Raw genomic sequence first — 72,089 nt, forward strand, 5'->3', positions numbered from 1 at the left:
TACTATGTATGATCTAAATTTTTCGAAGGCGAATACCACGGCAAGCAATTCTTTCTCCATTGTTGCATAATTAACTTGGGCTTCATTGAGAGTCTTGCTTGCGTAGTAGATAGCATTTACCTTCCCCTCTTTCCTTTGTCCAAGAACGGCTCCTACGGCGTAGTCGCTTGCATCACACATGATTTCAAAAGGTAGATTCCAATCCGGAGGTTGCATGATAGGAGCACTTATGAGAGATTGCTTGAGTGTTCGAAAGGCGTGAAGACAATCACTATCGAAGGTGTATTCCACATCTTTTTGGAGAAGTTGTGTCAATGGCTTGGTGATTTTTGAAAAATCCTTTATGAACCTCCTATAGAATTCGGCATGACCGAGGAAGCTTCTCAAAGATTTGATGTCCGTAGGTGGTGGCAATTTCTCCACGGTTTCTATCTTTGTTTTGTCCACCTCTATCCCTCTCTCGGAGATAACATGACCGAGAACAATTCCTTCTTTCACCATGAAATGACACTTCTCTCAATTGAGCACAAGATCAACCTCTCCACATTTTTTAAGAACTTTCTCCAAATTTGCCAACCAATTATCAAAGCTAGTACCATGCACCGAGAAATCATCCATGAATACCTCCATAATCTCTTCTATGAAATCTGAAAATATAGTCATCATGCACCTTTGAAAAGAAGCGGGCACATTGCACAATCCAAAAGGCGTCCTCCGATATGCAAAAGTTCCATACGGGCAAGTAAATGTGGTCTTATGTTGATCATCCAGATGAATAGGTATTTGGAAGAATCCCGAGTATCCATCAAGGTAACAAAAGTGTGAATGCTTTGCCAACCTTTCTAGCATCTCGTCAATGAATGGTAGTGGGAAATGATCCTTCCTCATTGCCTTATTCAATTTTCTATAATCGATGCACATCCTCCATCCCGTGATGGTTCTTTGCGGTATCAATTGCTCCTTCTCATTTTTCACAACCGTGAATCCTCCTTTCTTTGGAACGCAATGAATAGGGCTTACCCATTCACTATGTGGCACGGGGTATATTATTCCGGCATTCAACAATTTGATAACCTCCTTCTTCACCACATCACGCATAGCATGGCTCAACCTTCTTTGATGCTCTACGACCGGCTTGTATTGCTCCTCGAGTTGTATACGATGTGTGCAAAAAGCGGGGCTAATACCTTTCAAGTCGTTAATCGAGTAGCCGATAATCTTTTTGTGCTTCTTCAATAAATTCAGCAACTTCTCCGTCTCTTCCCTGCTCAATTCGTCGCTAATAATCACCGGAAAAGTCTTGCCATCTCCCAAAAATTCATATTTCAATCCCTTGGGGAGTGGCTTCATCTTAACATCGGGCGCACCATCCTCTTCTTGATCTAACTCTCCAATGTCTTCAAATTTTTCTTCCTCCAAATTCCCGTGTTGCGGCTTCAACTCTTCCATTGTTTCCACTAGTTCTCCGTCTTGATCATCTTGAGCGTCTCCATTCTCCAAAGCGTGTTGGAGAGGATCCCTGAAAGAATCAATGGAACGAATGCTCTCTACCTCTTCGTTATCAAGAGGTAGAGATAAAGCAAAAGACGGTTTCAAATGAAATTCGAATGTGCGCTTTTCTCCATCTATATCAAAAGTGATAATCCCTTTTCCAACATCTAGAATAGCATTTACTAATTTGAGAAAGGGTTTTCCAAGGATTATGCCTTCATGCTCATCATCATTAGCATTAATCACAAAAAAGTCGGTAGGAAGTTTTTTACCCGCTATAGCAACATTTAGATTTCTAAGCACTCCTAGCGGTTTGATTAATCTACCATCTCCCATGATCAATTTAATGATTGTGGCAACTAGGTTCGGTGTTTCGTTAAAAAGCTCAACATAAACCTTGGAACTCATCACACTAACAGGGGCGCCAACGTCACATAAAACATTGCAATATTTTATTCCGTCTATCTTGCAATCAACACGAGGTGTGGGTGAAGGATTACCTTCGCCTTGATCGCTTCCAATCACATATACTTGGGCAATGTGTGCGTAGGGTGATGATTCCGATTTTACTCCCATGATCTTTTTGACCTCCATCACTTCGCCCAAGTCAATCTCTTCCTCTTTTTCTTCAAAAAGTTTCCGAATAATATCATCGACCGATTCGTTGCCAAATGTATATCCCGTGTGATTATCCGGTGGGAAATCTTCCGCTATCACCTTCGCCATTCCTCGCTGATTTGGATGCGGTCTTGCTTTGTCGAACAATCTTCCGAAGTCAATTAGTATCCAATCTATTTGCTCGAATTCCCTTAGCGATTTGGCGGTGCCCAAGGTTCTTCCTTTCTTTTCCGGGTCGTCTTTCATTGCACTCCGGATCGATGCTTCTTCATCGTGGTTTGTCTCTATGACTTTCTCATGCTTCGGTTGTTCTTCCTTCACTTCCGATGTCTCTTTTCTGAAAATTCCAGCAAGCACCCGCACTTGAAATTCTTCCTCGGAGCTTGCCAAACATTGTTTTTCCCAATCTCTTCGCATGGCCGCACCCTTGCTGATTTTTTGTAGGAGTTGGGCGGCTTCCGTGAGTATTTTCTCCATGAGATCTCCTCCTGCACACATTTGAACAAACTGCATGCACTCGGGGGTTAGGGAAAAGTAGAAGGTATGCAAGAGTACTTCACCAGAAAATCCGAGTTTCGGTCCTTATTCAATCAATCCATTGAATCTATCCCATGCTTGATTTATCCCTTCTTTTTCTCCTTGCGCGAAGTTGATCACTTGCTTCCGAATATGTTGAACCTTGCTTAACGGAAAGAACCGCTCGGAAAATTTCTTCATCAAGTCATCCCAATTTCCTTTTACCTTGAAGGATGCAAGTATAAACCATCTTCTCGCTTCTTCCGCAAGTGAGTATGGGAAAAGATTCCATCTAAACCAAGCTAGCGGAACTCCGTCTTGTTGTACTGTGTTTCATAGCATTGTGAACCACTTGATATGTCTATATGGGTTGTCCATCTCATCTCCTCTAAAGGGGTTTGCCGCCGCCATCTTGATGATTTGAGGCTTGATCTCGTACTCGGTGGCTCGCAACACCGAATCTGATTTTTGCATGTCGAAGTCCTCCGATCGCGGGCTTGCATAATTCCTTAGTGATTTTTTTTCCTTCCTCCACGTGTTGAATGAGATGGGCCATCTAGACAATCAAAACAAAAACATGAAAACAAAAATTTTCTAGGGAAAAGGTTAGGTGTTAGTAACCAATAAAATTAATACAAAGTTAAACGTAGCAAAATCATTTGTTCCCTGGCAACGGCGCCAATTTACGTTCCGCAAGCGCACGGATCGTGTAGCTTTTCCCTTAGAGTATTCCCCTAAGGTTTATCAATCCACGGAACAAGTGTATTACTATGCTTAACTAAGCACTAATGATGTTAGTAAAATATCTATATTGAGTGATTGAGTGTGAAATAGATCTAATCTAACCAATCTAATCCAATCTAGACTAGTGAGCAATGATAGGTTTGTGCACAAGATATGAAGAGCATTTGTCCATAGGGTCTAGGATCACTAGAGATGTAATCGCCAAGCAACGAAGAATGGGTCTAATCTACCAAAGGTGTGTTCCAAGATCAAAACCTTTCCCTCCCGCATACTGTCACTACACGAGGATAATTGGTAACGAATCAACAAGAACACGATAGTTGATGTAATCTAAGTAAACCATGCAAGAGCAAAGCAAACCCAAAGCCAAATCGCGAACTATTAGGCATCAAAACATCATCAACAAGAATCGTGATAGATCAATCTCATAAAGGATTCGGCAATTACAACTCAAAATCTCCTTACAACCCCATGAACAAACGAGGACTTTACCCCATGAGCCTAAGCGACACATAGTTCTATCAGGGAAGAGAAACATCGTTGGAGTGGAGGACAAGACAGACTTGTCAGAAGAATATAATAACTTTGTTGTCATTCCAGCTTTCGAAGTAAATGCTGATCCATGCATCCTGCTAGCCAATGATGATGCTCTATACTTGTGCCGTGATCATAATCAAGGGACATTTGTCAAGAGAGTCTGTTACCGCTAATCCTTCATGTACTTGAATCATTTGATATTATTCTATAAAAAAGTAATGGCAATTCGAATACTTTTATTATATATGTACTGTACCATTATCCTTTATGTGTTATATATATATATCATTTTTTATATTTTTCACTTAATTATCATACTCACGTATAATTTTCATACAATAATATGGATTACTCAACTAATTTTATTTATTTCATGAAATTACATTCACATTAACACACTATACTCTCTCACTAACACACACAATCTCACTAACACACACACTATCTCGCAAACTCACACACTACTCATTAATGTCATGAAATTGCTTAATTTTATGTAAAACTCACTTTTAAAACGTTAATATCGTGATAGAACCCACTTTCTTTCAAAAAGCAAAAGTTTGAAAAAATTTATTCACCTAATATATTTTTGAATGGTCAAAATAAAAAATATGATATGAAAAAAGTTATATATTTCGCTGACCCAATTACTTGAATGAAAATTAAACATTTTTGTTGCATGTATCAAGTGTATATACAATAAGAAATTTTATTCCATAATTTTTGGAACCATAATTTTTTTACTCAATTAACAAATGAAACCCTATTTGAAAAGAGAAGTAAAAAGAAACAAAAGAAAAAGAGAAAGATTTGGCGGGAATGAGGGAAAACGGGCCCCTTTTGTCTCTGGTGGTAGATCCACCCGGGACTAAAGGTGGGCCGCGGGCTGGGAATATTCCCGGCCCGCCAAAAAATACCTTTTGTCCCGGGTGAAGCCACCACTTGTGAGTTTCTTGATCTGCGCCCCCCCCCCCATATATCTCCCTTCTTCCTCCCCACGTCCCCAACACTTGTGAGTTTCTTGATCTGCGCCACGCCGCCGTCGTCCCACCGCGCCTCCTGCTCGCTGCAGCCGCCGTCCCCGAGCGCCACCCACCTCCGCCGCCAGAGGTCGCGCTGCCCCACTGCGCCATCAGTCCCGAGCTTCGCCGTCCCGAGCTCCGCCGCCCCACCGCGCTGTCGGTCCCGAGCTCCACCGTCCCCGAGCGCTACCCCGAGCTCCGCCGCCCCACCACGCCGTCGTCCCCGATCTCCGCCGTTCCCGAGCCCCTGCCTCGAGCGCCCTCGTCGTCCTCCTCCCCGCTCGCGCACATTCGTCCACCACCGCGCCACTTGCGCCGTCATCGTCGTCCTCTGAGGTCCCGGCCGCTGGCTCGCCCGCGCATCCCCGGCACCGCCGTCGCCTATACGTGTGCCACCCGTGCCCCGTCGTCGCCTTACCGCGTCGTACGTGCAGGCTGCGCCACCGTGCGCCCGACCGTGCGCCGCCAGCGCCGCCCGCAGCCCTAACATTATTTTTAACTGAATTTTGTTTAATTTCAATGTTGTTTAACTGAAATTTGATTAACTGAATATGTATATATATGAAATTGGATTAACTGAATATGTATGTGTATGAAATTTGATTAACGGAATATGTATGTGTACGAAATTTGATTAACTGAATATGTATGTGTATGACCTGTGTACTGAGCACTAAATTGATTCGTCCATCGATCGATCGGTAATAAGTTAAATTATTGATAGATAATTTCATGTATATTTCTTGAATTACTTAGAGAATATTTCTCGACCTCGTCCATCGATCGGTATGTACTTAGTGAAATTATCGATACAATATTTCATGTATATTTCTTGAATTACTTAGAGAATATTTCTCAACCTGGTCTATCGATCGGTACGTAATGAAATTATTGATAGAATATTTCATATATAGAATATTTCATGTATATTTCTTGAATTACTTTGAGAATATTTCTCGACCTCGTCCATAGATCGGTATGTACTTAGTGAAATTATCGATACAGTATTTCATGTATATTTCTTGAATTACTTAGAAAATATTTCTCGACCTCGTCCATTGATCGGTACTTAGTTAAATTATTGATAGAATATTTCATGTATATTTATTGAATTACTTTGAGAATATTTCTCGACCTCGTCCATCGATCGGTAATTATTGAAATTATATGGATAATTACTTATTGAATTACTTAGAGAATTATTCAGTGAAGTACTTAGAGAATTATTCAGTGAAATACATGGTGACTTTTTTTGATAGAAATACTTTAAGGGAAACCCCTAAAGTTTAATTAGGTGCGGAACCCAGGATTTGAACCCTAGGCGGGAGCACCCCAACCAGTGACCTTTGCCACTGCACCGTGAGCCAATTCGCAAGTACATGGTGACTTAATTAGTGATTTTTCTTATATGTTTTAGTTAAGATGGACCCACGACAACAAGAAGTAGACGAACAATTCCTGATGGATATGATTGGCGAAGGTGATGGATAAGGAGGAAATGTTGATGAACAAGTTGATGATGGCACCAATACCGACATATATTTGAATATGTCCGGGGACAGATGTGAGGTTCCATCTGGAGATGATGACGCTGCTGCTGACCAAGATGATAATGTAAATATCACAACAACATTATTTGTATTCAGTACGATACATATATATGTAAATTTTGTAGCCGTCTGGATCATTGTCGCAGCAGAAAAAGACGAAGCAAGGCCTGACAAAGAAATTAGAAGGGCGTTACATTATAATGGAGGTAGCTCCAGATGGTGAACCGATTGCTCCTGTAGCTGCCACTAAGAAGTACATAAGACAATCAGGATGTATTGTCAGGGACCACATACTGATCAGCTTCAGGCTATGGAAAGCTAACAATCCAAGCGAGCAAATGGATGTGGTACCCGAAAGAGAAAAGGAATGGTGATGGAGGGAGCTAAAGAAGAATTTCACGGTTCCAGTTGAATCAAAAGAGATATGCAAGCGCTGGACCCTGAGCAAGATGGCCGAACAGCTACAGTCATTCAAGAAAACTTTGACGAAGAAATATATCAAGACCGGGACCACGCCTGTGTTTACCGGCGAGCTGGAAAAGCTAAGGGGTCACTGGGATGCATTTGTGCAATACAAGTCTTCAAAGCTTGGGCTTCAGAAGGTGCAGAAGGCCAAAGAAAATGCCTCGAAGAAAGTATACCATCACACTCTAGGGCAAGGAGGCTACAAGCTTGCAATACCCAAATAGGAGAAGATGGAGCAGGATCTGCTTGACAGAGGTATCCAACCTGCAACCATGAACTGGCCTGAAAGGTCAAGGACCTGGTTTTATGGTCACGGGGGAAGCTTGGACCCATTGACTGGGGCCTACATCTATGGGCCAAAAATCCAGCTAGCAGTCCAGAGACTACAGGATGCCATACAAGCAGTGGCCGGGGGAACATTCCAGCCAGATAGAGAGAGCGACAAGTTGACTTACACCCTTGGAAATCCAGAACATCCGGGCCGCACAAGAGGTAAATGCCTGGTTCCGTGGAAGTATGGGTTCAGGGATTATATTGAATCATATAGAAGTCGGCAAAGAAGAAAGAATGATGAGCGGGAGCACTTGCGAAGGTAGAGGAACAGCTCCTCTCACATGATCAAAGACTGGCGGAAGAGGTTCAACGCCAAGTGGCCATTGCAATGAGCCAGCAACAGCAAGCGTAACCGGTACCTCCAGAGCCTAATGTTGCAGCCGATCATCTGTCTCAGCGGTGTCTGTGCTTCCAACGCAAATGTATAAGCTACATGGGCACTACATGCGTGCGATGTCCGAATGCAACATCATGCAGGGTGCAAAGATTAAAGATGACGATTTCTTATGGGGGAGGCCAGTATATGGATAAACTGGGAAGAAGTATACCAACTATTCCATCAGGATGACCTCGCATCTCTATGGTCGGCTTGTGGCTTCTGTAAGTATTTTACTCTCCTTACGTATTGTTTTGCATGATCTCAACATGCATACTGATCCCTTGATTTATTTGGTATCACGTAGAATGGAGATACAAACTTGCAGGAGAAAGGGATACTCTCACCTCGGCTTCATCGACCCAATTACTTGTAATTGGAGGAATCTACGTGACAAGTCCGATGAGATATTCCAAAACTTGTACAAGTACTTAAGCATTCATCACAACAAGCACATGATATTGTTTACTTACAACTTTGCGTGAGTGATTCCTACTGTCTAACTCTTTCTATTCTGTATCATCGAATTGTTTAAACCCTAACTATTTTGTATAATCATGCAGTGAACACTGGGTCCTAATGCTCATACTTGTCGACATTAGCATGATGGTTGTTATGGACTCATTAAGGAGACCTCCAGAACAATACAGTGATCATCTTAACATGATGAAAAAGTAATTCTTCCACTACTCCCTCAATGACCGATACTTTGAATCACTCTGTTACTTGACTATAATTGTTCTAATTATGCACAGGGTTTGGAAACAATTCGCTAAAAATCATCCAGGTAAATTCGACAAGGAATTGAAGATCAAGACAGATTTTGCGGTACGCACTTGGATGATTCTTTGCACGTTTCATTAGTCTTATTATATATTCATGTAAATACCTGATAATTTATTGCCTTTTAAAGTGTATGAGGCAGAAACAAGGCACTAATTTATGTGCATACTATGTTTGCGAGAACATCCACGGTCTGGTAGGTCCTCAAAAGAACATGGCAGATTGGGAGGCCGAAGTAAGTATAAAAACTTGTTAATGTTTGAACTCGTATTGTAATGAGTCGAAACTAATGATCCCCTTTTCCATAGCTCGAGGAGATGCGCAATAAACTCATACCAGAGGAAAAGATTATGGGGATTCAAGAACAATTGTCCGGATTTAGTGTTGAGCAAGTCCTCGATCCAAAAGACGAATTCTACTATGATGGACACTCTCACATTAACAATCGCAGCAAATATGATAATATATGCATATATATGTAATTAAGAAGTGTGTATGTGTGTATTATATAACTATTTATGAGTTTGTCTGTATTATATATATAAGCCCTCCAATAATATATGTATATATATATGTTTATATAATATTGGTCCTAGACATTTTCATATGTAAAGAAATTCACACATATAGATATGTGTATACATATACATATATATAATTGAATTACTTTATAGATGAAAACTATCTAGAACAAATATTATATAAGTAACTATATATATATATTAGTGGAGATCTTACACACTGAATTCCAATACATAAGTTTAATTGAATGCAAAAGTATAATTAAAATAGAAAAAATATTGAGAAAAGGAAAACAGGGAAAAAAAAGGAGACCTTTTGTCCCGGTTGGTAATGCGCCAACCACGTGGCGCTGGCAGAAGGTCCCTTTTTATCCCGGTTGCCAGACCCTCCCCTTTTGTCCCGGCCTGGCGGTCCCGGTTGAGAAACCGGGACAACTGAGATTTTCCAACCGGGACAAATTAAGATTTCTATAGTAGTGTCATGAGAAAAATGCTACAACGGTATTCATGTTGCGGATTTATTTGTAATTTAAAAATATCAACAGGGCGCTGGAGAGCGGCCGCAGAGGAGAGGGTGCTGCTCGGGAAGGTTTCCTCAGCCCTCGGCAAGGGTGCCACGCGGGAGGGCGGTGAGGGCAGCTGAGGGGAGGAGCACAGCTAGGGTGGAAGGGTGGGTGCAAAAGATGAAAAGAGAGAGGGCTACCACGCTGGGAGGACGAGCGGCGAAGTCGCTGGAGTGAAGTTGAAATTTTTGGCATCCGGATGATGTCCCACGGACAATGCAAAAAATTTGCCTAGTCCCGACATGGATTGAGTTTATAAGAGAGGCTTTTTTTAGGGACAGATTGTGGCGTCAACCATCACTACTAGAAAACGGGCCAAAGGTCCTGACCAAAGGCACTGGTACCTTTAGTCAGCGGCGCTCAAAGGCAAGAGATTTGGTACCGGGTTAAAGCATCACCCGGTACCAAAATCCCCGTATAGGCACCGGTTAGTGTCACTAACCGGTACTAAAAGAATAAGGAGAAATAGGTACCGGTTGGAGGCACCAACCGGTGCCTAATGAGCGGACAATGACAACGGGTTATGCCATGACCCGATGCCGCCAAGTGTCCATCACAAAGGCACTGGTTGGTAACTTGAACCGGTGCCGATGCATAGTGTTTGGCACCGATTGATGAGCACCAACCGGTGCCTTTGTGCCCCCACTATAAATATCCCGCCCCCTTCCCTCCTTGAAGCTGCCGTGAACTCACTGGTCATGGCAGCTGAGTGAGGGGAGGGGGCGAATTTTTTCAATTTTTTTAAAAGGTTAGTAATATTGTTTTCAATACTTTAGCAAATTAATTATGTAGATGTAGTTAGCATTTGATTTAGTTTATACACATGATAAATATTTATAGATGTATTTTGGACCCGATTTAGTTTTATGGTATTATATTATTGTTATATCAATTATTAGGCATAAGATAACTATTTATTTATATATAGTTAGGATTTGGATTATTTTATTTTTATATTAGCCATGCATAATATATCTATTTGTAGTATATAATTTTGATGACACTCCAATTTAATTTGTTTCGTAATCAATCATTGATTCATTCAATTTATTATTATTACTTCCAATGTTTATTAAAATATGGTTTATGTTGACACTCATTTGATGTTAATAAATGAAATGTGAACCCAGATGATTCGGCAATGGATGTACATGACGGACCGGCATTCAATGGAGTTCATTGATGGTCTGCATGAATTCATAAAAGTTGCTGAGAACCACAAGTATGGTGGTTTCGTTCGCTGTCCATGCAAAAACTACAAGAATGAGAAGGATTACTCATCGTTAAGAACCATCCATAGTCACTTGTGAATTATCACATTTTTTATGCATTTAAATTATTTATCAGAATTATTGTGAATAACCTATTGGTACCGGTTGATATTTTCAACCGGTACCAATGTCTTTGCCAAAAAAAAATGGGTGAGCTGGAGTCGATCCCAGGCCGCGGCGCACAGATATTTTTGCCTTTCCATTGAGCTATGTTGTGATTTCAACTATACAAGCGGCAAATCGTCTAAAGTATATTATTCAGAAGAGGCTAAGGCACCGGTTTTTTGACTTTAACCGGTGCCTTAGGTCTTTTTCATTTCCCGCCCGTTGGAGGTTTAAGGTACCGGGTCCATATACAACCGGTGCCTATGTGTTTCCAAAGGTACTGGGTGATCTAACAAACGGTGCCTTAGGCCCTCTTAGGCACCGGTTTGTTTTTTCACCTGGTACCAAAGGGCTTGGGGTATATATTGGTGTGCCATGTTCTCTTCTTCATTTGTCTCTCGATCGTCCTTCGCCGCCCCTCCACGCCCGATCGTCCTCCGTCGCGCCGCAACAACGCCTCAACGCTGCCGCCTCGACGCCTGGACCTCTCTCCGCCGCACCGCCGCCGCTTCCGCCTCCACCTCGACGCCGGCGCCCCCTCCCCTTCGCGCCGCCACCTCGGTCCGGCTCTCCCCGGCCGCCTCGACAGGTCGACCCCCTCCAATCCTTTCTTTCCCCCATTGCCGAGCCCCAAACCCCTGCACCTAGAACACCGCCCGTTGCCGCCATGGCCGTCCCCTAGTAGCTCACCGTGGAACTCCCCTCTGCAGCCCTACTCCTCCACCTTTTGCTCGCGCAGCACATGTTCCGGCCCCTCCCCTCTCCATTCCACCCCAATCCGAGCTCCCACTCTTCTCCCTGCGCCCTGAAACGCCGCCAGCCATCGCCATTGCCACCGCCGAGCACCACCCCGCCGCGGAGCACCCATCCCCGGTCACCCCCAGACCACGACAACCCCCCTAGCAAGCTTCGCCTTCCCTCCCTCAAGCTCACACACCACTTTTCCCCATCCAGGTCGCACAGAGCTCGCCAGGAACACCGCTCGCCGCCGCCGCGAACGCCGCCGTCGAGACCCGCGCGGTGAACTCCTTCATCCGCGCCGAATTTGTGCAAGATGACCCCCAAAGAGCTTCACCAGGTCGAGGCAAACCTCCCCGACACACTCACCGCCCGAGCCCATCACCGGAGTAGTGCCACCGCCGCTCGACCTCGCCGCCGACTGCTTGCGCCCGTGGATCCGCTTCCTCAGACCACCTCCGCAAGCGTGAAGACCCTCTCTAGGTAGACCTAGGTCTCCTCTAGCGAATCCCCCCACGGGGCCCATGCCGCCGGCGAGCCTCCTCGCCGGATTCCGGCCGCCAGAGCCACCTCCCCTGCTCTGTCTCCAGCTAGGGGCCCAACTGTGAACTATATTTCTTTCCAGGGGCCTAACTGCAAAGTTTCATTTTCTTTTTCTTTTGTTTCCAAAAACAGAAAACTTGTAAAATCGATAATAAATCATAGATAAATCGGAAAAATGCAAACTCAACTGTTATGGGTTCCTTGTAACAAGATCTACAACTTTTATTGCATGCACTAGAATTAGTAGAGAATTAGAGAGAATTAGTGAGAATTATATATATTAACTAGAGTTTATAAAGTGTTTGTATTATTAGATATATTAACTTGAATTGAATTATAGGAATATTTTTAGAATTCAATTATGGATATAGTGTTTTATTTATTATATATTTGATAAAGACTTGTATTATCATGTATTTATTATTTAATTATGTCATTCAAAGACTTTAATTTATCATGTATTCATTATTTAATTATGTCATTCAAAGACTTTATTTCATCATGTATTTAATTATTTAATTATTAGATATATTAACTAGAATTTATTTATAGACAAAGTGTTTGTATGTATCATGTATTCTTCATTCTTAATTCAACGGTGCGTTTATATTACTTCTCGATCTCGCAAACTCGCGCTAACAAGCAAATGCACGCTCACTCACAAAGTCTCACTCACCGATGCTCTCTCCTTCTCACCTACGCTCGGTCTCTCGCTCACACACACACTCACTGACACTAGTACACGCTCACACTCACTCACACTCACACACACTCACACTCTCTAACACACACACACACACACTCCCTCTCTGTCTCACACACACACTCACTCACTTACACTCACTCTCTCAAACACACACACCCACCCTAAATACTCTAACACATTTTACGTTTTCAGTTAAGGATGGACCCCTTCGGTAATGAGGAGGCCGGCGGGCAATACATGTTGGACGCAATAAACGAAGATACGAGGGCCAACACCGCCCATCAAATCGGTGAAAAAGATGCTCGAATAGCTGATTCATTTCTAAATATGTCTGAAGAAGGCGATGAAGAAGATGATGACTTTGCGCCGCCGCCCAATCATCATTAGCACGTTACAGTATGTATCTTAATTATATATGCATGGTGACTTCGGTAGATTAGTTTTGCGATTAACATATCTTTTCTGTAATTTAGTCGACCTCCGCATCGACTTCGTTGAGCCAATCAAAAGGGAGACGCCGGCCAACCAAGAAAATGGAGGGAAGACAGATCATCACAGAAGTGGACACGGAGGGCTGTCCAAGTGCTCCAGAGGCTACTAGCACGAAATTTGTCAACCAATGTGGGGTTATTGTTCGGGCAAGAATTCCGATCACCACAAAACTATTGAAATCGAGCAAACTAGAAGAACAGCAACACGCCGTGCCTCCACATCAGAAGGAAATGTTATGGACAGAACTCAAGGATATGTTCACTCTTCCTGAAGGAGTTGACCAAGAACTTGTGAAGAAATATGCCTTGAAAAAGATGGCCCTTGCCTTTGCAACTTTCAAGAAGAAGTTGTACACCAATTACATCAAGAAGGATAAGGAGCCGAACTGGGACGATCTTCCTCAGGTTAAACCATACTGGGAGGAGTTCAAACAATACAAACTATCAGAGGAAGCCCAAGGAAAATCCCAACAGGCCAAGGCGAATGCAGCAAATAAGAAGTACAGCCACCACCTTGGGGCTGACGGGTACAAGAAGGCAGTAAAAAAATGGCAGAAGATGGAGCAGGACCTTATGGATAGAGGCATCCGGCCGGCGACTTGGGATTGGCCGGATAGATCCAAGTGGTGGTTATTTGCTAACGGCGTGACACTAAACCAGTTGGATGGAACTTTGGTCGTGCCAGAGCATATGCAAGAAGTGTCCCGCGATCTGGTCATAGCAATAGATGAGGCCCATCAAGGAACATTCTAGCCACAAAGTGAGAATGATGAACTGACCAGGGCATTAATGAATCCGGAACACCCTGGATGAGCCCGTGGCATCGACGTGGTCCCATGGAAAGTTGCTTGGGCCGGAGATTCCTCTTACAAGACTCACCGAAAGAGCAAAGCCGAACAAGAAGAGAAACTCCGTGCCTTACAAGAAGAGATGAACAGGAAGGTTGCGTCCTTGGAATCTCAGATGGACGCTAGGGTCAATGAGGCAGTGCAGCTACCTCTGAGCCAAAGGGGCACGGCTGGGTCGCACCCGGATCTTGTGATAAGCCCAGCCTCTCAGCGACGCAGCAGCTGTGCATCCACGGCGGCGCCCGACGTACAAGCTGATCAGCACCCCCAGATTGAGACAACGGCGGTAGATGACCAGAGGTATCCAGTGGATGATATCACCATGCCGACAGCGTGAGAGCTACATGTGCGATCAAAGAATATATCCATTCATGTAGCATACGGGTCACCCCTGCCACTGAATCCTTGTACTACAATTCATGGAAGGCCGATACCCCCTGGCTACACCTCCATTACAATTGAGCATATAGTTGGAAACAATGAGGATCTTGAGCTCGACTTCGTTGGAGGGGATGAAGAGAAGACATTGGGAGACGCACTGCACGGGCTCGTTCTATGGCGCAAGGCCGACATCAAACTTACTGCAAGCACAACGGCTCCCGTGCAGACCGATCGCCCGTCTCCGCGGCCTCCCTCACCGCCGTCCCCACAACCACCTCCCTCACCACCGTCTCCGCCGGGGCAAAGGGCCACGAGTACTCCAACTCCTCCTACACCAGAAAAAGGAAAGAAAAAGACACCATCCCTCCCAGCGGCTGGACCCTCAAAGAAGAAGTAGAAAATGGTCGAGGGAAAATTGACCTACGAGAAGACCGCTGAGGAGTTGAAAGAGGAGACTGCTCGATATATAAAAGAACAGTTGAAGCCTAAAGTCGCCCCCGCCAAGGGAAAAGGTACCTCTAGAATTAGGAAAAAAGTTTCTCGCAAACCTAGACAACCCACCAAAACTGAAAAGCTTACTCTCGGACTATGATCGTACTCTAACAAAGGCACACAAGGTGAGAAATCTGATGAAAAAATATGGCAAGACCATTCCTCAGCTTGGCACACAACAAAAAGAACTCGAGCCCCTCCGGGTGCCAGGGTTGCCAGTCCTACACCCGGTGGACGTACAACACCAGGCGGACCTACAGGCGGCAATATTTCTTTCTGAAACTGGATTAACGCTAGAGCAGGCAACGGGGCAAGAGGAGGCGGATATCCCTGTCGCTCCCGTTCTTACTCCATGCGAACATGGAAAACCTTTCGTCACTGAGGAACATGAGATGAGTCTAGGTATGCAGATGTTCAATTTGCATAGATGGTACCTGCGAATGTCGAATGACGAAGGGAAAATGTTTGGAGTCAAGTATCGTGACCATGATTTCTTCCGCGGGGAGGACGGCTTTTGGGTGTACTTCGAAGATTTATATCACATTTACCATCGACAAGCCCTCAACGCCTCTATCATCACCATTTGGGTTCTGTAAGTATCACTTCACTTATCTCTACATTAGTACTTTTTGTTAACAAGAACGTAATTATCTGTGTGCATTATATAATTTCTATTTTATCATTTAGACAGGATATTCAAAGAAGCCGAAAAGAAGGATGGCACCATTAGATTTGCTTTATGTCTTCGTTGCTAGTCAACCAGAAAATGCTCAACAAAAATTATAAGGACACATGCCAAAACATGTACGATTCGTTGACTAGCCAAAATTACAAATTATAAAAACATACCATACAACTATGGGTAAGCCTTAGTCGACTCAATTCTCTGTTATATTTCTAAATAAATACTAAGTCGTCTAATGCATGTATGTGTATATCCTATCTATATCTGCAGTTGTCATTGGGTTTTACTCATACTTGCCGTAGAGACCGGCAATCTTGTAGTCTTTCACTCAATGAGAAAACCAAAGTCCGCAATCTAACATATCATAGACCCCTTGAACAGATAAGTTCAGTTTGCACAATCAAATCCTTTTTCTGTTAATAACAATTGTTGAATATCAAACTTAACTTTGAGCACAGGGTCTGGAAAAAATTTGTGAAAACGAACAAAGGATGTGGTCAATGGAGCCCCGAACAAACAATTGTCTAGTTAAGTAATCTCAAATTATTCTAAATTGAGTAATTTATTTGTCTCTCCTTAAGTGTGCGAGACAAAAATAAGGAACTGATTGGTGCGGGTACTACGTATGCGACTTCTTGCACATCATGACTCCATGCGGGAAGTCTACTACGGAGGATATAAAAGTACATACAAACCGTTCACTAGTACATTTTTGTAATTATACTAACGCACATGTTGTTAATATATCAGTCCCTTTTTCCTAAATGATAGATGTCTCAAATGGGGGATGAATGTTATTCTACCGATCGGATCAACACCGTGTGCGAGCAGCTCGCCGGATTCATTTTGAACAAGATCTTGGATCCTAGAGGCAAGTTCTACCACGACGGTCACATCCATAGAGGACTTCCATCGACGTCCTGAGGGGCCCAGTAGTTGGACTACAATATGACTTGTACATTTGTAAATATTTCTAAACGTGATGCCTTGATGTTTGTAAATATATTAGTTTATCTAATTAGCTTAATTATATGCTCGTATTTGACTTCTTTTAGTTAGTTTCAAATATTATGTGAAATCGAACACGTACGACCAATGAACATATAGTACTGTAGAGCTCGGGTGCGCTTAGCAATTATAAAAGAATAAATAGTATAAAATAAAACAAACAAAACTAGATTTGGGGAAAATAGGTGGAAAGCTCATTGGTACCGGTTGGAAAGACCAACCAGTTACAAAGGGGCTGCCAGCATGCGTCAGCATGGCAGCCTCTGTGGTACCGGTTGGTATTTCCAACCGGTACCAATGAATGCCTAAGGCATCGGGTGAAATACCCGGGGTCTTAGGGTGAGGCCAATGGTCTCGGTTTGGGGGAACCGGTTGGAAAACCGGTACCTAAGGCTGTTTCCAACCGGTTCCCATGGGTTGTTTTCTAGTAGTGCATCCCTGGAAATCATAAGCATGTACGGGTGGTAACGCCACCAGACCTACTGATCATTTTCTTTTTCATTGCTGAAAATTCATTCAAATTCTAGAATATTGTAAAACACCTTAAAAATGGAACTTCTACACTAAATTTATAGTGAACTATAAATCTAGAAAAAAAATTGCCAAGCATATTTCAATACATATAAGGGTTAGAGTGTGAAAATCTAAAAGTATAGCTTGAGTTATATGAGATACTAATGTAGGGAGTCGATGAGTTTACGGAGGATATACCGTCTACTCCATGTAGAATGTTTTGAATCTTTTTATGATAACATATAGACCTTAAAGTAGCTGCAGTCTGCTGTGATATATATATATATATATATATATATATATATATATATATATATATATATATATAGGAATTACTAGTTTTATTCATGTCGCTCGTTTCAAGAACTTGTGCAAAATATATAGTGGTCTAAGTTGTTCAGTGGCACCAACTTTTAATACCTTTTTACTATGGAATTTGCTCCCTTTGTTTCCAAATTATTGGTATTTCGGCGATCAGCATGAGTTACAATTTTATGCAACTTTGGTTGTTACTTCCAAATTAGAAATGGTTCTAAATTGTTATGAACTAATTATATTATCAAAATACTATGATAAAAACTGCACAACTGCACATGACCAATAAAAACAGTTCCTTTTAAATCAAACTTGGACGGATCTGACAAAGTGTGAATATGGAGGGGGGTAACCAGAATTATTGGCTCCATTAATTGTGAAATATAAGCCTGTCAGTGTCAAAAATATTATGGAACCAAGAGTCAGCTTACAAATTTGAAACATTGGATGATTGTAATATTACAGCTTAAGAGATGCCGAGAATATGTCAAAACATTGAGATGTGGTGGAGCGATATTTTTGTTAAGAAAATAAAATGTGGTAAGAAAGCTAGAATATTGTAACAAGAATGTCCATGTAGGTAGTATTGACTATTAACATAACATACTGACAAGATCAACCGACGACGTATGGGGATGAAAGGTTCTGGGCATGGAACATTTAAAAATACAAGGTTGGGAAAAAGCCGGACTGACTAGGTTCATGAATGACGTTGGCACGGATTAGTAGGAGTGCAAATTTTGGTTATTCTTAGATGTACCTCCAACTCTTTTTAGTTTAAATATTTGTGCTAATTTTTTTAATAGAATATTTTGAAGAAGTAATACAAATATTTGAACTAAAGAGAATTGGATCGGACATTCACATAAAGACCCCAAATTACACCCCTATTGATTTCAGAGTTTTTATAACAATGTAAAAACATATCCGGGGCTTTTGTACTTGTACATGGTTAGCTAGGTTACCAAAGTCACGAACAAGTTTGAGGTCCTTCAATAGGTGGATTGCTGTCTCATCTATCCACTGATGTGGCCATGACCAAATCAGCAAGACTCGTTGAATATGTCATCAGTAAAGCTCTTAATTGAGAACCTAGCTACTTACATGTAAATCTCTCATGATCGGGATGAATCCTTTGACGGTAAGCCTGTCGATGTCCGTGTTGCCCTCCCTACTGTACACTACCCTGTTGACGACGCCGTTTGCGAGAGCAAACTCTCCGGATCCACCAACAATTGAGTATTCGTCATCCAAGTTTGGTGCTACACCCATTGCCTGAAGTGTGGATCCCTTAAACCTGCATGTATCGTGCATGTAACCATTAAATCATGATGAATCCAAGAAAACGAGCACAAAGAATTTAACCATCACGCTATCTGATCTTAGCTAGATGGGAGGTACCCGAGTTTATGGATGCAAAGAAGATGACACCTCTGGTTACATCGACAAGAACCATAAAACAGCTCAACTAATAAATTCTTTGCTAGTGTTACTTCGGTTGCAGAAGATTGCACGCATACACAGAAAAATTAAGAACAATATTCTCTTTAATATGGCCCAAAAGCAACAAAAAAAATCCCTTTCCTAAACTTCAAAAATAAGACAGGCGTACCTTCCATGCTCGAACATCAAGCAGAAAGTGTTGTAGAAGAGGCCAGCCCCGGTGGTGTCGATGTGCAGACCCCGTGCGCGGGCCACGAGCTTCGCCTCAGGCCCGGGCCCGTCGTAGATCGCCCAGTTGTGGACGACCGTGGCGCCAAGCCCGTAGCAGTTGCCTGCGGCGGCGCCACCGCTCTGGTTGACGACGACGACCTGGTTGGCGCCTGGCCCCCGGTAGGTGCGGCGCATGTACAGGTCGCGGAAGGTGAACCTACGGTACTCCGCCGGCGCGGCCACGGCGGCGGCCTCGAAGTTGGCCAGGTCGTTCAACATCGGGGGCACCGAATGAAGCAATGACCCAGCCCCTCGTACCTGGTGACAACCTCTCTCTCTAGACTTCTAGAGAGTGCACTGTCCGCGTGGAACGGGCCGGGATGGATTTCTATATGTGCGAGCGAGAGAGGGCTGCCGGCCGAGCATTTGGTTGGTGCAACGCGCGACTATCATCCAGTTTTTATGTGCTAGCGGCAGGGGCAACCACTTCGTTGTTGAGGAATCTATATACTATATAATTATAATATATAAGTTGAAACTTGAAAGAATCATCGAGATTAGATCCACCTTACTCCTTACGGGGTTCCAATTGTCGGTCCAATGATTTAACGAACGAGGGTGTAGAGCTACGAAATTGATAGAAGGAAAATATTTCTACCCAAAAGCTAAAACTTTCTTTTACCAAAGTCTTCTACATACCTACTCGGTGTACCTGCTTCATCAAGCACCCTCAAGCGCACGATTAAGGGAGAAAATTGATTCCCGCATATTTCTTTCCTTATGCACAATAGAAAATAGAGTAGTATAATGGAGGGGTATAAATTTAGTATAAATTCTTTTCATACTAAATAAATCAAGTTATCCCTGTCAATCAATCAAGAGGCTAATTGCAACATCAAGACGCGTACAATTAAGGGAGAAAAATGACCCTCCCATATTTTTTCCTTATGCACAAAATCGACTTACGTATATTTCTTTTCTTACTTATAAATCACTCATTCCGACAAATAATATTGAATCATACGGACAAATAGTAGAAAATACATGTCGGTGTTTAACCGGCAAGATTACCTAGAGATATCCTAATGTAGTTGATTGTAGGTAGGGAGTCGCCGAGATCAGGAACACGGTGGTGCAAGCAACACAAGGTTTAGATAGATTCGAACTGCGAGTTACGTAACAATCTATATCTTGTTTGTGGTTCGTATTGCCTAAGGGTTATAGATGATTTGGAGAGGGTCCCTGTCCACTCTTATATAGCCTAGGGAGTAGGGTTACATAAAACCCTAGATCAATACTAGCTTATGAGTCCTTCTCGAGTACTACTCAAGTACTTTCCTTCTATAGTAACTAGTACTACTCATACACGAGTACTTTATATGATGTCAGGGAATGAGACATGCCCCATCACTTATTCTGTACAGATCTGTGCCACATAAGTTATCCCGTGCCATAGGATCTGACAAGCCCCCGAGCTCTTTCTAGTCGAGTAGTGCAGGCTTCCGAGTACTTCTAAGGTTATCTTTCAGTTCCTTGAACTTTACCTGAACGTGTCTTCTGAACTTTCTGAAGTCATTTTCGAGACTGCATAGTGCTCTTTCTCGAGTAGATTTTGTATATTTAGAAATAATATTCATGGGGTGCGATGAAAATCATCGCACTCCATATGGAGTAGCCCCCCGACCCTTAGGTTGAAATGAAGAATCAGGCTGAGGGTCTATCTTGAGTTTAAACATTTTTCCCTTTGTCTTCCAAATTAATTTAAAAAACAAACTGTTGATGACACGTGTTCCGTAGCCTCCGAGCCTTGAATCCAAATCTAGAATTCGAAAAAAAGGATGCAAAATATCGTGGCATACTTTGAATTTGATGGTTAATTTGGACAATGTTGTCCCATAAATTCAGTATTTTCAATTCTGGTTTGTATGTAATTGGTTAGCCTCCTTTGTAATGAACCAATGGATCTCATGGAGGAATTGGACTACCGACAGCACCAATTTTAATTCAGCAGGTTCAAAATTTTCTGATTGTACTGAAGTGGAATACTCCATTTGCCCCAGCTGGAAGCTAAAGATGACTATTGTTTGTTCATGCAGAAACCATAGCATTGGAAAGTGGGAACAATTTGAGCCTAGATGATATCAGTATCGTGCAAGAAGGGAACAGTGAAGATAATACCATGGGTTTCGGTTTCAAAATGGCAAAATATGCATCATTACATCTAATGATTAGTGTATTGCCGAATCTTACATTGTAATCGTTATATGCATTGATTTTTTTATATTTGGGTTGCTTAACCACTGTAACTTGAATGGAAAAGCAAAATGGAGTGTTAGTGTACCGCAGCTTGTTCTAGTATTTACATGGTTTTTTATACATTCTATGACAGTTTATGAATATATTTAGTTATTGTTCTAAACAAATAAATACGAATAGGTGTTCCAGACACCGTTGTGTCAAGTTAAACAAATGTAACTGATCCAAAACAACATAATCAAACACCAGTGTCATCGCGAAGCTTATCACGTGAAGAAGACACATCATAACAGAGGGAACTAATCGACCAGCATCATCGTGAAGCTTATCACGCGAAGAAGACGCAATAGACTGAATAAGCGATTGAACGGGAGAAGCAGAGGAACCAAACGCCTGCACAGAGGGAGTCCAAATGAGAATATAGACGTAGAATGAAAGAGGAACTAGCCACCTGCATCCTGAGTCCCTCGACATCGCCATGGAAAACCCTCAATTCCTGCCTGAGCTTATATTCCCAACAACCCCAGTACCCATACCAAGTGCACATGATTTGGCTATTCTTGATATAAACCCAACACCAGTTTATATTGAATCATCAATCGAGCAGGAGGTGACTGCGAAGAATACATAAATTCATTGTAGTCCAAAATCATTTAGAAATCGTGTTACTCATGGTGAGCGAAACACCCTTCGAAAACGTAGAAACACGGAGTTTCAAGCAGCTGGTTCAAAGGAGTGTGTCGTCATTGCATGTTGTGTGTAGTAGGTACATATTTACCATCGCCAACATATAAGTACTTAATTCATGGCATGTTGTGTGTCGTAGCATTAACTATGTACTATTCTATTCTATGATACTAGATAATGACAAGAATATCATGGAAGGCTTGAAGCATACTCAAGAAACAGATGTTATTGATATTGGTAACCCAACAACTCTTCTGCCATATATTAACATACCATAAATCAAGAGCTAATATACATGTTCTCATGGTAAACAGGAAGTTTTGCTCCTAGACAACGTGCTTGTCCAATGTCACAATCACAACCAAGCACAGCTGGAAAAGAACTCAAATAACTAGGATCTAGAAACACCAGCATCCATGGTTGAGGATGGTAATACAGATGGAACTTAATTTATTCCAAATCATACGACATACGCGAGTCTGACTAGATTCCAAAACATGTTGTTAATAACTCTGTCCCTTTACCCCGCAGATGGTGAGGATGCCATTTTTCAGGAGGACGAAAAGGAGGATGAGGGTTTTCTCTTTGCCGGACAAGGTATGTTTGTAGTTTGTGCTGAATTCGGCTAGCCATGTTATATATTCATGTATAATGCATTTATAATTGCAGATGATGTAGCCGATGATGATGTTGATATGTCCCTAAGAGATTATGATACCACCATTCCGGATGTAGTTGATCCGTATGAAAAGGTGTACGAAAATGTTCCATCGAAGACTCATATGCTACAACCTGTGGAGAATTGCGAACATTGCAATGCAAATAAACTTGAGTCTGAGCCACCTGGATTTTGTTGCCGTAGTGGATAGATACATCTTTCAACGCTTGACACTCCACCCAAACTAATGAGGTTGTGGTCATGCTCGGACGCTGATGCTAGGCACTTCCGTGCAAATATCAGGTTCTTCAATGGCCATTTCTCATTCACATCCCTATATTGCCACCTGGACCATATATCAACCAACATGAGGAATGGACTCGAACCTAGACACCTAGAACTTTACTTTTACAATGATGATCCTTCTCTTCAACATCGATACGACAGGTGCCGTGAAGATTGCTTGAAACAACATAGAGAAGTTATATCCATGTTGGCTAGAATACTCCGTGGTAACCCGTACTCTGAACATCTAAGGAGTATGGGTCACGCGGAGGATATCAAGGATTACCACATTGCATTGAACCTTGACCAGCGATTGGATCAAAGGGCATAAAATGTTCCATGCACCTTAGAGGTGGCTGCGGCATGGATTGGGGGGAGTGAACTACTAGGTCAGTTCAAACACAGTGTTACGCTTCATGGGAAGGATAGATCTGTTCATGGAATCCGGTCATACCATGCTTGTTATGATGCACTATCATACCCTCTTTTCTTCCCAAGGGGTGAGCTCGGATGGCATAATTGAATCCCAAAGGTTGGTATCACTATGGAGTACGGAAAAAGTCAAGGCTGCTCGTGAAATCAAGAGAGCCGCGCTAATGGTGGAGACGATGATGAAGCATCATATGGATAATATAACGAACTTAATATTTTTGTATGTCATTATTTTATATGATTATTCATGTTAGTATTTTTAAAATTGTATAGGTTATGCAGGCAACAAATGTGACTCGGTGCAAGACTATTATTGCTACAAATTCAAGATGCGGCCAGGGATATTTAACCCAATACTCTTCAGTAAACGTCTATTTCAGAAGTTTGCCATGAACACCTACATCAAAATAGAGAGCTCGTGACTAAATTTTATCAGGAATAACCAACAAGAGTTGGGGGCCGATGTATATCAAGGTCTCCTTGATAGTTTGCATGCTGGTGAGGGCTGTGTTGATTCTGTTGGAAAGCGTATAGCATTGTCAACAACATTCATTGGCGGACCCTGGGATATGAGAGGTCGGTGCATGGATGCCATGGCACTGGTGCGCAAGTACAGGAATTAGATGTATTCCTCACTATGACCTATAACCAAAATTGGGATGAGATCAAAAGTGAGGTATTTACTGGTCAGACTGCACAAGATTGTCCAAACCTTGTGACACGGGCCTTCAGAGCAAAACTTGTGGAATTAAAGAGAAAATTGATGGATAAGGACATTAGGGAAGGTTCGATCGTAGATCTCTAGAAGAGGGGTTCACCACATACTCACTTCCTACTTATCATGAAAAGGAAGTATAAGATGATGTGTCTAGAGCAATATGACCATCTTATCTCAGCAGAGCTTCCAAACAAGAAGAAGTACCCTGAGTTATACAAGATGGTTGCAAAGCATATGATACATATTCCGTGTGGACCTCTAAATCCAAATTGTCCATGCACAAAGGGATGCACTTCTTGTAAGAATCATTACCCACGTGCTTATTCATACCCTATATATAGCCGATGTAGTGATGGTCTTAAGGAGAAGGTTAGAGGTCATGAGTTGGATAATTGATGGGTAGTACCGTACAACCCATATCTCCTATGCACCTTCAATTGCCATATTAACGTAGAGGCATGCAACATCATCAAATCTATGAAGTACTTATTCAAATACATATACAAGGGGCATGATCGTGCATCTGTTGCAGTTAGAGAAGGTGGCAAGGAAGATAGCAATGGAAATGTTGATGAGATAAAGCAGTATAGGGATGCTCACTAGGTGAAACCCCCCCCCCCCCCTAGAGGCAATCATAGAGATGATTGTATTCCATAATATCCATGATTTGTATTGTGTTCATTGAGTATCCAATAGTGGTTACTTGTATTGAATAACAATTATGTGAATTGTTTGTGAGACTCTTTACTTGTATGGTTATTCTAAAAGATGTCACTGGTCGGAGTTCATGTGAGGACACACATGAACATTAGACTAGTACATGTATTGGTTGATGACTAGGTTTCACAAGTCATGAACATTGAGATGTCAAACCAATAATGTGGGCACATGTGAGACATGTGGCAGGACTGACCTAACATGAGACATGGTTCTCGTTTTACACAACGTGTATGCTTGGTCCTTAGACTTGAGATTAACTCATGACCATAGACCTACACATAGTGTTTTCGCCGGTAGGGATATGCACCCGTACAACAACTGCAGCTTCATCTCCCAGACATGCATATGGTGACTTTTCATTAGCGACAAAAGATAGAACAAATATTCAAAGGTCTGGGTGTTGAGGAGTCAATGTTGACATCATATTTTGTTCAAAATAGAATTGACCCATTTGCACATCGACTCTTGTATAATGACATCCCAGAGTTCTATACTTGGCACCCTAATGGCAAATTGTTGAAACGAAGGGTTTACGACACGGTTGGATAGGTGGGTAGAATTGTTTCATCCCATCTAGCGGAGGGGGAACGCTACTACCTCAGCGTGCTTCTTAACCATGTTACTGGAGCTACATCTTACCGGGATCTTATGACCGTAAATGGTGTCCAATATCCTACCTTCCGTGAAGGTGCTTAGAGTAGGGGACTTATTGAAGAAGATAATATGTTGGATGAGTATCTTACAGAAGCATCTATGTTCCAAATGTTGTCATCTTTGCAGAGGCTTTTGCAACCATCTTGGTCTTTTGTGAGCCAAGCGATGTGTTCGGAGTCTGGCAAAAACATTTTGATGCTATGTCAAAGGATTATCGACAGAAAAATCCATCATCAGATCTGGCCACACAGATGGTTCTAATTGCTATTAGAAATATGGTGCAGTAAATGGGGAAGGACATAATGATGTTTCCTTTGCCAGATATCATTGAGGGATACAATAACGCAGACGGTATTCTGTTGGGGATCGCCACCTCTGAATGAGCAAGGCTGAAGGTTACACTCTGAAGGTTATGGAATTACTCTCCGACATTAACAACAACTCCGAGGAGAAGGATCTGTTGCCTCTATATGCTGGGTACAAGGCGACAACCCTCAAGGGACTCTATGAGCACCGAAGGTGGGCCAAAGGTGCTAGACCTTCGGAGGACATCGTGGAGCTCTACATCTTGTATCGGCTTCGTGAAGTTGCGGCCGAAGGATCCCCAAAGGAGCTGATCGAAGAAAAGATGGCAGGAGACTCCGAAGGTCCGTGAAGGTTGTTAAGTATCTAGCCAAAGGTAGTGATCACATGAAGGACGAGGCTTTGGAGGTGAAGGCTACCTTCGATTCACATGGAAAATGTGATGTTGTATGTGTATGCAACTTGTGTACTCCAACCTATGGAAATTACTATCTGCCCGGAATATCTTCTGAATATGAGGGGTAGGTAGGGGCATTTCTTGAGTCATGTAATTGAGGATGGGGATATAAATACCCCCCCCCTCCCGCTTTCACTGTGCGGGTTGACTCATTAGGGGAATATACTGCCGCTTTGTCCACTTTAACCTTCAAGCTTTCCGTTCACTTCCTTTTCTGTTTGGGTGATCGCAACTTAGATCCCAATATGTTCCTCAGGAGGCAAGCATTGATGTGGATATTGATGATGTGGCAATGGTTGAGTCACTTAACAAGGAGTAGATGGTTGCATATGATGAGATTATGTCAACCATTGATGTTGGTAAGGGCGGGCTTTCTTCACCGATGGTCCGGGTGGTATTGGGAAGACTTTTTACATAGACCGTTGATTACAATAATACGGAGTCAGAACAAACTCACCTTGGCGACTGCTACGTCTAATGTTGCAGCATCGATAATGCCCAGTGGGTAGAACAACCCATTCACGTTTCAAAATTCCTTTGACTATAGAGGAAGGTAGTTAGTGTAGTTTCACGCCAAACAAAGTGGTACCGCTAAGTTGTTATGTCAAGCATCTCTGATAATTTGGGACGAGGCATCAATGATAAAGAGGCAGGCAGTGAGCTCTGGATAAAAGGCTACGTGATATAATGGGTGTGCTAGATATGCCATTTCTTTTTGGTGGTAAGATAGTTGTGTTTGGGGGAGATTTTAGGCAGGTTCTCCCCGTTGTCTGAAAGGGTTCCAGGCCCAGATTGTCAATGAGTCGTTGCGTTGTTTGTACCTCTGGGATTCAATGTGTCATCTAAAGTTGGTGCACAATGTGAGGTTGAAAGTGATCCGTGGTTCGCGAATTATTTACTATGCATTGGTGGGGGAACAGAGGAAACTAATTAATTGCGAAGGTGAGATCAAGCTACCAGATGAGATTTGTGTACCATATACAGGGAAGTGGGGATACAGATCTCGCAACATTAATAGCTTGCATATTTCCAGATCTCAATCAAAACATGTTAAATAAAGACTATATCACTTCTAGAGCTATATTATCAGCATAAAATGATTGGGGGGACAATATCAATATGAAAATGATTGGACTGGACAATATCAACAACGCTCCATCTTCTTGCCGTATCGGATGTCGGCAAATGTCATGTGAAACAATTTTGCAAGGCAAGTGGCAGCTTGACGGTGACATGGTAGCCATTCTATAGGCTCGCTGGTTTAAATGTATAGATGGAGACAATTTTTGTCAGTAGAGATTATATTTACATATTTGGCAGAAAATTAGAAATTGGAATTTGGGGTATTATTGTTCTCAATTTATTCCTGTTAGTCTTGGGCCATTCTATGCTTTTAATTTGTTTATCCTATCCATAGCTTGATAATTGTTTAGATCCATAGATTAGAATTGACGTACCCGGTACCCTACGGATCCTCTTAAATTTAACGTCTGTAGTAGGGTTCCTCTTAAATGTAACGTCTGTACCCTACTATTATCAAATGTCCGCTCTTTCATCTACATCTAATTTCTTGAGCTGTTCATTTTTTTTCAGAAAAATGCACTGATCCAACAATGGGTTTCTTATATTGAATGTTAATGGGCGATCTGTTTGAATGTGTTTTGTCTTTTATATCACCCGTAGGAATGCACATGCGCGATCCAAATTATATGCTAATTTTCATTAGGGTTTGTCTTTTAGAATTTGCACCCCTAATTCTGCCGTTGGTAGCATAGTTATTAGGACTGCACCGGAGATCGGACTGGAGAGGCTATCGGTTCGCTGGTCCAACAATAAAGAACCGGTTGAACCGTTGGTTCGCTAGTTTCGGAATTCGGCCCGGAGATTTGAACTGCCTATAAATACTTTCAAACTGGTGCAATATCATAATAGAGAATAAATAATTAGCAACATAGAGTTGACCACATGTACGAATAAATTGTAAACAACATAATTATATAAATAAATTTCAATTAATCTAGCAACAAGTCCACAAAAGATACGGAGAAATCATCATTTTGCATGTGTTTGTAGTTATTAATTAACTCAATTAATATGATGGCAAATATATAATAATATAATAAAATAACAATATTTCAGAATGTATTACTAAGATGTATCTTAATTTAATAAATCTCATAAGTTTTGGTGCTCTAAAGTTGTTTTACGGGACATACCAAAAATAAATATGCATGAAAAATAATATATGTAACAGTTATGAATTAAAAAAGACTTAATTGAAATATTTACTATTATGAAACAAACCTTAAATATTAAAATGAAGTTCACCATTGCAAAGAACTCGTCGAAATAATCAAATGGACATATTATTTGTTTAATTTAAAGCTCATATGAAGCCCACATGAAAAACCATCTAGTTCAATGGAAACTAATGGGTCCCGGTTCTATAAAACCTGACCAAGTTTTACGTGTCTGATCGCTTGGACGGTCCATAACGCAAACAAAACTGTTGTATTGTTAGTATTAGACAGATTGGACCGCCAGTTCGATCCTATCCTAATAAAGTAATAAGGTCCTGTTAGTTTCCCACCCAAAAAATTTCATATGCCACATTGAATGTTTGGACATTAAATAAAAATATTAAATATCAATTAATAACAAAATTCATTCGGTAACCTCTGGTAAAATCGCGATACGAATCTAGTAAACCAAATTATGTTATAATTAAATAATATCGTGCTACAATAAATAAATTATAATAATAGATTAATTAAGTTTAATAGATTTATCTCACGTTCATTCATATAATTAATTTTATAATTAAATTATATTTAACACTTCTAATTAGTGTTAAAATGGTGTTCAAAATTTTTGTTCGAAAAATTTTGGGAACTGAACACGCTGCCTCTATGGTCGTCAGTGGCCCCAGCGGGTAGGGGCCATGTACAGCCTCCGAAACCGAGGCTTGACTTGGTACCGCGTGGTTTGGTCAAGTCGCAACGCGCAATCCCTCCTCCCTCGCCCCATCTCGTCATCTCACTAACCCTCCAAACCCTAGAGGCGCCGCCGCCGCCGCCGCCGCCGCACCACCGACACCCGGAGCAAGATGAGGCCGCGCGGCAGGGGCGACGACGTCGACGATGACGACGACGAGGACGAGTACGAGGACATCACGCCGCCGCGGAGTACGCCGGAGCCCGAGGCCGCGCCCTCGCCCTCGCCCGCCCCAGCCCCCGCGCCGCCGCAGCCTGCGCGGGCCCCGCTCAGCAGCCTCGTTGTCAAACCGCCTTCGCCGCAAGAGAACGGCGGTGGGTCGTCCCCACCCTCTCCCGCCGCCCGCGCGGCCCACTCGCCCTCGCCCGGGGGCGGCGGCAGCTACCGCGCCCGCGGGGCCTCGGCCCCGCGGCACCGGCGGGAGTTCTCACCACCGCCACGCCCCCGAGGCTGGGAGAGGCGCCGATCGCCGCCGCCGCCAGAGAGGCGGCGTCCTGGGAGCCCCCCGCCCCAGCGCCGCCGCTTCAGCCCATCGCCCCGGTTCCAGCCTCCGCGGCACCCGCGCTTCCACAACGAGCAATCAGGTCTGTTGGAAACCCTCGAATCTTCCTATTTTCTTTTAATGTTCTTTATATAAATCATGCGAACTGCGAACCTATCTAGTCGATCTATATGTTCTTGGGATCGTGCGTGGATGGTATGGATTTCCTTTGTACTGTGTTGCTGGATTCACACGCCAGTGTTTCCTTTATTTTGTTGCTTAGACGATTTTGATTAATAGGCTATGCAAGTATTTATTGCTACCTACTTATGCCATGGCCTTTTCAGTAGCAGCACCTTTCATTTGTATAAGGCTTCTTCATTATGTTAAGTTTTGATTGAATGAAAGTTGTGCAATGGTGGTGTGGAGAAGTTACGTAATTGCTCAAATATATGTTTTTTGTCCAGAGATGATTTTTGTACTGGTACCTTTGCTGTCATTTTGATTGCTTACAATACACCTTGCTCCTTTTGTTCATGTGTTGAACATATTGGAAATTTTGATTGCAAAGTTTAAATACAAAATACTTGCTGTTACTTCTCTTCATGTGTTAAACATATTCAAAATCTAGTGGCATCGAAAATTCTTTCTATTTATTAGTAAAGCACTAATATGAACTCATATTTGATAATCTAAATGCTTTTGTGTGCATTAGTAGTTGAAAGTTGGAAAGATTGGCTGCATGCATAATAGGACCATAAGCAAAAAAGAACATAGATGATAGCAGTTTCACTGAGCAATTTATACAGTTGAGGTTGTTATTGCAAGTGAGCATGTATCAAGTGCCATCTGAGAAAATATTTAATAAACTTCTTGCCTGTATGATACTTCTATGATTGTGATGCTTGCTAGAGTTAATAGGAAATTACCATGGTAGCTGGGTAATTTCTTCATATTAAGGATTTGAAGCTTGTTTCTACTACTGTTGCATGATATGTTGTTATCCTTATTTTATCTGTGATTCCTAGGTGCTGATGTGTTGTGCAATGTGCATGGCTCAAGCACTGAACCCTTGTTTTACTTCTTTTCTATTCTGTTTGATTTTATCAATTTTGAAATGTATTCTTTTAACAGTTGACTAAACAAGTTTGTTATCTTCAAGTTCTAGTATGCAAGATCTAGTGTTTGACGAACTGTGATGGAGTACATTTAAGACCTTACTAATACTGTGTTATCATTATGATCATTTTGCTGGTTATTCAAACTTTGTATTATGAATTACTACTAGTTCAGTTCATCCTTATTTTTTCGAGTTCCTTCGTTCACCAAGTGAGATGCCTTGTGGTACCATTGATTTCATCACTTTTCACATTATTCCTTCTGAGTTCGAGCAGTATCTTGTTAGCTATAACTGCCAAATGGTTATTTCATATAAGCCAATAATATATCACTATTAAAGAACCACAATCTAGGAAAATGTTGCACACAGCATGAGTGTCTGAAACCACCTCATATACTTGAGAAATTGTAAATATCTTCTAATATTTTGCTGGCTTGGATGTCCAGTGTAATGACCAAGCACTGCAAGCTCCAGTAAATATCAAATGAAGTATGGAGTTTGCTGTTCTACTGAAACAGTTTCCAGCTTGACTATACCAGATGCCTTTCCTTTTTCAAGATGGGACATTATTGTTGATGCTTAGTCCTGCCTGATGGTTTGTTTTAGTTGCTGGCATAGTAATGTGAAACTATTCTGCTCTGCTGACACAAATATTGTGAAGGCAGTCACATTTGCATGTGCAGTATGGTGGACTCTGAAAAAGTTTGAAGTGTTGAGATAACAAGGAATGAAGGGATCAGCTGGACTTGAGGTTGTAGTAACACAGCTTGGGCATGCTAGTGCTAGGTACTGCCTAAGAACTATGATGTTTGGAATTAGCTTTGATTGAACATGGATACCTAGAATCTTTGAGAGCATAATCAGCTGGTCCTTCCGTCATCAATATTTGAATTGTTAAGATGTTAACATCATGGCAGACATTCAGGAAGCCACAGTTCAAGTGCTTGTTTAGGGGTTTATCAAAGAACTAAAAGCCTGAGTTTGATGGCATTAATTTGGAACTTGGACATAGATTATTATAATATGAATTCAAAACTGACGAACACGCCCTTTGAGTTTTTGGTATTTTGTGTCCACACAATGAGCCAAGTCATTGGGTACATTTTAGACATAGGATTGCCACTTTGCTTGCCAGTCTTTCGAACAAGTTAGAGCCTTAAGAGGTTGGAATAATGATGTTGGGATAAGAAAGTAACTGGCTGCTGCAGAGACCTTTTTTGCAAGTGAATTGTCAGGTATGCTCCCATCTTCATGACTGAAGCCTCAAGGGATGTTCATATAGCACCAATACTGGAGCTGTCAGTTATAAGCTGAAGTTCCTTTATGGATGAGAAATAGAAACAACAAAGTGACTGGTAAGGAATATAACTTGGTAGCATTCACAGTGACATAGGATGCCTGGATGTTGACCTCGTTCTGTTGAAATTGGAACTCTTCTATAGGTCAATGGGCAGCTTTATGACGCTTGAGAGTTGCAGAATCTTTTGCAATCTTGTGGAATGAGAAGCATTTGGTCATTGGACCTACATGCTTGATTCTAGTATTTGAGATAGCATCAACAAACTGCTGCAGTGGTCTATGTGGCACATAGTTATTGCCCTGACAGATGTCTGAGAGCTACTCGCATGGAATAATGGTATCTTATTGGCTAATAAAGGAACTAAGATTTTCTTAGCAACATACAACTCCACTCTTTGGACATGTAGCTACTAACTACATTGTGAACCACCGGAAGGCTGCTAGTTTCATTTACAGTTGACCTGCAGTTGCAATGGTATTTCCTTCTCAGAAATGTGGGCCTTTGTTATGACTGCTTTCAACATTTGGCTTTTCTGAAAGTAGTTCTCATGAAGTGGTTGCCTATTTCAGTTCCATGTGGCTAGTGTAAGCATTCCTTACTGAATGTTAATTACTTTGTCCTTTAGTCCTTATTGGAATTTTTTATACTTCCTTTTCAGGATATGGAATGCATGGAGGCCCTTCACCACCACGCCCACGCAGACCAGAAGCTAGCAAATTTGATGATGCTGTTGGTCCACATTACACCCATGGTTATCAAGGGGGTGGTAGAGGAAGTGCGAGGTTCCGAGAAGGTTCTCCGCCATATGGAAGAGGAGGCAGATCTTACGGGAGAGGCTTTGGTGCTCATCCTGGAAAAGATTTCATTAATATTGATGGAGAATATGTTCACAGGAATGATCCAAATTTGTCACCAAGAGAAGGTGATTGGATATGCCAGAATCCAAAGTAAGTTGGCCTGTCACCATGATATGCATTCTTAGTTACTTTATCTTGATTTTCTAATTTTTCATCTTGCTTTTCATGTCAGTTGCGGAAATCTCAATTTTGCTCGGCGCACACACTGTAACAACTGCAACAAGTTCCGCTATTCAGCACGTGAAGCATATGAACCTAGGCGCAGCCCTCCAAGGGGTTACCCAAATCCTCCGCGAGGGCCTCCAAGGATGGTTGGTCCACCCGGTGATCGAGCCCCCCCAAGAGAGATGTCCAGGTACAGATCACCACCTCAAGGCTGGGGTGCGGGTGATCCTAGGGGATATGCAGCTCGATCCCCTCCAGAACGCCCAGTACGGTTCACAGATTCATCACCTAAGGAAAGAATGGGCTTCCGTGGTGAGCGTGATCCAAGGGGCCGTGCAAAGTTTGAGTGGTCTGCTACTGATGACTACGGTCGGAGGGAGCGCCTGCATGATGGTTATCTTGACAGAAGTCGGCGCCGCTCAGGGTCTCCTCGGGCTAACTGGGGGAATGATCTGCGTGATAGAAGCCGCACCCCTCCACGGAACAGGCTGATGAAGAGTTCCTTCACTGGCAGGGGTCGACCAGAAGACTATGCTGGTGATCCATATGCAAGCCGAGGGAGACCCAATAGTATGGAGGATGGCCGGGGGCGTGGGCATGGTTACAGACCAGGAGGTGGTCCATACCCCCCTGGTGAGGGAAGAGGTGACCGACGCCCTGCTCCGCGTGCGCGTGGTAGGAATGAAGACAACTACTAGATCATCATGACAAAGCAGTTGGGCGATGCATTTGCGCTTAGTTGGTCCGGAGAGGAAAACATAGTCAAGCTGGTGGTTGAGAATGTCTGCAGCCTGTAATATTAAAGATTCCGTATTGTGTCCTGAACTGTGGTAACTTTGTTGCTTGATGCTGTGAGGTTACAATTGACTTCTGTCACTAGACGCATGATGTTTCAGCGCTCAACAATTGAAGGCGAGTTCAGAAATGAACAAGCACACAATTCTGTTGGATGATCATGTGAGCTACTTCTACTTGGGCTGTTTAGTGATGGCAATTGATTATTTGTTTCTCCTTTGCTGGGTTGGCTCATCTCTTGGAAGCAAGGTTGATGAACACAATTGCATCTTGGCAGTCTGCTTGTTGCTAGCTTGGTCAGTTTACTCATGAGGGCAGGATTGTTCACTGAATGATCAGAGATGCAGAAGAATATGAAGTTAACGCTTGTGCCTGTGCATCCGACAAATCTTGCCGTATGCATATAAATTGTTTTGTTTAACGAGTAAACGGAAGATTCCTTCTGGTAGTAGCTAAAGCCATTACCCCTCTTTTGACAATGAAGCAAGCTTCAGCTCCGGACTGATAAATTAGCATTGCTGCTGCACATGATGCTTGTCCTTGGCCACGAGTGAACTAGCTTTTCCGATACGAAGTGTCCATCTAATTCAAATTTACGTCGTTAAGGATGTCCATCCACTTAGTCGTGAGATTTTGATCAATAATGATGATAGTTGAAAGTAATTTTTAGGGTGAATTGTGACACTAATCTTATATTGTCAATCTTTGCAAATAAATACATCAAAGTTGAAAGAATTGAAAACAATTTTTATCAACATTAGATCCACTGTACCTCTCACGAAGGATTCACTTGTCTAGAAGATTTGATAGGAGATCCATGATTTTGGCGTTTCTAAAGTTTTAGTGCTAAAAAAACATTTTTTTTTTCACCAAGTCCTAGTATACCAAGCATCTCCTTCCCTTAAGCGCACGCCAATCAAGTTTCCACATTCTTAGGATACCAAACATGTGCTTATATCCTTCCATATGCGTTGTGCGAATTATTTTTCTTTTTCATGTACATCGTGACAACAAAGGAAACGATGGCAATCAGTCATCATTTTGGATAGTCCTATTTTTTCCCTACGTTGGCTCCAACCACGCCCATCTCCATTTCTAAAATCTACTCTCTAAATCATCATTTAGTGTCATTTGAGTATAAATCATTTTCAATATCTTTGTACTCTCCAACATCTTTTTTATATCTTATACGTAGTATAGAGAGCCATTCTCTTTCTCCATCTTTAGCTAGCGAGAAATTTGGAAAAAAAGAGGTCCATATTTAGACATTCAAATGAATAAGCTGTTGGAGGTAAATTTTAACTAAAATCTCTATTTCTAAAATCCTTCTACTTTCTATTTTTTATTTATTTTTCATTACAATGGTACACTTTCCATTATTAGTTATAAATACTACCCGTCCGAATTATTTTCCTTGTTATTTAGATGCATGCATATGCACCAATGATTTTTCAAAATCAATAGGCTGAAATAAGGGACTGGATTAGTAATTTATACGGTAAAGCATTAATACCTGCCTGGATTAGTTTCTTTATGGTGTAGATTTATGTGATATGTGTTGGGGATCGCCACCTCCGATTGACGAAGGTTATGCGCAAACTCGTGAAGACTCTAATACCACGATGGTAACCTCCGATCGACTGCAAGGCTATTTGAAAGCTTGTTTTCTTCGATCCTTTGTCGCACAACTATTTGCCTCGAAGGTAGGAGGTTACAAGGCGTGTTCATGAGAGCAACGGGACACCTTTGCGACCTTCGGATCCGCATGAGGATCGCAGGGTCACTCGGAGGTGAAGACACTTGGAAGGCATGGAGGATGGAAGGCGTAATGCATGCCGCTCGGAGATGAAGAAGCATGAAGAATGAAGAACGTGCAGGATGGACCGAAAGTTGCCTTCAGTGTCACATGATGGGTCATGATAAGTGTTACTCGATAGGAGTAGACAGGGGCGGAGCTAGAAGTGCCGCCCGGGCTAAACCAGTGGATAAGTACTAGATTAAATTAAAATTATACTAAATATTTTTACTTTAGATCTGATTGCTATATAGATATGGGATGAACTGAGCTGGGCCGTGTTGCAACACGCCTAACACGTGCCCTGCTCCGCCCTTGTGAAGTAGACAAATTGTACACTCTCTAGGTAGGGGTGGAATCCTTGATACGGAGGTGGAGAGTATAAATACTCCTCCTTTCTCACTATATGAGGATGATTGTTTTGGAGATTATAGGGGTAGGCTAGTTTACGGTCGCCTGTTAGTTGGTGTCGGTATGGTCGATTTTAGATAACATTAATATTTTCTTTTTAGTAATTTTTATGTCATTTTGTGCTAAATATTTTTCAGAGAGAAAAAATTTGATCAGAAAAAATTTGACAAGAAAAGTTTTAAGATAAAAATTTGAAGAAAAATTTTCATCTAAAACAAAAACACTCAGGGTAAAAAAAACTTTTACAAAGAAGATTTGAGACAAAAATTTGAAGAATTTGTTTTTCATCCAAAACAAAAAAAACTCATGGTGAAATTTTTTTTTTGCATCTCCAAAAACTAAAAAAAAGCTCTGGTAAAATTTTTTTTGTTAAAAAAGTTGCATCAAAAAATTAAAAAAAAGAAAAAAACTTACCTCCGGCGAGCTACGCTACCCCTCCTCGCTGCCGGCCCGCCGCGCCGTGGCGCCCTCCCCGTCGTGCCGCCCGCCTCACCTCCGCTCCCTTCCGTCGCCGCTGGCCCGCCGCGCCGCCCCTCCCCGTCGCGCCGCACGCATCGCCTCCGCCGTTGCCGCTCCGCCGCGCCGCCCCTCCCCGTGTCATGCCGCCCGCCTCGCCTCCGCTCCCTTCCACCGCCGCCGCCGGCCCGCCGCGTTGCCCCTCCACGCCGCGCCGTGCGCCTCCCCTCCGCTCCCCTCCCCGCCGCCGTTGCGCCGTCCCTCCCCGCCGCCGTTGCGCCGTCCTCTTCTTCCGCCGCCGGCGCGCTGCGCCTCCCCTTCGCCACGGCGCGCCACCATGAAGGAGGAGGAAGGGTGGGGGAGATGAAAGAGAAAAAGGGAAGTAGAAGGGGAAAGAGACTGCTCACATGAGGGAGGAAGGAGACGCCTCCTTCACGTGGGCATGGGTCCCACCACGTGGAGTCGTCGCCCATGAGTTCGCTTCCATCCGGGCGATTGGAAAATCAGCATTGGGAGATTATAGTGCACTTGTTTTACATTCCGCTTCCTTTGTACTGTCGAACGCCTAAGGTTGCTAGCTCGAGTGGGGACAACAAGCCAGCGGCACCTTGCAGGTCGCGGGTTCAAACCCTCAAGGGGGCGAATTCCCTGTGCAGGTAAAAAAAAATCCCCCTCGCTAGCCAGGAAGCCGAAGTCGCTTCCTCTTAATGAAAAATGGCGGGGGCGTCATACCCCCTGGTCGAGTTTTTTTTTTACTGTCGAACCTCCTCCCATTCTGTCTAGGTTTTGCTTGTTCGAACCAAACAATATGCACCAAACATTTCCAAAAATTAGTGGGTTAAACCAAGGATTGAGTCAGTTAACAGTTAAAAGCTTAAAAGAAGTCTGATCGGTAGGATCCTTAAAATAGCATATACTTTTGAACTAGAGGGAGTAGAATGACATAAACACTATACCTCTTGGCATACAGTTTGATCACTCACCTAGATTCCCAAACTATTAATTTGTAGGATTAAGTCTCTAAACATGTCACACAAAATCTATATATGTAAGTAATTAGTATACGCTTGCTTACGAAAGAGATTAAGGAGCTGTCGAACATTTTACTTTTATTAGAAGGGGAAAGGGGAAAGAAAGATGCCGGCACATCCATTTCAAAGAAAAAGGGAAATCTTGCGATACAAATCCTGCACCAAAGATGGCCGGCTAGCGTGACCATGTCGTAGGGTGCGGCTAGGTATCGCTTCAGGCGAAGCAACTGATCTCTGAGCATCTCTAGCTTGCCATCCACCGCCCACCGCCAAGCCCCTCACTCAGCCCACAGGCGCGGGCGGGCTAGGAGCGGCGCAAGACCCTACCCCCACGCCGACTGACTTCCACCACCGCCATCGCCGCCTCCTCCATCCATTGCCGTCGTCGCCGTCGACCACCCCACCTCAACGCCGGTCTAACCACCGTCTACCGCCGCCCAGCCGGCTGCGGCCCCACACCCGGTCTCATGGTCGCCGCTAGCCCTTCCTCTATGACTGGCGGTGAGCCCCCCCCCCCCCCCCCCGGCCCCGCCGCAACCCCGAACCCCTAACTTGGAACCCTAACCTCACCAAAATCTTGTCGGAGTTGGAAAGGAGAGGTGATGGGTCGAATTGAGGCAGTGCATCTTTTTAGGTGACGATTCTCGCATAAGTGACATATAGTCACGGCGCACGTTGTGGGCCATTCTTGACCGTTAGATCGGTCACAGGGCATAGATAGTGCGAATTCTATTTTTTTTAGAAGGACCCTTTTATTTATTGGACATTAATTAATCTGCAGCCTAGGAAATTCCGCAATGTTTTTTACAAAACCTCTTGAGCTTGGCTTGAATTAACCTGCAGTCTAGGGACCTCTTAGTTCTTTTGCAAAATCCCTCTCAGATTTTGATGAAATTATTCAGTAGTCGGTCTTTGGTTATTTTAAAAAAAACCTCGGGTTTTCACAAAATGAATCTGGGGACCAACCCTTCTCTTTGTCAATTTACAAAATAGACATCTTTCCTCATGAAATTAATCCACATCCCGTTTTTTCCACTATTTAACAAAAGGAGACTGGTTTTCCCATAAATCGATTCATGCTCCACCTCATGAGCCATGACACGCTATTCTTTAAAAATGAACCTTCATATCTTACACAACTAGTCTGCTACAATCTGAGACCCTATTTCTGTAACAAAAATAACAAACGAGCCCTAGCAATATGTCATTTCTAACTAGTGACACTACTTTCATAAATAAAGTACCGCAGCAATATAAGATCCTATTTTGTTAAAAAATTAATATTGTATCACTATTATTCTATGGCTTCTCATGCTGCCTCCACAATAATACACCATATTTTAATATAACCTCTACTTTCGCAAAGAAAGTACTATCACATCTAATAATTGCCACATGATTGATAGTCAATTCTCTGCTTTCGTAATTACGTTGAGCTTCTTGCAAATTATGCTCCGCGCTTCCTAATAAATAATTTTACCCCTTCTTTCACCATAATAAATATAGCAAAACAATATCATATTTCCTTTCCGATACCTAAAATAATATATTACGTAAATAATAGCATCACGATCATAGAGTACCAAAAATATACACCAAGTGCAACAACGGACGGTAGACCATGACACCTATGCGAAAATAATGAAGCAACGGATTTATCTTACCTACGTTGCTTTAAAAATTATTATATGTATAAACTAGGAAAAAGTCTAAATTACTCCTCTGAATTATAGCCAAAGTTTGGATAACCCACTAAACTATTGTTTGGTTTCTTTTGCACCCAAAACTATGACCTTTGATTCAAATTACCCTCTAATATAATTTTTTGTTTTTATTTCTCCATGCATAGGTGGAGTTTTAAGTTGAAATTTTACAAGATGATAATACACATCATAGAAAAATACAACAAAACTTTTTATCATTTTCTTGATAGGTTAGAATATTTAATAATAAATTAATCATTGGAGTACAAAATTATATGAAAAAATTATAAATATTTTAATATGCATTGTGATATCCACTACTACCCTACAAAATTAGAGATTAAAATTCAATTTGTGTATGGAGAAACAAAAAAACAAATTGTATATAGGGATAAAATAGACTAAATTGTATAGTTTAGGGATAAATTAAACCAAATTATAGTTTAGTGAGTTATTGAGACTTTGGCTATAGTTCAGAGAAGTAATTTAATTTTTTTTCTATAAACTAAAGTCTGTACCAGCTACAATATTACACCAGATACGGTCCCTACGCGGCAATGCCTTTCCAATGTGGGCAGATTGTTGCAACTTGCAAGAAACTACCGCGTTGCAAATGTCATTTCGTCAGGTGTCTATTTGCAAAGAGAACTGTAACGTTGTCTCTCTTCTCCTTATCGGTGAGGATTGGCCTGCTCCCCGCTCTGGCTGGCCGTCCGTCTCTGCTCCCTCTTCCGCTCCCGCTTCCTCCTCGTACGCCGCCGCTGCTCTCTATGGCTGCTACAGCGAGCCTCGCGGCCACTGCTCCGTCCCCTCCAGTCCTCAAAGCATCGCCTCCTGCGCTTATCTCGCTCCGGCCCGTCTCCCGCCGTTGCAAGTCCCTGGCCGTCAAGACCAAGGTAAGTAACCTCCTTGCCTTTCCCGCCTCCCGGCAAGATGTTCATTGTCCACTTCTTCTGCTCTTGGAGTTCTGGGTTAGGGATGCTGCTATTTCTAGAAATTGTGATGCAAGAGAGAACTGGAACGAGAAATTCTTCTTCCTTTTCTTTTGGCCGTATGTGCTCCTGAGTTGTTTGCTCATTCCTTCATAGTTAGCATAAGACTGCATAACAGTACGGAGAGAATTGGGGAGCAGCTTGCTGTTTTCGTTCAGTTTTGTTTCCAAATATGCTGTGTTCGAGTACGAGACGCTGACTTATGTGCTTCTTAAATAGAATTCGGTTGGATTTGGGGTCACAAATCTATAAATGGTTATCAAACTAATCTGCAGGTATAATAGCACGACTATATGTTGTGATGTATAATAGCACGACTAGTTGCTACATTTATGTATTGGAAGCTTACACAGAATAGGAATATGGTGCTAAGATGCTAAAAAACTGAAATAGTAAATCCACAACCCTCTCTAGTAAAAGAAAACGTCTCTTCGTGAGGTGTGCACAATTTGTCCATCTTATAATTAATGGGATTTATATGCTAGCAATATTATATATAATTTTAATGAGATTTATTAATAAAGTAGATTAAAAGTAATGGTTTAAATTGCGGTTTGGAGGTTACTGGTGTCCGAAACATCATTTTTTTCTGACTAGACTAGAGAGGTACTGGCATCATGTCTTGTAAAGTTGCCCTGAGCATCCTGAAAGCCCATGATGATCAAACTTTCAAGCAAGTAGTAATTTGAATTATATGATTATATCTGATTGAGATAATCCCTTCTAGATGTATAAGTTTCTTAAGTTTAATTGTACAGGCTACATAATCAATCCAGGAAACTTACGTATCCTGTATGTTGAGCCAAATGGATAGGTAATGTTTAATGAGAAACAGTGCTTAAACGAATGAGATACAAAGGCTATCTATGTTTACGATATTTCTGCTCTATTACCTGAGACAAGAAATCTGGATTAGTTATCTCTTAAAGTTCAATTTGCTACTCTCCTAGAGTATGAGAAGTAGAGAACTGTTGCTGTGGCGTGATGTAAAACTCAAGGGGCTGGGGTGCACATGCACTCCAATGCGCGGTGTATGTTGTAAACCAGCGGCGGAGCCAGCGGGGGGGGGGGGGGGGGGGGGTGCTGGGGGACTCCAGCCCCCCTACTGGCCGGCAGCCCATGGAGTTTCTGTGCACTATCATCTTATCTTCCATGCAAATAACAGTGGTTAGCCCCCCTAAATGTCATATCAAGGTTGCTCAGCCCCCCCTAGCAGTTCAGCCTGGCTCCGCCACTGTTGTAAACAAACTAGTTATTCTTTTTCTTAATGCAATGACAGTTCAAGAAAAAAAGTAGAGACCTGTTTGGGGTAGGAAGTTCTTTTGTAGATAGTACTTTATCCTTTCTTTACCTGTTTTTTCCTCAAGTTTCAAAGTTTTCATCTAAGCAGGCCACTGAAAATGACCGGTCCGCTAAAAAACCTCAGAAGGTAAACAGCATTCTTTGCCAGGACTGCGAAGGAAATGGTGAGAAGTTCTTATCTTACTAAGGAAAGATTTATTTCTAGTTGTGACCAAATGTTGTCATGTAGGGATACAGTATGCAAGACCTAAAGGTCATCTACTTCCTTACTTGAATAATTTCGAGCTCATTACTCTGAAAAATTCAATATAAAGTAAGTAAAACTGGATAAAACTAGCTACAAGCTCTGCTAATGCTTTCCTCATTCGGTTTGGACTCTTTGAGTATTAGATTTCTTGATACAACATTCATGTTTTACCTTCCTAGGGCAGTAAGATTCTGCTGGTGGTGTTAATCAAATGGTGATTATTTATTTGTTACTGGTGTAACACTTATACACCTGATTAGTGTAATCTTATCTTCACCATCCTGAATATGTGAATATCCTTTAGCAAATATGCTCTAAACTCAATAGCACACTAATCATAGTCGCTATATTACACCTGAGCAATCTGTAACTGTATACTGGTTTCTTCCTAATTTATATATGTTGTACTTATTAATCTGTGAAGTTAGCATATTTCATACAGCTACCGTACCGTTCCCGTACATCAGAATTCAGCTGTGAAAATAAATAGTTCCTCTAGCATAATATTACCAAAGTGAGTAAATTCATCTTGCATAATATCTTAGCTGTTTGAAAGAAACTTCATTTTGCAAGCTTGAAAATAAATAATTCAGAATCCCAAATTATTGGTACATACAAGTCTTCAGAAGTGGTTCAGACAAAAGGCCATTTTCTTGACTCATAACTTTGTAAACACAGATTTTTAGGATCACTGTTTGTTCATTTTTAAAACATCATATTTTTTAGCAGATTAAGACTTCCTTTTAATGTGGACACTATGCATCCACTTCTAATAGCTCGTTTGAGCTCCATATTATTTTTTATGTGTAACTTTTTATTTGCAAATTGAAAGGAGCAATCGTGTGCACCCAATGTGAGGGAAATGGGGTGAATTCTGTTGACCATTTTAATGGGCGATTTAAAGCTGGAGCTTTGTGCTGGCTTTGCAGGTATAACAAAAATATTTGTCTCACAAGGAATAGTCCACTCCAAATGTCTTAACAAATCGGCCAATTATTTGTGATTCAACAGCTTGGTTGACCTAGCTGATTGTGCAAAAATTTTACCTTGCAGAGGAAAGCGTGAAATCCTATGTGGGAGCTGCAATGGTGCTGGTTTCTTGGGTGGATTTCTGAGCACCTTTGATGAAACTGCAGAATAGTGTCGTTGTTTATGTTCTTCTTTCTCTTTAAATTGTATTTGAAAAATATAAGTAATGTTTTGTTTGCGTTATTTTGAAACCTGTGGGTGCAATTTGTTCCTCATAGGTTTCATAAATTGTATTTGCTGTGATATCCCTTTACACTTTTCATGGAAAAGAATGTGTACATTAACATGTAGGCTTGGATCCACCATGTCAACTCCATAAAGTATGTTCCAGTTGTGCTATTCATCTGGATATGTCGATATGAAGATTCCCGACATCAAAAGATATGTCTGATCAATTCTTTATACTTCGATGAGTTTTATCACATTTTATGAAGATGGCACGATATAAATTTGCTTGAAGATGTGAAGGTACGTGGGTGGTCTCTAAATTTTGCCTGAAGATGCTTCAGATCCTCTGTCCAGAATGCCCTGCACTGATTGCTCTCCGTGGAAGGCCTATAATTCTTCATTTGAACTGATGCTTGCGCACATTACTCAGGCATTCAATCACCGTCAAAACAAAGAATTTTGCACTGCTGTATTCCAAAAGAGCGTCTGAACTTCTTGTGAACACACCATGTAAATCTGCATGTTAGAGTATATTAGGCAACTCCGGATATAGTTAGTTTGGAGTTGATTGTAATCCCGGGATAACTTTATCTCTACGAGAGGCTACTTGTCCTTCAAACCATGTACTCCTATCTATTCACCCTAGAGGCTCAATGCAATACATCCCAAGCATTATAAAGAAATTAGCTGCACGTCCCTTGAATCCTTGATTAGTTAATTTGCATCTTATGTACTGGCCTTGGGCCCTTGGCCTTTTGGGCTTTAGGCTAATGAAATTAGTATGTTTATTAGCGATTACTATTTGCTGAGCTTAATTTTGGTGGCCCCTCAAGATGGGCGGCCTGGTGATGTTGCGTCAGTTGCGCTACCCAATTGACGGCCCTGGTGTCTCATCATCCCGCTAAACTCATCGGCAAGATGCTGCTGATTTTGTGCATTCGTACGCGTTCATTGGCACTTTGGACCCGCGCCCTCCTCCACTGCTTCGACCACATCTACCTCAACCTTGGCTACTTCGACACTAAGGGGCTATCATCTACATGAGCTACTCCAGTCGAAGCATTCGCACTGGCGTTCCGACTACGGGGGATATCTCCATTGTTCTCCAGTCTTTCGTTCGTGTTGCTACCGCTACAACTGCGGGGAAATGTTATAGTATATTAGGCAACACCAGATATAATTAGTTTAGAATTGATTGTAACTCTGAGATAACCTTCCTTATATTTAGTAAAGGCTACTTTCCCTCCAAACCATGTACTTCTATATATTCGCCCAAGAGGCTCAATGCAATACATCACAAGCATTATACACAATCTTACACTACATATATAAATGGCTCAAAGCTATGCAAAAGGTTTATGACACCTTTGTTCGCCTAAACCACCATTTAGTCCATTTAAACAGTGTTTAAACGGTAAACAGAGGTCTCGTATTGTTTAGCCTCTAAACGGTGAATTAAACGGTTGGACCATTTAAACCGTTAAAATCCGTCTAAATCATTCAAACAGAGTCAAGTTAATCATGGTAAAATGAGCTAAATGATCCTTTAATTCATAATTTAGTCCACAGGAGGTTGACAACTACCACAATCAATACCGAACCAAATAACACCGTAAGTATATGAAATGTTGTGGGTTTTAAATTTCTTCCAAAAAGATTATTTGGCAGAATAGTTACTTTTTACATGTGCAAATATATAGACTTTCTAGCATATTTGATATTTATGTACATAAATATGCATATTTTAATGTTACTATGCCAAACCGTTTAGGCTGTTTAACTCCATTTAAATACCGTTTAAATAGCCTAAACACTAAACAAAGGGTGACTGACTGTTTACTGTTTAACATTTAGAATAACATTGATGCACCAGCCATGTAAGATACGTAATACTGAATCCATATAGAATCAAGCGAGCATACATTCAAACTGGGTGATGCATGCCATCTCCTCAACGAAGGGGGTTCTATGGTCAGAATGTTGTTCGTGGGATTTGAAAAAGTGAAATTTCCATCATAACCTTGTGGAATGATGTTTAACTCACATTGTGAAATGATCTAGTTTTCAAGATTTTCAACATAGTATGATTGTGTGTTACGGTTGTTCATTTTGAGGGACCTGATATGTATTTTAACGTACCAAAATCTCTACCGTTGGATTTTTTGGGTGGGGAATTAGTTTTGTTCTAATTAAATGAAGTTCTGGGTTTAGCAAGAAGATGATACATGCAGCTGGTGGATAACAAAAAGAAATGTGCTATTTAGTTTGCTATCAAATTTGCCACAGTTTAGCCTAGCCAAAATTTGGACACCAAATTGGCGGCTTTAGATTTGGCCAACTTTGGACACCATTTAGGTGGTCCAAAGGGAAGGTTACAGTCAAATTTTGGCACCTACAAATGGTGGTGGAAATTGTAAACAAGCCTTAATTTAGTTTGGCTAGCTTGGAAATATGGCATCCCCGTCTGTAGGAAATGTGTTTAAACTCATCTAATTTAGTTTGAGAACATATCAGGTGCAAACCATCCTCTCCGTGCAAACTATGCAAACTCCAACCTGGGCCACCGCATCAACATCCAAGGGGCATGGGGGGATTAGTTAATTTTACAATTAACCGTCCACCCTTGAATTAGATAATCATATTTTTGCAAATCCCCCTCCCACTCCCTCTGCACTCCCCTTGAATGTTGATCCGGTGGCCCATATGAGAGTTTGCACGAAGAGATTGGTTTGCACTTGATATGTTCCCATTTAGTTTAGCTACCGACGGTTCAAATCATTTATAGCCTAAGGTTCATTAATTAACTTTGTAAAATAATTATTTTTCCTAGACAAACATTGTGACAATAATTTAATTGTTGAAAGATTTCAAAATTATGATAAATCATCGTATAAATTCATGTTAAACTTACATACCAAAGTTAAATATTTTAGAATATGACAACAAATTTTGCACAAGGATAAAAAGGAAAAGAAAGCCGGCATGCAATTGGGTCGGGCTTATTATTCATCTAGATTCGCCACCGGCATCCATACACTTGCTGTTTATTTTTGTCCTTGCCAAAATTTTGTTCAACCTTAGACTTTGTAAGAACATACTCTTTGCATCATCTATCCAATCTTATCTTTTGTTGAATTTTTCATGTGCGTTTCGATTTGCTTTCTAAGGAGTATGGAAGCACTCTATGGAGTGGGAGCACATGATACATTCTCCAGGTGCAAAACATAAGCTGGTAGTGCTTCCTGTCACATCCTATAGAAAAACACTCACATGGTGATTATAATCTATCTTCATTCCTCCATTCTATAACTAACGCGCTGGCCATTTTGCCAATGTGCTAATATGATTCTATAACCAGGAGTCGATGCTTAGAGGTTTTACATTGGCATCAACCATATTAAGATAGCTCCAACATTGCCCCAATGAATTTTCTTAACCATAATAAGGTCACCTACCATCAATTGAAAATGTATAATGTTAAGGATATTGACATGGTCTACAAGATGCTTTGACTAGAAATGTTTACATAATATTGCAATCAAAATAAGAAATAGTTGAGCATATAATTTTTTCATGATGAATCTAGAATCATCCATCTTGCAGCGCCAATCTAAACCAATTTCATACATTGAGGTAAAACATAAGAATGTTTGTCTGTTAATAATTCTTCTGATTAACCACTTTCAGATTTACACTCAACAAGTTCATCCACAATTATAGTCCTTTGACTAGGACATTAAGTAGCAACATGCCCATGACCTTGACAAGCGAGGCGTCGTTGTTCTTTCTGAATTGTAGGTGAAGAAGCAGTAAAAACCGATTATAGCACCCATAGATGGAGAAGGTCTAGTTGCAGTCCCCTAAGACAGACCAACACCAATAGAGGTGCCGGGGTACGGTGTTGCCGGTGCCATGGAGCTGAAATGGATCGACTCTCGTAAGTCCTTCCACGTGCCTCTTTCTAAATTTTTTCTCTCCATACACATAGCGTGATCCATTAGATCTTGCAAATTATTGTATGGAAACATCTTTACAAAACCATAAATTCCTCATTGAGACCACTCAAAAATCTTGCCGTTTTTAATTCAGCATCCTCTCTAATTCCTGAAACCAAGAGTAATTCCATCTCCTTATAATAATCATCAACTGATTTAGATCCTTGTTTTAAAGTTTGCAATCTATTGCGAAGGTCACACTGATAGCTTGATGTCACAAAGCGTCTTCTCATCACTCTCTTCATTTATCCCATATGTTGATATGATTACGTCCCAACACAAGTTGATTTTCTTGCATCTGATTCCACCAAGTGAGAGCATAACGAGAGAATTCAACTGAAGCAATATTTACTTGCCTTTGGTTAGAAAGATTATAAAATCTAAAAATCTAATCACATTGCTTCTCCCACTCAAGATATGCATCTTCGTCTTCTCTTCCTGAAAATTTTGGAGCACTTAATTGACACAAGCAACATTATTTGGATCATCTCTATTGTGATGATGATGATGTTCCCCATCATGGCCAGAACCATGACAGTGATTTTGATGCTGCCCTATGTTCTGCATAAGGATTCTCATCTTAATCAAATCCCTGATCATAATTATCATGTACTTCCTCTTCATCATCAAAATGCCCATGACGATCACGTCCATGTCCTCCACCATGCTGATCATGACAATCAACACGCCGTCCACCACCACGATCACCGGGACCATTGCCGAAGCGGTCATGAAATCCATTACGAAAACCAGAATTTTCATCATCATATTCTTCCCGGTGATTATCTTCATATTGATGTCGTGGACCTTGACCACCCGCTACCAGAATACGCTCATTGAACATCCTCTCCATCGTCTCCAATAGTGAATTCCCTAGTTGGCGTAACTCAGCTCGCGCAACTAAGGGTACTTCTTCTCCATTAAAACCACCATGAACACTCAAATCATCAGATCCTACCATGTTAGAATAGTGCAAGAAAAAGTGGAGTAGGTAAAATTTGTGGAATCTTGCAACCTCATCTCTTGGTTACCCAAGTTCTTACCCGTTTTGAAGGACTGTGAGTGTAAATAGTGGTATTAATCCAGCTGTGATTATGCGACCGAAAGGATTACAAGACGAGAGGTCCAGTTTCAGAATTTTGTAGAGCTATAGGTGGCTATTCAAGGGAGGCTATGGTATTGTACCCAAGTGATGTAAATTGTTCAAAAGATATGTAAATGTTACTGTCCAGTACACCACAAACTTGAGATAATTAATCTGAAACTTGTAGTGATTGTTAGCGTGATAGATTGGGCTGGCCCGTTGGGCTTAGGGCGTCGGCCTAGTGGCCTGGACTGCCGTGGGTTTATTGTAGATTGATATGTATTAGGAAAGGATCTCTGTTGATTGGGTGTATTCTATAAACCCTAGATGATCTTTGCCTATATAATGTACCCTATACTCCCTTCAATCAATCATCCAATTTCCTGAGCCTTTCCTGCTTTTATGGTATCACGAGTCCGGGTCTCCTCTCGGATTCCCTCTCTTCCGCTGCCCTAGCGCACCAGCCTCACGCCGTGCTGCGCCCGTACGCCAGCCCCTCTGTTGTGCTGCGCATGGCTGGTTCTTCGCCCCCTTCCCCAACCGCCACTGCCGATGCGGCCGTCGCCGCCAAGGTCCAGGTCGACAAGATCGCTGCCAGGGTCACCAAGGAGCCTGCCAGCACCATCGCCGCGAAGCCCAGCGCTTGCTCAGGTGCGGCAAGTGACGTATGACGCGGCTCTGGCCTGCGCCCGCGCCGCCAAGGAGGAGGCTGCGGCCACCGCCCGCACTCACAATGCAGCCCTTGCTCGCGCGGCCAAAGTGCGGGCGGTTGTCGTGGCAGTTGTCGCCCCTCCCAAGCTGCTCCTGGAGGATCCCCCTGCCGGCCTCTCTGATCTTCAGGCTGCCATGCTGATGCATGAGGCTGCTGCCCTCCTCAATCTGCATGTACAGGCCGTCACTGTCAACAATATTCGGAGCCTCATCTCCATCATTCTTGACATCGACTCTAGTAATTTTGGCCGCTGGCGCGATCAGTTCCTCCTTACCCTCGGCAAGTTCTTGACATCGACTCTGGTAATTTTGGCCGCTGACGCGATCAGTCCACGATGACGCTCCCGGTCCGATGACCCCAGACTGGGCCGGCATGGATTGCGTGGTCAAGCCTTGGATCCTCGGCACGCTCTCCGAAGACCTCACCGAAGTCATCTCCTCCCAGGGTTCCCCCGCTAGAGGAGCCTGGCTTGCCGTGGAATCCAAATTCCTCGGCAATCGGGAGACCCGAGATGAGGTTCCGCAACTTTGTCCAGGGTGATCTCTCCATCACCGACTACTGTCGGCGCCTAAAGAAGATGGCCAACGACCTCGGTGCACTCGGTGAGGTCATCTCTGACCGCACCCTCGTCCTCAACGTGATCTGCGGCCTCAATGACCGCTACGCTCATGTCGGGGCCCTCCTTCCTTGCTGCTGACCCTTCCCCACCTTCCTGTAGGCTCGCATGATCTCGCCTTGGAAGATTTCACACTAGGTGAGCGCTCGGCCGGTCAGGCTGCAGCCCTAACCACCTCCTCCAAGTCGCCACCTCCCAGCAGCCCCAGCCGGCTTCAGGCTCTGGGGGGGGGGGGGGGGCGACCAGCAAGCCTGCCAATCGCCGCAACAAGTGCCGTGGTGGCGGCAGCGGCTCTGGCGGCGACGGAGGCACTGCCGGCGGGTCTAGTGCCTCGACTCCCGCCCCCTCGTCGTAGTAGCAGGGTGGTGGCACCTCCGACGCCAAAGCCCCTCAAGTAGGGGCCTCTTGGCCCACCTTCTACAACCTCTGGACGTGGACCATTCAGATGTGGCCTGGTCCCCGCCCACCCCTAGTGCCCATACCTCAACCGCGACCTCAGCAGTAGTAGGCGTTCGTCGCCCAGCAGCACTTACCATACGTCTCTCGGCAGCAACATCAGGCTGCTACTCCACCTGCGGGCTCCGATGAGGCCAACCAGTGGACCGCTCTAGGGCTATACCACCCCATGGCCGGCCTTCCCTCCTGGGACCAACAATCGCTGGCCTCCGCATTCAGCACTGCGTCGCTAAACCAGCCTCCCTCCAACGAGTGGTACTTCGACTCAGGTGCTACCTCTCACATGACATCTCTACCTCACATACTTTCGCATGCCTGCTCCCCGTGGTATCCTACTCCTTCATCCATTATTGTCGGTAATGGTTCCGTTATTCCTGTCACTGCCACTGGCTCCACAGAGTTAGCCCCCCTCTTTACATCTTAATAATGTTCTTGTGTCGCCATGGATTATTAAGAATATTATCTCTGTATGTCAGATTACTACCGATAATAATTGCTCTATTGAGTTTGACCCCACTGGTTGCTCTGTGAAGGCCCTTCCGTCACGGACAGAGATCGTCAGGTGCAATAGCTCCGGATTGTTGTACCCCCTGCGCCTCCCGCCAGCACACTCCTTTGTCGCTCAAGCTTCCTCCCCTCTGTGGCATCAGCGTCTTGGGCATCCCGGTCATGAAGCTTTGGCGAAGCTCGCTTCTAGTGTCTCTTTTCAGTTAGAGGATTGTTCACAATTATGGCATGCTTGTCAGTTGGGGCGACATGTTCGTCTTCCCTTTCATGCGTCATCTTCTCGTGCTACTCCTCAGTTTGACCTTATTCATTGTGATTTGTGGATGTCTCCTGTCATTAGCGTCTCAGGTTTTAAATATTATTTGGTCATTCTTGATGATTGCACTCACTACTTATGGACTTTTCCTCTTTGCTTTAAGTCTGACACTTTCAGCGCGCTCTCCAACTTCATCGCCTACGCCACCACTCAATTTGGCGCCAGCATCAAGGCCGTTCAGTGCGATAATGCGAAAGAGTTCGATAATTCAAGTACCCGCACTTTCTTTCTCACTAAGGGCATCCATCTTCTCATGTCTTGCCCTTATACTTCGCCTCAAAATGGTAAAGCCGAACGTATTATTCGCTCCATAAATAATGTCGTTCACTCCCTGCTGTTTCAAGCCTTCATGCCTCCTACTTACTAGGTCGAGGCTCTCTTCACAGCGTCTTCGCTCCTTAACATCTTGCCAACCTAGACTCTCGACTTCTCCATGCCGCACCTTGCTCTCCTGGGAAAACCTCCGGCTTACGAATATCTTCGAGTTTTTGGCTGCAAGTGTTACCCAAACCTCTCCGCTACTGCTTCCCATAAACTCGCTCCCCGCTCTACCCTATGTGTCTTCCTTGGCTATTCCGCTCACCACAAAGGATATCACTGCCTTGATTTCTCTACAAATCAAGTCATCATCTCCCGGCATGTCATCTTTGATGAATCTGTCTTTCCTTTCGCTGAGCGTAACAACTCTCGATAGGCTGCAGACTTTAAGTTTCTGGATGCAACTGATGTTGTGCCCATTCCTATTGGATAGCCACACAAAGTTTTTCCTGCAGGTTCCTCCCTCGGCGCCTCTCCCGCCTGTCCCGATGTGACATCTGCGGGCTCCTCCGCGGCATCTCCTACAACCACGTAGCCTCCGACGTCTTCTCCCGGATCCCCGGTGCACGCGCTCTACATCCCGCCTGTGCGGCGCGCGCTGGGAACCCCACCCACCGCGCCACGCGTGACCACGTTGGAGTCCCAGGCGACCTCGACAGGACACCACACGACTTCGCCCTTCGGGCCCCCGGTGCGCGCGCTCTACATTCCACCTGCGCGGCGTGCGCCGAGTACCCTGTCTCCCGCGCCACGCGCAGCCCCGCTGCAGTCGCCGGCACTCCTTCCTCCAGCACCAGTGGGCCCAGAGCACTCCGTGGCCCGCCGCCTGGGTTCCCACCTCTGGCCGCAGCTCCAGAGTTCACCCATCCGGAGTGCGAGATCACCAAGGTGTACTCGCGCTGCCCACGCGCTTCGACTCCAGCTCATGCACTCAATGGCCCACCGCCCCTGGCCAAGGGCATCGTGGCTGTTCCTCCAGTGAGCAATAAAGACTCCATGGTGACGCATGCGAAGATGGGCTACCGGATGTGTGGCGGAACCACCCAAAACTACTGGGCCCGGGTACACTGATCTTTGTTGCTAAGCAACTCTGACCCAAATTGGCACTCATCGGTAGTTCCTCGAGTGAAGCCTCGATAAAATCCACGCTATTCCAAGATCAGCAGACAACACTCACACGAAGGTGAGCCCAGAGATTACAACACAGAACATTTCATACATATCAGAGTGATTGCAGCAGAAAGGAAAATTTATTACAAACCATGTTTAGAGTGGCAAAGTACTACAGAGTTCCATCTACTCCAATTATTCAAGTCTCAACGTTCAGCGGAAGCAGTAAAAGATAACTAGCGAGATACTGTGACGCATCGATAAAGCCCGTACGATAGCGTCACTCAGCGGGAGGGTGGTCAGCACCAGCTGAAGGGCCATCCCACTCTACAGACCAACACGGAGGCAAGGTACACGGCCAAGTAAGACTTGCAAACAGATCCTCAAAGTTAGTACCTGAAAAACAGTGCCACAAGCAAGGCTGAGTATACTAATACTCAGCAAGACTGACCCGTCACCAGATATAACATAGTCCGATAACTAGACATGCAAGGCTTTTTGGTTGGTGGGGTTTGTTTTGCAAAAAAAAATGCCACTAAGAGTCGATCCTTATTTTCAGATTTTATCTAGCCATCTTCTAGTGGGGTCAACCATTCTAAGTTTGCATCTAACTCTACACAAATATGGTAGAGCAATCATTTAATCAACCAGCAGTATTATCATCATCATGTTCCACTTGTTACTCTGTGTGACCGAAAGCATTAAGCAATCTCATGACGTGAGAGGCGGACGATTCTGAATCGGATTTCAACCTGGCCAGGGGAACCTAGACCACACGCATGGGGATTGACTTCGCTCCCGCCCACGCTACAGTTCCCCTTTCTTTCCAGTCTGTGGATCCGGGGCACCCTCCCCGACTACAGAGTCCGACCACTCTACACCCGTACGTCGCGACAAAATATAAACACTACTTCTACCAGGAGGGTGCGAGATCATTCCACTCGCCGGTCCAATCAGGTACTTAAGCTTTCCGATTACCATATTTCTCGGTATGTGGCTAGTACTTTCAAACGCTTAACGAAATGAGCCACACACCGCGACCTTAGCCATTTCTGACTATACCAGCGGGGTATCACAACTACACAACCCCGCCCGTTGTCCTTATATTTCAGCAGGAATTAAAGTCAGTATAACTCCTATTTGCTCGCGAGAGGCAGGAAACCACTCGACTTCTACCGTACCTATTTAGCATGGCCACTAGTCGATAAAAAGATCCGGTATCAAACATAGGTTCCTAGGGATCATGCGTCTAAGGTTTTCGATCAACGCCTAGAAAACTTAAATGCAGAAAACAAAAGATTACAATACATTAATAAATAGATAGCTGAATGATAATTCGGAAAATAGTGGGATTATGCTCCGGGGCTTGTCTTCTTGGGCACTGTCAGGCAGAAAAGCCTCTGGGGCTTGGCCCAGGTCTTGAGACAAGTTAGCACAATTCAAATTGACCTCCTGATCCACACGAGAGTCCGCGGGCACCAATTCGTAGTCACCGTCCGCGAGATTAACCGTTTCTATATGCAATGCAAGATTATGAGTTACTCATGGGTAACGATTTCTTTCCTTCACGATAAAGTTGTAGTTCAACAAAAGTTACTTTAATGATGATTTCAACGTTTCGTTTCATGGGCAGTCATTTATAGAGTAGTAAACATAACTACGTTTCTTCATGAATGAGTGGGGGTTTGGTTTGCATTTCCAACATTAAAACATAGCATGCTTTCACTATTGCATAACAACAAAACTACTCATGAGCTAGTGCTGGAAAAACTAAAACAACACAGATTTCACTTAAGTATTTATGGTATAATTTCCAGCCTCTAACCATAAAGCATTTACCACCACTATTCATGCAAGTGGATTACTCTAGTTGCTTCTTCTTTTTGCACAGAACGTTTAACATGGGTTCTGGTGCTACAAATGTTATGGAAGCATCTACCAAGCATCTACTCAGCACTGAAATTTTTCCAGAATTTATTCCCTTATACAGTAGAGGTGACAAAAAGAACAAAAACAGCAAGCCATTAGCCAAGATTAATTCTACAGAGAGTTATACTAGGAATATGGTTCTCAAATTTTTACCAGAGCCTATTCATAAGCTAATCATACTCCAGAAAAATTATCAAGCTTTATATCCACCATATAAATTAGTTATGCAATTAATTTAACATGAGTTAGCATAAATTTCTCACAGTTCAAAAGACCATTAAAGCATGTGAAATTGTTATTACAGATAGATCATACTCTACACCAGAACATGTCAAAAGATCAAGATCAGATATGGTGTATTTTACTCAGAACAAAAATGGTAAAACTAACCATAAGATGCTAAGCATGATTATTCACCAAAGCAAAACTCAGTAAATGCAGCTCAAATTTTTTATGCAGGATCATAGAGTCAAAAACAGACTTCAGAAATAAATATAGATTTTTCTGAGAATAAGGAATATATATGATGAATTAAGTTGATTAAGCAAGCATAAAACATGGTATATAGCAAAAGAACTCTAATAAATCTGAAATTTATGTATTAACAATTTTTAACTTACACATGTACGTAGTAAAAATTCCAGAGTAATTTCATATGTATATTTTCTAGTATTAAATCGAGAAAGCTAGCAACAGATTAGAGAATCTTGATTGTTCCAACATGATAACTATTTTGGTTGGGTATCATATTTTTACTGTTATCTTAATATTCCATTAGTGATAACATATCCAAAAAACAAGGTCATTTGTTGAGTAGAACTTCCTGAACATGCATAGGTCGATTTTCTTATTCTTTTTCCTAGATTAAATTTGGTTAAGTTTCTGCAAATGTGATTGTTACAAAATTTGTAGATATTATTACAAGGATTCTAGATCAGCTGAGTTTACATTTTTATGATTTTTCTGTGATTTGTTCTGCATTTTAGAAGTTCACTGGTATACACTGGAATACTTGCAAACACACCCTTGAACGAAAAAAAGAAATTACAACCGGGCCCTTCGCCGGCCTTCTCCGCCGTGGCATCTTGCCGGTGGTGTTCTGCTAGGCAGGGCTTACCGGGGCTGCCACGGGGAGGCGCGTGGGAGAGTAGGGATCGAAGAACACCTACCCTGGTCGGCGTTCGAGGGTTTGGTGCACGGACTCGGGCTCGTCGGCGTCAATAGCGGGGCGGTTGTTCGGTTCGTCGGCGTTGGAGGTGAAGGAGGGCTCGGGGTAGGGGAACAGGGCGCGCATGAGCACCGCGTGAGCTTGAGGGTGCGCCTGGGGTAGCTGTCGTGCACGGACTCCCTCTGGGCTGGCCGGTTCGCGGTGAGCCCGAGCTCGCCGGCGGCAGCGCAGAAGAGGAACGGTGTCGGGAGGAGGTTTGGGTTCGATTCCACGCGCGTGTAGCTTAACTAGGAGGTGGCGAAGCTGCTGCGGTGGTTGGATGAGACAATGCAGGGCGGTGGTGGCCGGTCCGCGCGAGCTAGATCTCGCCGGCCATGGCGGAGCAGCGGGAGGAGGAAGAAGGAGAAGAAGGCGCGCGACGGTGGAGCTCTGGGGGTTCTTATAGGCCAAGGAGCTCCTGGGCGAGGGAAGTAGCGACTGGGAACGGTCGATTTGGCCCTGGGCGACTCGACGGCGAGCGAGCGGAGCGGCTAGTCGGCGCGGCGCATGGGGAATAAAATCACCCACGCGACTTTTCCCCTTTTTCCCCGGGCATGGAACAGGCCCACCGCCCTAGGGTGCCCTGCACCCGTGCGTGATCAAAGACCCGACAGTGGGGAGTATGTTCCACGGCCGGTTCCATCAGGTACTTAAGCTTACCGATTACCATATTCTCGGCATGTGGTTAGTACGTTCAAACGCTTAACCACCACTACCACACACCACGGCCTTATCCATTTTCACTAAACAGACGGGGTATGACAAGTACAACACCCCCGCCCGTAAACCTTATATTGCAGTGCATAGACATTCAACTCCTATGAGCTCGCGAGTGACAGGAAATCACTCGACTTCTACCGAACCATTAGCATAGCTAACTAGCGGCCTACACAAACTAGTGTTCAAGCATAGGTACCTAGGATCATGCAACTAAGGTTCCAAACAATTCCTACAAACTTAAATGCACAAGTAGATAGGAATATAAGCAGTTGCATAAATTTTAAATAGATAGGACATGCTCCGGAGCTTGCCTTCCTGAGCGGAGCTAGCCTTGGGCTCTTCTGAACTTTGGTTCAGGTCTTTAGCAATTTCAGTTAGATTAACTTGAGCTTCACGCTGCTCACTCTCGGACTCCGACACCAGCTCGTATGTACCGTCGGCGAGAGTAGTCAAATCTATATGAAATGCACATGCATGAGTTGTGGTGATGGTAACAAACTTAATTTAATTCACTATAGAGTTGTAAAATATTTTCTTTACATCTCCTTGGGCAATCATTTATAGAGTATTATCTAGATTAACTATTTCTCATTAAGTAAGTGAGGGTTTTGTTATTTTTAGAAAGATTATTTTCAAGTGCAAGCATGGAATATTCAAAACAGCTGATGAGTATAGTTTCTAAAGATAAAATTTTTATGGAGAGCCAATTACTTAAGTACCAACCTGCCATAAAATTTTCAGCTATTTACATTGAGCATATTAATTATTAAAAATACATTAAACAGCTACTGCTAGGATTAAGATTCATTTATATAGAACAAACCCTACAAGTAAAGATGCTACAATTTTTATTGAGTGCTCCTAAACTTATGGTAAGTCTGGTGTAAATTTTTCAGATTTAAATGAGCAAGTAACAGAGCATGATAAATAGGACAAAATAAAGCTACATTAATCTGGTTTAAAACCTACAGACAGTTATAGCAAGTTACATAGCCTCAACTTTTACCAGCATGGTTATATATTCAAAGTTAACCCATAGAAGAATTATTAGAATTTTACATGTGCAGGAACTATTTTATTTGAATTAGCACATTTACTCATGCTATAAATTTGTGGGGCTAGTTACACTTAACTAAAAAGTTCCAAAAATTTTCTACCGTAACTATATCATGGCATAGATATACCGTAGAATTTTGAGCTGAAGAAACATAGCATAACAACTTGAATAAATAAATCTACTTAACCTAGGCATAAAGCAAGACCTAAATAAACCTATAGCTAGGCATGATAACTGACCATGAAACTTTTACACAAAGCTACACTTCTAGCGTCTAACTCACTCGGGCCGTGGAGCTTCGTGAGGGTTTGGGGAATGTGATGGTGGGGTTAACTCGAGGAGTGCAGGGCCGGGGGTGGGTGTTGCAAGGTGAGCGGGGCTCGGCTGGTTTCACGGCGGTGGTGAGGGCGTTCTGCGACTCCGGCGAGGTCGGGGTGGAAATGGGTGGGCTTGGGAGCTGCGTGGGGGTGAATGGAAGCTCGCTGGGTGCTCGGTGTGGGTGGAGGAGCGGTGAGCTGGGCTCTCCACGAGAGCCGTGGCTCGGCGGGCGGAAATGGAGGCGCGGCGGCGCGGCGCAGTGGCCCGGCGGCGCTGGCTGTTCGAGATGATGGGGTGGGGTGCAAGCGTGAGAAATGGGAGGCGCGTGCGTGTGCACATATGCTGCGCTAGCTAAAGGGTAGAGTGAGGGCGTGAGGAGGGGACTGGGCACTTGCGCGCGGTTAAGGCGTCACCGGCGAGGTGTGACCGTGCAGCGAGCGACGCGTGGCCGGGCTGCAGAGCGTCGCGGGCGAGTGCGCGAGTGCGTGCGCGGGTGCAGCAGGGCGACTGCGGAGCCAATGGCGGGGAAGGTTTGCGTGGTGGCGTGACCGGGTGGCGAAGTAGCAATGGCGCCGCAAGCGCGCAGGGGCGATGATGGTGAGCTGGTGCCATGGCGGCGGCGTGCGCGCTCGAGTGGGGTAGTGATGGCAAAGCTCAGCAAGGTAGCAGCGTGGCAGCGGCAGACTCAGCAAGCGCGCGCGGCAGCGGTGCAGCAAACGGGCGGCAGCGGCACAGCGAGCGCGAGCGTGCGCACTCGAGCGCTCTGCGCGCGCGGCGTCAACGCAGAGAGGAGGAAGGGGGAGAGAGAAAGGGTACTTTGGTCAATGATTTTGACTCGATTCAAAATCAAAATTTTCAATTGAAACTCGAAAAACTTTGAATACGAAAGTTGTTTGTCTTGCAAAACTCTACAACTTTCATTTTGGGCAAAAGTTCATTTGAGCTAAGGTGTGAGAGTTGACTTTTCGGTCTATTTAAACGGATTTCTGGCTTTTAAGTAATTGAAATTTTATGGGTTTAACTTGTCATTTCATATTAATTGCATGTTTAAAATAGTGCTAAACACCGGAGGTGTTACAGCTGCGCACCTACTCCATCGCCATCTGAACTGCGAGCGGCGACAACAACATCATGGCTGCCTACTTCCCGGTCATGATGGGTCGCCACGTCCTCAACTGGCTCGAGGCGCTCCCTGCTGGCTCCATCAACGGTTGGCAGGATTTCTACAGTGCCTTCATCCAGTACTACCAGGCATCCTGCCTGGGTCCCAAAACCAGATGGGATCTGGCAAGCGTCATCCAACAACCTGACGAGTCCCTCCACGACTACATCAAGAGGTACTTCGCTAACCGTAATACCATTACAGAGGTTGATGACAGGGATGTTATCCACCACTTCCACGAAGGCCTCCATAGCATCGAACTATGGAGGAAGATGTTCAAAAGCAACCCCAAGACCGTGGACGAGATGATGACGGTCGTCAACAAGCACGCCGACATAGAAGAAGCCGAGCGGGCCCACCACCGGCACAAGACCAAGAACGACTACTTGTTGGCGTTTCTTACGCTCAAAAGAATATGAATTCTGCAAGCGCACAGAATCACCGCTGTAGCACTTCACCTTGGAGTATTCTAGGGTATCGTATATTTCCTCAGGGAAGCACTATGGATAAAGAGTATCGAAGAATCAAATGACAAATTTTACTAGAGATATCAACCGACTAACATAGTGGGGGTAAGCCTGATATGATAGGATGAGATAATGGCCAACAATGACCTTCTGACATAGGAGACTCTAATCCTTAGAGAGGTAAGCAGCTGGGAGGACAACGAGCGAGAAAGACTCCTAAAACACTTCTAAACTATCGAGCTAGCCTCTCTAGACTAAACCTTGCTTCTAACTAGTTATCGGGAACCTAGAGCTTACTTCGGCGGTTGGAAGAGAAAGGACTTCAAAAAGGGATGAGAGGGGAGTCCAACGGCAACCTGCAACTACTGCTATGAAAACACCCGAACGTGGTGGACTACAAAGGACGGATAGGGCTGTCACCACCTACCGACTACCACAACAGTTCCGTGGGGTGGAACACACTTTCTAGCTAACACTAAGCCCAGACACCACGTCCGTACTCGGTGTTAGGATTTCTCTTGTCGCGAATAAGAGAAATCCCCCTCAACCTAGAGAACTAACTTGAGTTAATCTAGTCCGGGCGAGAAAACCCGTAAGGTAAGATCCCGATAAACAAGATAGGTACAAAGCCTAAGCTAGAGAATTACTTCCGCACACAAGTAAGATAACTTGGAAAGGTAAATAAATGCGGAAAGTAAAGCTGACTCGAAAAGATAAAGAAGATTACTTAAATTTATAAATATCAAAGGAAAAGATACAAGAGCTTATACCCGACTTCCGATGACGACTCCGGAATCCTGAGACAAGCTCGACTCGACTCTAACTCCCAGACTACCTAACCTAATCTAGAAACCAAGAATGAGAGAATAGAGCTCCTTTGGTGTGTGTGTGTAGAGTGAGGGTGTTGTTCTCTATTTATAGTGCTCCAAGGTCGGAACGAGGTGGGTGCGTGTGTTGTAAGCAACTAGGTCGGTTGATGTAACTTCCACGCGAAGTTGAGCATGAGCCGCTGCAAAGTGGGGCCGGCCGGCCTCCCCTAGGCCGGCCGGCCTGGGGATCCCACCATCTGGCCACCGACTTTTGTGGACGGCTTGGATTGTCTCTCTGAAAGTCGGTGGAAGAGGATTGGGTCCAAAGCACGTGATTGTTAGGCCGGCCGGCCGGACTGGGTTTGGCTCCTCTTGGCCCTCCGTTCCACCGACGCATCAATCAACGTTTGCACATTCTTGCTCAAGGCGGTTTAGGTCTTGAAACTGCGTTTGGACACTGAAAGTGGACCCAACCTTCAATTGCTCAAGCCTTTCGGTCTTTGTTTGTGAATTTAGACGAAACCAAATTGGATTGGCTTGGATTTGTGCTCATGATCACTCTAGAAAAGTTTCGTGGTATGGTATGTTGAGGTGACAGGCCGGCCGGCCTAGGGTAGGCCGGTCGGCCTGGTATTTTGTCTATTTTCCCTGATTTTTGGTACACTAGTTCCTGCGACCACAACTCATCCAAAACTTGTTGCACTTGTTAGAAATAAGCAAAATATGTATGGAACATGGTGTAAAACTCATTTTATTCCCGAGAAGTTGACGGTCAAAATAGGAAATAATGGCCGTCAACACCCCCCGAAGCTTAAATTTTTGCTCGTCCTCAAGCAAAGCTAAAGCTGAAGCTCAGTGGATCAGGAGTTGCATCAATGCTCATACCTTGCAGAAACCTTATGAACAACTTATTACTCTAACTCGTATGTACTTTGAATAAGTTGTCTCATACCTTGGTTTCTGGAGATGGGGCTTACTCGCATTTCATCCCTCGTCTTGAGCGGTTGAGAGATTGAACAACCTTCATCGGAATATTTGCTGCCTCCTGTTCAGGTTCCTATCTTGGAGTTTTTGCAAGTTTTTCAAAAGTGGTTTAAGATTCCCCGATGGTACTCTCAAGTCGCTCAAGGTGTATGATCCTCACTATGGTCGGATAATTTGACCATCTTCTTCCTACTCTAAGGCTGATATGTGGAGTTTTAGGTAGGGAGAGTGTAGCATACCTTGGTTATCTGTGTTGCCGAGCCGAAGAGTGGTTCGCATAAGGTTGGTACTCGATCAAATCTCGATCTTATGGAAGGTGAAGTGTTCAGGGGAGAGGGAGGAAATGGACTCACACTTAGAGAATTTTGGTCTTTTGAGCCCCTTATTTCAACTCTTTTGAGTGGAGGTATGGGTCTTGTCTCACTTTTTTTCATTGCTTCTGCTCCATTTTTTTGAAGGAAGATGACCCACACACCATAATGATAGAGTTTTTGGAAGGGAGCATTGCTTGGATAGACCATTCGAGATGGATAGGTTCACTGTGGATATATTGGGTTTTGTTGTGAGAGGAATTGTCTGGCGAAGGTGGATATCAATACTGTTAGTATTTTGTAACGTCACGAATAAAATCCACAAGTGCACGGATACCACTCTAGCTTTCACCCAAGAGTATTCCAGGGTATCGTATCCACTAGGGAACGTGAGTACACTACCTATGGGTTTAGGCTGTCCAAGGACACACACTGGTGTAGGAGGATAGAAAAGAGAGGACTTTCTAAGATCTAGAATCTATGTTTAGAAGAAGAGATCACGTCGCCATTATATTTCGAGCTAAAGATATCGACCGGCTTATACAAGCCAATAGTTCCAATATGTGCTCTATCCAATATCCGAACGTGGAGGATTACTAAAAGGCTCGAACAGGACTGTCACTATCTGCCGGCTACCTCTACAAACTGTGGGACTATCGGACAACTGAGTGGTATAGTCCAGCCTAGACACCACATCTACACCTTTCCCTACTAACTCTAGAGTCGTACAGGGTTATCCTTTTCTATCCAGAGCCCAATCTAGAGTCAAACGCTACTCGCTAGCATACACATCAACTAATATAAGGCAGAGATGATAACTTGCGATCTAAACTCTAATTCTAAATAAGCAAATAAAGTCTCAAAAACTTACAACCGAATAAGCATCCGTCGAGGTACAAATGGAGAAGAGTGCCGACAAGCCCGTCACATCCCCCGACTATCTCCCTCACTCTCGTAGAGGTACAATTTGGAGAAGAGCGCTGTTGCCAGCGCCCCTCCTGAGTACCTCTACTCCTAAACTCCTACTAAACACAAGCTAGAGAGGCTCTACACTTGGAGGTGAGTGATGTGTGAGTTGTGTTGTATGTTCCTATTCTCACCCCCTCCCCTTGTATTTATAGGAGGGAGCCACCAGCCTCTTGCCCGAGAAATGAGCCAAACCGCCATTGGGGACCGACCACATATCGCAACGTGTCATCTGAGAGGCGGTGGGGCCCGTGGGCCGTCACCACTAGGCCGGCTGACCTAGCTGGTCGGCCGACCATGGGCTGGCTCCGTTTGCCCCGGTCTTTGGTCAGAAGACTGTTAGGTGGGCCCCCATGTCATGTATATGGGTGAGGGCCTATCTTGAGTCAGTTTTGGTGCTATGCTGGGTCCATGGATCTTCTGGCTCACGTCTGATTGGTCGAGGTAGAATTGCTTCGGATCGATGACGTGTCACGCATGTGGGCTGAGTCTCCCTCTCATGTGCAGCTGCCAAGTGGGCCCTTTTGACCTTTGGGCTTGCTTGTGCTTGGCCCAGGAATTTATGCCTTGGATAATATGTTCGTTACCTGCAGTTTTGGCCCAAATTTACCTGCACACATTCTCAGACCAGCATCTATGGAATTCGTCAAATAATCATCCTATGCTAACATTCATTCCTTCTGATGCTCGACTTTTGCACGATAGTTGACGGTCAAAATGGGTCGTTAGTGACCGTCAACAAGATCCCCCACACTTAGTTCTTTGCTCGTCCTCGAGTAAAGGCAAGAACTAAGGCGGACCCTGACTTCATATGATATGACACCTGCATACAAATTATTCTAGGCCTTACCTTTGCTGTGAATTTTGATGTGTCTACCATGAATTGCTTGGGAAGTTGAAGAGTGGAACGGTATTGACTTCAGTCTCCTCCACTTCCCTGCTATATGACTGGGGTTTTGGAAATATTTTTGCAAAGACCAACCGTAGCTTTACTTCTCCATAAGATCTCTCATGTCACTCATTGTGTATATATCCTCACCAAGGCATTGCCTCTTTTCACCCTACTTCTAAAGATAGCTTATGTGGAGCTCAAGGATAGGGAAATGGAAGCATGCACTTGTGTCACATTTATTGCAAAATCAAACAACGGATCCATGAAGATGACAAATCACACAAGCTGATCAAGATCGTGCACATATGTGGAAGGTGGATGATGGAATGAAATACACCTTTTATGAATCTCTCTCTCCTTTATTTGGATAACATGAGGACATGGCTATATATATATATTTCTTTTATTATTATTATATATATATATATTCATGGACATTGATGTGTCCATTCTTTTTCTCTTTTTTTGGGTCATGCTTCTTGGGCATGCCTTCTTTTTCTCTTTTTTTTTGAATAGCCCATGCCTCATTTGAAGGATATTAGAGAGAGAGAGATCATTAAATATGGAGTTTTATTTTGTGGATGGATGGAATGGCATAGCTGAGTTCCATTGTAGATGTTCAGCTGGTGGAGTGCACATGATCTTGATCAAGCAAGTATGAAAAGACATCTCACTAGGGTCACAAAGTTTGAAAAAGCTCAAGGCAACAGCAAGACACATATATGTAAGGTTTGTTTCATGAAGGTCAACATATGGCTTTGGTAGGACGAACACATGGAGTTGTAAAGCTATGGAGGTTTTCTTTTTGATAAAAATTTCCCAGATACATAAGCAGATAAAGCAAGGATTCTTCCATCAAACCATATCGCACTGGTCAACAACTAAACAATTATGGGTTCCCTAAGATATGATTCACAAGCTCAGGCTTAGCAAAGAATAAAAAGTATGCAAGCAAATCATAGAGAAGCACAGAACCAGAGGATACCTTTTGAGTTTAATTTTTAATGATTAATCAAATGTTTTTCATTTAAACTCATAGGTTGGGGAGAGTGAGGGTTATAGTGTGCAAACCATCGCGATGAAGAATGAATGGTGGTAGTTCCGGTTGGCCAAACCTTGCTAGCACCAATTCGTCTTGGCCTTTTGCATGCTGGTTCGTTCGGTGTTGTGCATGTGTTGTGGGAGATCTCAAGTGTATATACATGAAAGTTTCGAGAGATCTTCCCCACACTTGTTCTTGTACCTGGTGCTTATTCGAAAGCAAAAATGTGAAAACAAACTAATGGCTCTACCGGTTTTAAGAACTGTTGACGGTCACTAACGACCCATTTTAACCGTCAACTATCGTGCAAAATTCGATCATCAGAAGGAATAAATGTTAGCATAGGATGATTATTTGACGAATTCCACAGATGCTGGACTGAGAATGTGTGCAGGTAAATTTGGGCCAAAACTGCAGGTAACGAGCATATTATCCAAGGCATAAATTCCTGGGCCAATCACAAGCAAGCCCAAAGGCCAAAAGGGCCCACATGGCAGCTGCACATGAGAGGGAGATCAGCCCACACGCGTGATACATCATTGATCCGAAGCAATTCCACCTCGACGAATCAGACGCATTCACGAGGATTTACGGGCCTACCAGAGCTACCAAACCACCTCAAGACGGGCCCTCGCTCATGTATGTCATATGGGGGTCCACCTAACAGCCACCTGACCGAAAACTGGGCCAAACAGGCCCAGCCCACGGTCGGCCGGCCAACATGGTCGCCCAACCAAGTGGTAACGGTCCACGGGCCCCACCGCCTCTCAGATGACACGTGGTGAGGTGTGGTTGGTCCCCAATGGTGGTTTGGTTCGGTTCTCGGGAGAATGGCTGGTGGCTTCCTCCTATAAATACAAGGGGAAGGGGTGAGAATAGGAACACACAACACACATCACTCACCTCCAAGTGTAGAGCCTCTCTAGCTAGTAGGAGTTTAGGAGTAGAGGTACTCAGGAGGGGCGCCGGTAACGGCGCTCTTCTCCAAATTGTACCTCTGCGAGAGTGAGGGAGATAGTCGGGGGATGTGCCGGGCTTGTCGGCGCTCTTCTCCGCTTGTGTCTCGACGGATGCTTATTCGATTGTAAGTGTTCGAGACTTTCTTTGTTTATTTAGAATTAGAGTTTAGATCGCAAATTTTCATATCTTCCTTATATTAGATGATGTGTATGCTAGCAAGTAGCATTTGACACTAGAGTAGGGCCCGGATAGAAAAGGATAACCCTGATCGCCTCTAGAGTTAGTAGGGAAAGGCGTAGACGTGGTGTCTAGGCTGGACTATACCACTCAGTTGTCCGATAGTCCCACGGTTTGTAGAGGTAGCCGGCAGGTGGTGACAGCCCTGTTCGAGCCTTTTAGTAATCCTCCACATTTGGATATCGGATAGAGCACTATCATTGGAGCTATCGGCTTGTTTAAGCCGGTCGATACCTTTAGCTCGAAGTATAACGGCGACGTGATCTCTTCTTCTAAACATAGATTCTAGATCTTAGAAAGTCCTCTCTTTCCTATCCTCCTACACCAGTGTGTGTGTCCTTAGACAACCTGAACCCGTAGGTAGTGTACTCACGTTCCCTAGTGGATACAATACCCTGAGTACTCTTGGGTGAAAGCTACAGTGGTATCTGTGCGCTTGCGGATTTTATTCGTGACATTACAAAATACCAACAAGCTTTCTGGCGCCGTTGCCGGGGAACGGCAGCTACGTTATCTACGGACTCAGTCGTCCTCATATTTTTTTCATTTCATTTCCTTCTACCTTTACCCCCGCTACCCTTGGAGCAGCTATTCATTTCACAGCTCTCTACCCCAATGGGCGAGTTCTCAGAGCCATTACCATCTTCCTCATCTAGCTATGAACTTGACCCAGGCTTTATAGCCATGGTTCGGAAATGACCCTTCTCTGGAGCGATCAATGTTGATCCCCTTGACCATTTGCGAGAATTTGAGAAATTGTGTTCGAGCTTGGTAATCCCAGGCATGACACAGGAAATATTGCGGTGGAAATTGTTTTCTTTCTCTCTCATTAGGAGCGCGGAACAATGGTACACCCTCACGATAGGAAGTATGAACGGTGATTGGGAAGAGTTTCGAGCTGACTTTTGTCACTCGTTCTCTCTCATTAAATGCATAAACTCCCTACCGATTGACATCCTCGACTTCGAGCAATTAGAGAAGGAGTTTATAGGTGCAGCTTGGGCTTGATTTTTACGCCTTTTGGCATCTAGCCCAGACTTATCTATACCCGATGATGTATCATTGAACATCTTTTGCTCGGGTTTAGACATGGAGTCTGCCCTTAAACTCGACTTCGCCACCGGAGGTTCGTTTGCACACCAAACTCCAGCGGAAGGAAGAGCAATCTTAGATAATTTCTTAGGAAATTCTTCCTTTCCCACCGACCGAGGAGAACCCCGCCGGAAGGAATCCGTGTCGAGCCATGAGAGTCACTCAACAATAGAATCTGAGCTTCCACCTTTCACATCCCAATATTCGTCTGTTGAGCCCTCTCCCGAACCACGAACACCGAGGGAAGAAGAAATTCAACCTTTGGAGTTCTCTTCCCGATTCGAGGATGATCCTTCAGGAAACATCCAAAACACCTCGAATCTCCACGACGTCTAATTAAGGGAGGAACTTTCTTCTGTCAGTATCAATTAATTACACAATCTCCTGACAGAACCTTCCCTTAGTCCTACGGTACCTCCTTCTCCCGATCCTCTTCACAAACAATTCGAGGAGGTCGTAGAGGTGGAACAGTCAGACGGAGCGAGATGCTTTTCCGAAGACGTTTGGACGACTATACCCTCCACGATCCTTTCATGCTCTATAGGAGGAATTACCGTAGAAGCGCATGTTAACCCCATCATGGAGGTTAGCATCATGCCATGGCACTTAGCGTATACTTTGTTGGGCGATGTTACGCTATGACCATCCGACAAGCTACTCAAATGTTGTCCCTTTGGACACATTATTGAATGTCGGGGGGTCGCAAGTGCTGTGTTGCTAACCTTAGAAAAAATCGAGGTGCACCTAGACTTACATATCTTCGATGTCCTCAATTTTGATCTTCTCATAGGCTACCCACTTGAAATTTCACTCACACCTCATCAAGGGAGCCTAGCTAGACTGCTTAGGGAAACTGCTTTTGCCACTGCCACTCCTCATTCAGAAAATCTTCTGGCAAAGCCTCTTCCCGAGCAAAACCCGCTCGAGGAGATGATGCATACATCTCCATTCATATCATCCGAGCCCGTTCTCTTGGGAGTTCAAGAATCCTCTAAAGAATTCGACTCGGAAGATAGCCTTCACTTTTGTGAAGATGAACGTTCATCATCACCCTTGACCGAGTTTGAGCCTCTTCCTGTTGGCCTAGAATATGTTGTTCTCGACTACGATCGAGAATCAACATCAAGCTTTCACAATGCATCTCTTGAGATAGAGAATCAATGGGCCATGGAATTATGTGAGGCGCCGACTCTGGAGTCCAATGAAAAGGATTCCTCAAATGAGCATGGGAATTTCACTTTTGACAAACCGCGTAAACCATGCTCATTCAATACAGCTCCAGAGTCAGGCATGTTTAGTGCACCGTGCACACACGAGGACTACAACCAACTTAAGGTCCTCTTTTGCAAAATCTTCAGAAGGTTGGTTGTAGATATATATGTTTATCGTAAACATTGCAGATTTCGTGGGTGCACCATGGCACTAACCTTGTAGCTAGCTGCAACAATTGGTGGTGAAACAATGACCCATCACCAATGATGGCTGCAAGAGTTATCGTGGTCGAGCTTATGACCAGAAACAAAGTACTGCCGGGAGATAGCCCGGACTATCTGTATTTATTTACTTATTTATTTCTCTTTCAATAAAAAGCAACGGCATGCTCTAGGATATAGTTTTTCTTCGGGTATTTTTGATCGCTAATCTTTCCAGGGGAAGATCAAGAAGAATGATCGACAAATAACACCCACGAACATATGAGCTACACCGACTACAACTCCTCGATATGTCCTGATGGAGGAACAACTACCGAAGGAGACTTGAACTCCATACACTTGAAGTTTTGCAAACTCCAAGTGTGGGGGAGGTGTGTGAGTACCCCAAAGTAAGTCCTTTTCTCAATTCATATCTTGTCTTGGAATTGGTGTATGTCCTCGCATCTTGCTCTAAAAAAATGAAAAAAAATGAAAAAAAATGAGAGGAGTTGCCATGGTGATAATATTCCATCAACAAAATGCAGTGGTAAGTACTCTCAATGTCCTGCTTTTGACATTAAACAAAGTCCTACCGGGAGGTCGCCCGAGGATCACCAGGTTTGTACTCATGCTTATCTCTGTTTGAATAAAGCTCAATCATGCTTCATATTTTCTTTATCTATTCGTGTATGCTCTAGTTTGAATGTGTGTCTAGAAACACATTCATAGGCCTTTTAAATCAAGCATGGTATTTGGGTTAAAATGTCTTCTTCAGTCAAACTGACATGGTGTCAAGTTTGATTGATGTCCTGGAGTTAATACTTGTATAGAATTTGGTTGCATATGTGGACTAACCCCTACAGGAAAATTAATTCCAAATGGATAAGTCGTTGAGCTGAATTCAAACGGGAAGGTAAGTAGAGGTTTTTGGATTAATATTGCTCGGCATTCTCATGCTGATGAAATCTTAATTCAGCCTTGCCTGAGTAAGTATCTTGGTGAGATTAAATTTTAGTTTCAATAAATTTAGGAGCTCCATGGTTCTTAAAACAGGTAGACCTATTAGTTTGTTTCCATATTTTTGTTTTTCAATAAGCACTAGGTACAAGAACAAGTGTCGGGGAGATCTCTCAGAACTTTCATGCATACACACTCGAGATCTCCCACAACACGTGCACAACACCGAATGAACCAGAATGCAAAAAACCAAGATGAATCAGAGCTCGTATTGGGCAGTGGAACCTCAGGTCTGGCTAACTAGCACTAGCTCCGATTATCTTCATCACGACAGTTTGTGCACTCTACCCCTCATACTCTCCCCAACCTATGAGTTTAAATGGAAGCCATTGCTTAATCACTAAAATTAAACTCAAGGAGTATCCACTGGTCTTGTGCTTCTCAATGATTGGCTTGCATACCTTTTATTCTTTGCTAAACCTGAGCTTGTGAATCATATCTTAGGGAACCCATAATTATTAAGTTGTTGACTAGTGAGATATGGTTTGATGGAAGAATCCTTGCTTTATCTGCTTATGTGTCTGGGAAACTTTTATCAAAAAGAAAAACCTCCATAGCTTTACAAATCCACGTGTTTGTTCTACCAAAGCCATATGTTGACTTTCATGATACAAATCCTTTACACATATGTGCCTTGTTGTTGCTTTGAGCTTCTTCAAACTTTGTGCCCCTAATGAGATGTCTTTCATACTTGTTTGATCAAGATCATGTGCACTCCACCATCTGAACATCTACACTGGAAGTCAGCTATGCCATTCCATCCATCCACAAAATAAAACTCCATGTTTAATGATCTCTCTCTCTAGTATCCTTCAAATGAGGCATGGGCTATTAAAAAAGAAAAAAAAGAGAAAAGATGGCATGCCCAAGAAGCATGACCCAAAAAAAGAGAAAAAAAATGGACACAACAATGTCCATAAAAAAAAGAGAGAAGAAAAAGATATATATATATAGCCATGTCCTCGTGATATCCAAATAAAGGAGAGAGAGAGGTTCATAAAAGGAGTATTTCATTCAATTTCCACCATCTACCAACCACCATCCACATATGTGCACAATCTTGATTAGCTTGTGTGATTTGTCATCTTCATGGATCCGTTGTTTGATTTTGCGATATATGTGACACAAGTGCATGCTTCCATTTCCCTACCATGAGCTCCACATAAACCATCTTTAGAAGTAGGATGAAAACAAGCAATGCCTTAGTGAGGATATATATACACAGTGAGCGACATGAGAGATCCTATGGAGAAGTAAAGCTATGGTTGGTCTTTGCAAAAACATTTCCAAAACCCCGGTCATAAAGCAGAGAAGTGGAGGAGACTGAAGTCAATACCGTTCCGCTCTTCAACTTCCCAAGCAATTCATGGTAGACACATCAAAATTCACATGCAAAGTTAAGGTTTAGAATAATCTGTATGCAGGTGTCATATCATATGAAGTCAGGGACCACCGTAGTTCTTGCCTTTACTCGAGGACAAGAGTGTGGGGGATCTTGTTGACGGTCATTAACGACCCATTTTGACCGTCAACTATCGTGCAAAAGTAGATCATCAGAAGGAATACATGTTAGCATAGGATGATTATTTGACGAATTCCACAGATGCTGGTCTGAGAATGTGTGCAGTTGAATTTGGGCCAAAACTGCAGGTAACGCGCATATTATCCAAGGCATAAATTCCTGGGCCAATCACAAGCAAGCCCAAAGGCCAAAAGGGCCCACTTGGCAGCTGCACATGAGAGGGAGATCAGCCCACACGCGTGACACGTCATCGATCCGAAGCAATTCCATCTCGATGAATCAGACGTGTTCACGAGGATCTACGGGCCTAACAGAGCTACCAAACCACCTCAAGACAGGCCCTCGCACATGTATATTACATGGGGGTCCACCTAACAGCCACCTGACCGAAAACTGGGCCAAACAGGCCCAGCCCACGGTCGGCCGACCAACATGGTCGCCCGACCAAGTGGTAGCGGTCCACGGGCCCCACCGCCTCTCAGATGACACGTGGCGAGGTGTGGCTGGTCCCCAATGGCGGTTTGGGTCGGTTCTCGGGCGAATGGCTGGTGGCTCCCTCCTATAAATACAAGGGGAGGTGGTTAGAATAGGAACACACAACACACATCACTCACCTCCAAGTGTAGAGCCTCTCTAGCTTGTGTTTAGTAGGAGTTTAGGAGTAGGGGTACTCAGGAGGGGCGCCGGTAATGGCGCTCTTTTCCAAATTGTACCTCTACGATAGTGAGGGAGATAGTCGGGGGATGTGCCGGGCTTGTCGGCGCTCTTCTCCGCTTGTGCCTCGACGGATGCTTATTCGGTTGTAAGTGTTCGAGACTTTCTTTGTTTATTTAGAATTAGAGTTTAGATCGCAAGTTTTCATATTTGCCTTATATTAGATGATGTGTATGCTAGCAAGTAGCATTTGACTCTAGAGTAGGGCCCGGATAGAAAAGGATAACCCTGATCTTCTCTAGAGTTAGTAGGGAAAGGCATAGACATAGTGTCTAGGCTGGACTATACCACTCAGTTGTCCGATAGTCCCATGGTTTGTAGAGGTAGCCGGCAGGTGGTGACAGCCCTGTTCGAGCCTTTTAGTAATCCTCCACGTTTGGATATCGGATAGAGCACTATTATTGGAGCTATCGGCTTGTTTAAGCTGGATGATACCTTTAGGTCGAAGTATAACGGCGACGTGATCTCTTCTTCTAAACATAGATTCTAGATCTTAGAAAGTCCTCTCTTTCCTATCCTCCTACACCAGTGTTTGTGTCCTTGGACAGCCTGAACCCGTAGGTAGTGTACTCACGTTCCCTATTGGATACGATACCCTGGAGTACTCTTGGGTGAAAGGTACAGCGGTATCCGTGTGCTTACGGATTTTATTCGTGACGTTACAAAATACCAACAAGAACCAGGGTGCTCCGAATTTTTATTGAAACTAAAATTTAATCTCACCAAGATACTTACTCAAGCAAGGCTGAACTAAGATTACATTAACATGAGTATGTTGTTCAACATTAATCCAAAACCTTGTCTTACCTTTCCATTTGAATTCAGCTCGATGACTCACCCAATTGGATTTGATTTTTCTGCAGGGGTTAGTCC

General features: G+C 43.4%; 3 protein-coding genes across 3 annotated transcripts; 2 read left to right on the forward strand and 1 right to left on the reverse strand.

Annotated features, from left to right (window-relative positions):
- Window positions 1–18,494: 18,494 nt before the first annotated feature.
- On the reverse strand, window positions 18,495–19,547 carry LOC120669265. Its single transcript, XM_039949042.1, has 4 exons — window positions 19,228–19,547; window positions 18,720–18,912; window positions 18,581–18,638; window positions 18,495–18,502 (listed from the first exon to the last, which is right to left on the reverse strand). The coding sequence occupies exons 1-4, from the start codon at window positions 19,545–19,547 to the stop codon at window positions 18,495–18,497; spliced, it is 579 nt and encodes a 192-aa protein (XP_039804976.1).
- A 9,881-nt stretch (window positions 19,548–29,428) lies between these two features.
- Window positions 29,429–34,676, forward strand: LOC120669989 (translation initiation factor IF-2-like). The gene is made up of 3 exons (XM_039949934.1): window positions 29,429–30,016; window positions 32,992–33,280; window positions 33,363–34,676. Exons 1-3 carry the CDS (start codon window positions 29,545–29,547, stop codon window positions 34,051–34,053), a joined length of 1,452 nt encoding a protein of 483 aa, XP_039805868.1. The 5' UTR covers window positions 29,429–29,544; the 3' UTR covers window positions 34,054–34,676.
- A 5,505-nt stretch (window positions 34,677–40,181) lies between these two features.
- Window positions 40,182–43,496, forward strand: LOC120669990 (protein BUNDLE SHEATH DEFECTIVE 2, chloroplastic-like). Its single transcript, XM_039949936.1, has 4 exons — window positions 40,182–40,442; window positions 41,929–42,004; window positions 42,920–43,016; window positions 43,141–43,496. The coding sequence occupies exons 1-4, from the start codon at window positions 40,317–40,319 to the stop codon at window positions 43,226–43,228; spliced, it is 387 nt and encodes a 128-aa protein (XP_039805870.1). The 5' UTR covers window positions 40,182–40,316; the 3' UTR covers window positions 43,229–43,496.
- Window positions 43,497–72,089: the final 28,593 nt, after the last annotated feature.

Source organism: Panicum virgatum, chromosome 4N (assembly GCF_016808335.1).
Source record: "Panicum virgatum strain AP13 chromosome 4N, P.virgatum_v5, whole genome shotgun sequence".
Taxonomy (NCBI): domain Eukaryota; kingdom Viridiplantae; phylum Streptophyta; class Magnoliopsida; order Poales; family Poaceae; genus Panicum; species Panicum virgatum.

Excerpts from the sequence above, each read along its gene's own strand:
- LOC120669989 (XM_039949934.1), top strand. The coding sequence starts at position 29,545 with ATGAGGCCGCGCGGCAGGGGCGACGACGTCGACGATGACGACGACGAG. Across the intron at positions 30,017-32,991 it reads CTTCCACAACGAGCAATCAG|GATATGGAATGCATGGAGGC; the intron begins GTCTGTTGGAAA and ends CTTCCTTTTCAG. Across the intron at positions 33,281-33,362 it reads TGGATATGCCAGAATCCAAA|TTGCGGAAATCTCAATTTTG; the intron begins GTAAGTTGGCCT and ends TTTTCATGTCAG.
- LOC120669265 (XM_039949042.1), bottom strand. The coding sequence starts at position 19,547 with ATGTTGAACGACCTGGCCAACTTCGAGGCCGCCGCCGTGGCCGCGCCG. Across the intron at positions 18,913-19,227 it reads TTGATGTTCGAGCATGGAAG|GTTTAAGGGATCCACACTTC; the intron begins GTACGCCTGTCT and ends CGATACATGCAG. Across the intron at positions 18,639-18,719 it reads CGATCATGAGAGATTTACAT|TGGATAGATGAGACAGCAAT; the intron begins GTAAGTAGCTAG and ends TGGCCACATCAG.
- LOC120669990 (XM_039949936.1), top strand. The coding sequence starts at position 40,317 with ATGGCTGCTACAGCGAGCCTCGCGGCCACTGCTCCGTCCCCTCCAGTC. Across the intron at positions 40,443-41,928 it reads CCCTGGCCGTCAAGACCAAG|GCCACTGAAAATGACCGGTC; the intron begins GTAAGTAACCTC and ends TCATCTAAGCAG. Across the intron at positions 42,005-42,919 it reads CCAGGACTGCGAAGGAAATG|GAGCAATCGTGTGCACCCAA; the intron begins GTGAGAAGTTCT and ends GCAAATTGAAAG.